This window comes from Leucopleurus acutus (assembly GCF_964270905.1).
Source record: "Leucopleurus acutus genome assembly, chromosome: 16".
NCBI lineage: Eukaryota > Metazoa > Chordata > Mammalia > Artiodactyla > Delphinidae > Leucopleurus > Leucopleurus acutus.
The window spans coordinates 15,288,790-15,360,878 of NC_139158.1; the positions used below are offsets into that span (position 1 = coordinate 15,288,790).

Consider the following 72,089-nt stretch of genomic DNA (forward strand, 5'->3'; position numbering starts at 1 on the left):
GCCACTTTCCCCCCTTGGTGTCCATAAGTTTTTTCTCTACATCTGTGTCTCAATTTCTGTCCTGCAAACTGGTTCATCTGTACCATTTTTCTGGGTTCCACATACATGCATTAATATATGATATTTGTTTTTCTCTTTCTGACTTACTTCACTCTGTATGACAGTCTCTAGATCCATCCACGTCTCTACAAATGACCCAATTTCATTCCTTTTTATGGCTGAGTAATATTCTATTGTATATATGTACCACATCTTCTTTATCCATTCATCTGTTGATGGGCATTTAGGTTGCTTCCATGACCTGGCTGCTGTAAATAGTGCTGCAATGAACATTGGGGTGCATGTGTCTTTTTGAATTCTGGTTTTCTCTGGGTATATGCCCAGTAGTGGGATTGCTGGATCATATGGTAGTTCTATTTTTAGTTTTTTAAGGAACCTCCATACTGTTCTCCATAGTGGCTGTATCAATTTACATTCCCACCAACAGTGCAAGAGGGTTCCCTTTTCTCCACACCCTCTCCAGCATTTGTTGTTTGTAGATTTTCTGATGATGCCCATTCTAACTGGTGTGAGGTGATACCTTATTGTAGGTTTGATTTGCATTTCTCTAATAATTAGTGATGTTGAGCAGCTTTTCATGTGCTTCTTGTCCATCTGTATGTCTTCTTTGGAGAAATGTATATTTAGGTCTTCTGCCCATTTTTGGATTGGGTTGTTTGTTTTTTTAATATTGAGCTGCATGAGCTGTTTATATATTTTGGAGATTAATCCTTTGTTGATTCATTTGCAAATATTTTCTCCCATTCTGAGGGTTGTCTTTTCATCTTGCTTATGGTTCCTTTGCTGTGCAAAAGCTTTGAAGTTTCATTAGGTCATATTTGTTTACTTTTGTTTTTATTTCCATTAAACTAAAAGGAGGATCACACAAGATCTTGCTGTGATTCATGTCAAAGAGTGTCTTTCCTATGTTTTCCTCTAAGAGTTTTATAGTGTCTGGTCTTACAGTTAGGTCTCTAATCCATTTTGAGTTTATTTTTGTGTATGGTGTTAGGGAGTATTCTAATTTCATTCTTTTACATGTAGCTGTCCAGTTTTCCCAGCACTACTTATTGAAGAGACTGTCTTTTCTCCATTGTATATCCTTGCCTCCTTTGTCATAGATTAGTTGACCATAAGTGTGTGGGTTTATCTCTAGGCTTTCTATCTTGTTCCATTGATCTATGTTGCTGTTTTTATGCCAGTACCATATTGTCTTGATTACTGTAACTTTGTAGTATAGTCTGAAGTCAGGGAGTCTGATTCCTCCAGCTCCGTTTTTTTCCCTCAAGACTGCTTTGGCTATTCAGGGTCTTTTGTGTCTCCATACAAATTTTAAGATTTTTTGTTCTAGTTCCATAAAAAATGCCATTGGTAATTTGATAGGGATTGCATTGAATCTGTAGATTGCTTTGGGTAGTATAGTCATTTTCACAATATTGATTCTTCCAATCCAAGAACATGGTATATATCTGTTTGTATCATCTTTAATTTCTTTCATCAGTGTCTTATAGTTTTCTGCATACAGGTCTTTTGTCTCCCTAGGTAGGTTTATTCCTAGGTATTTTATTCTTTTCGTTGCAATGGTAAATGGGAGTGTTTCCTTAATTTCTCTTTCAGATTTTTCATCATTAGTGTATAGGATTGCAAGAGATTTCTGTGCATTAATTTTGTATCCTGCAACTCTACCAAATTCATTGATTAGTTCTAGTAGTTTTCTGGTGGCATTTTTAGGATTCTCTATGTATAGTATCATGTCATCTGCAAACAGTGACAGTTTTACTGCTTCTTTTCCAATTTGTATTCCTTTTATTTCTTTTTCTTCTCTGATTGCCGCGGCTAGGACTTCCAAAACTATGTTGAGTAATAGTGGTGAGAATGGACATCCTTGTCTTTTTCCTGATCTTAGAGGAAATGCTTTCAGTTTTTCACCATTGAGAATGATGTTTGCTGTGGGTTTGTCATATATGGCCTGTATTATGTTGAGGTAGACTCCCTCTATGCCCACTTTCTGGAGAGTTTTTATAATAAATGGGTGTTGAATTTTGTCAAAACCTCTTTCTGCATCTATTGAGATGATCATATGGTTTTTATTCTTCTATTTGTTAATATGGTTTATCACATTGATTGATTTACATATATTGAGGAATCCTTGCATCCCTGGGATAAATCCCACTTGATCGTGGTGTATGATCCTTTTAATGTGTTGTTGGATTCTGTTTGCTAGTATTTTGTTGAGGATTTTTACATCTATATTCATCAGTGATATTGGTCTGTAATTTTCTTTTTTTGTAGTATCTTTGTCTGGTTTTGGTATCAGGGTGATGGTGGCCTCATAGAATGAGTTTGGGAGTGTTTCTTCCTCTGCAATTTTTTGGAAGAGTTTGAGAAGGATGGATGTTAGCTCTTCCCTAAATGTTTGAAAAAATTCACCTGTGAAGCCATCTGGTCCTGGACTTTTGTTTGTTGGAAGATTTTTAATCACAGTTTCAGTTTCATTACTTGTGATTGGTCTGTTCGTATTTTCTATTTCTTCCTGGTTCAGTCTTGGAAGGTTATACCTTTCTAAGAATTTGTCCATTTCTTCTAGGTTGTCCATTTTGTTGGCATAGAGTTGCTCGTAGTAGTCTCTTAGGATGCTTAGTATTTCTGCAGTATATGTTGTAACTTCTCCTTTTTCATTTCTAATTTTATTGATTTGAGTCCTCTCCCTCTTTTTCTTGATGAGTATGGCCAATGGTTTATCAATTTTATTTATTTTCTCAAAGAACCAGGTTTTAGTTTTATTGATCTTTGCTATTGTTTTCTTTGTTTCTATTTCATTTATTTCTGCTCTGATCTTTATGATTTCTTTCCTTCTGCTCACTTTGGGTTTTGTTTGTTGTTCTTTCTCTAGTTCCTTTAGGTGTAAGGTTAGTTTGTTTATTTGAGATTTTTCTTGTTTCTTAAGGTAGGCTTGTATAGCTATAAACTTCCCGCTTAGAACTGCTTTTGCTGCATCACATAGGTTTTGGATCGTTGTGTTTTCATTGTCATTTGTCTCTAGGTATTTTTTTATTTCCTCTTTGATTTCTTCAGTGATCTCTTGGTTATTAAGTAGTGTATTGTTTAGCCTACATGTGTTTGTGTTTTTTACGTTTTTTTTTCCCTTGTAATTCATTTCTAATCTCCTAGCGTTGTGGTCAGAAAAGATGCTTGATATGATTTCAGTTTTCTTAAATTTACTGAGGCTTGATTTGTGACCCAAGATGTGGTCTATCCTGGAGAATGTTCCATGCACACTTGAGAAGAAAGTGTAATCTTCTGTTTTTGGATGGAATGTCCTATAAATATCAATTAAATCTATCTGGTCTATTGTGTCATTTAAAGCTTGTGTTTCCTTATTAATTTTCTGTCTGGATGATCTGTCCCTTGATGTAAGTGAGGTGTTAAAGTCCCCCACTATTATTGTGTTATTATCGATTTCCTCTTTTATAGCTGTTAGCAGTTGCCTTATGTATTGAGGTGCTCCTATGTTGGGTGCATATATATTTATAATTGTTATATCTTCTTCTTGGATTGATCCCTTGATCATTATGTAGTGTCCTTCCTTGTCTCTTTTAACATTCTTTATTTTAAAGTCTATTTTATCTGATATGAGTATTGCTACTCCAGCTTTCTTTTGATTTCCATTTGCATGGAATATCTTTTTCCATCCCCTCACTTTCAGTCTGTATGTGTCCCTAGGTCTGAAGTAGGTTTCTTGTAGACAGCATATAGATGGGTCTTGTTTTTGTATCCATTCAGCAAGCCTGTATCTTTTGGTTGGAACATTTAATCCATTCACATTTAAGGTAATTATTGATATGTATGTTCCTATGACCATTTTCTTAATTGTTTTGGGTTTGTTTTTGTAGGTTCTTTTCTTCTCTTGTGTTTCCCACTTAGAGAAGTTCCTTTAGCATTTGTTGTAGAGCTGGTTTGGTGGTGCTGAATTCTCTTAGCTTTTGCTTGTCTGTAAAGCTTTTGATTTCTCCATCGAATCTGAGTGAGATCCTTACCGGGTAGAGTGATCTTGGTTGTAGGTTCTTCCCTTTCATCACTTTAAGTGTATCATGCCACTCCCTTCTGGCTTGTAGAGTTTCTACTGAGAAATCAGCTGTTAACCTTATGGGAGTTCCCTTGTATGTTATTTGTTATTTTTCCCTTGCTGCTTTCAATAATTTTTCTTTGTCTTTAATTTTTGCCAGTTTGATTACTATGTGTCTCAGTGTGTTTCTCCTTGGGACTCACTGCGCTTCCTGGACTTGGGTGGCTATTTCCTTTCCCATGTTATGGAAGTTTCCAACTATAATCTCTTCAAATATTTTCTGTTGTCCTTTCTCTCACTCTTCTCCTTCTGGGACCCCTATAATGTGAATGTTGTTGCGTTTAATGCTGTCCCAGAGGTCTCTTAGGCTGTCTTCATTTCTTTTCATTCTTTTTTCTTTATTCTGTTCCACAGCAGTGAATTACACCATTCTGTCTTCCAGGTCACTTATCCGTTCTTCTGCCTCAGTTATTCTGCTATTGATTCCTTCTAGTGTAGTTTTCATTTCAGTTATTGTATTGTTCATCTCTGTTTATTCTTTAATTCTTCTAGGTCTTTGAACATTTCTTGCATCTTCTCGATCTTTGCCTCCATTCTTTTTCCAAGGTCCTGGATCATCTTCACTATCATTATTCTGAACTCTTTTTCTGAAAGGTTGCCTATCTCCACTTCATTTAGTTGTTTTTCTGGGGTTTTATCTTGTTCCTTCACCTTGTACATAGTCCTCTGCCTTTTCATCTTGTCCATCTGTCTGTGAATGTGGTTTTTGTTCCACAGGCTGCAGGATTGTAGTTCTTATTCGTTCTATCTGCCCTTTGGTGGATAAGGCTATGTAAGAGCCTTGTGCAAGTTTCCTGATGGGAGGGACTGGTGGTGGATAGAGCTGACTGTTGCTCTGGTGGGCAGAGCTCAGTAAAACTTTAATCCGATTGACTGCTGATGGGTGGTGCTGGCTTCCCTCCTTGTTGGTTGTTTGGCCTGAGGCAGCCCAACATTGGAGCCTACCTGGGCTCTTTGGTGGGGCTAATGGCGGACTCTGGGAGGGCTCACGCCAAGTAGTACTTCCCAGAACTTCTGCTGCCAGTGTCCTTGTCCTCACGGTGAGCCACAGCCACCGCTCACCACTGCAGGAGACACTCCAACACTAGCAGGTAGGTCTGTTTCAGTCTCCCCTGGGGTCACTGCTCCTTTCCCTAGGTCCCGATGCGCACACTACTTTGTGTGTGCCCTCCAAGAGTGGAGTCTCTGTTTCCCCGAGTCCTGTAGAAGTCCTGCAGTCAAATCCCACTAGCCTTCAAAGTCTGATTCTCTAGGAATTCCTCCTCCTGTTGCCTGACCCCCAGGTTGGGAACCTGATGTGGGGCTCTGAACCTTCACTCCAGTGGGTGGACTTCTGTTGTATAAGTGTTCTCCAGTCTGTGAGTCACCCACACAGCAGTTATGGGATTTGATTTTACTGTGATTGTGCCCCTCCTACCATCCCATTGTGGCTTCTCCTTTGTCTTTGGATGTGGGGTATCTTTTTTGGTGAGTTCCAGTGACTTCCTGTTGATGATTGTCCAGCAGCTAGTTGTGATTCTGGTGTTCTAGGAAGAGGGAGTCCACATCCAGCTTTGTCCACCTGGCACCCCTAGCCTGGAGCAAGAGGTCAAGGGCAGAGGGAGGGTCTGGGGAGATTTGGAGAACAGTCATCCTTTCCCACTGCTGGCATTCCTGGCTCAGTAAGTCTCTACTCTGTCCTTGAGCTCAGAGATGCTGAAGACAATTCCAGAAGGATGGTGGGGCAGGAGGGGCTGCATCTGATCTGCCACATACTGGGGCAGGGTTGGGGTGGTGGAGAAACCAGGACAAAAGCTGTTTTAATTCAGGTCTGGTTTGCCTGAGCTAAGTGGAACTGAATTATTTGGAATCTGTCTCCCAGGTTGTTTCTTTTCCATGGAAAGAAGAGAACAGAAATCTAATGGGCAGAAACCCTCGGGTTTCTCATGTATTTCCACCCCATGCTCACCCACAGGGCCTGAATGGATTTTCCCTAAAGTTTCTGCCCTTCCTCCTGCTACAAGCAACCCGTCTCACTTCTCTGTCTTCGAAGGACAGTTTCCTACCTCGCCCCCACATTTTCTCAAAACAGAATTTATTTGAATTCTATCGTGTAGAAACACACACAGGCATAGGTACTCAGGAAGATGCTTCTCTCCAAAAGCATCTGGTTCTCCCTACAATCCTGGATCCCTGGGCATGGAGTTCTGGTGTGATGGATGATTTGAGGGTGCTGGAGAATTTTAGCCAATGCTTGGGAAGGTCGGGACATGGAAGGGAGAAGCAGGCATAGCATAATAACATCTTACTGGCAGAACAAAGGAGCTGTGATAATCCTAACATTTATGTCACTGTGCACTTTATTTTTTTCCAGTTTTATTGAGATATGATTGACCTACAGCACTGTGTAAGTTTGTCATACAATGTAATGATTTGACTTACATACATCATGAAATGAGGACTGTAATAGGGTTAGTGAACATCTATCATCTCACATAGGTAAAACATTAAAGAAATAGAAAAAAAATATTTTTCCTTGTGATGAGAACTCTTAGGATTTATTCTCTTAACAACTTACATTTATAACATACAGTGGTGTTAATTATATTTATCATGTTGTACATTACCTCCCTATAACTGGAAGTTTGTACCTTTTGACCACCTTCATCTAGGTACCCCTGCCCCCAAACCCTACCTCTAGTAGCCACAAATCTGATCTCTTTTTCCATTAGTTTATCTAATTGTTTTTGAAGTCTAATTGACCTACAATACTATGTTAGATCCTGTCACACAACATAGTGATTTGATATTTCTATACATTTCACCATGATGAGTCTAGTTGTCATCTGCTACTGTACAAAGATATTACAAGGTTATTGATTATATTGCCCATGCTGTACATTTCATACCCATGACTCATTTACTTTGCAAGTGGAAATTTGCACCTCTTAATCTCTCTCACCTATTTCTGTCTTTCCTCCATCCCCCTCCCCTCTGGTAACCACATGTTTATCCTCTGTATCTATGACTTTGTTTCTGTTGAGTTATAGTTGTTCATTTGCTTTGCTTTTTAGATTCCACATATAAGAGAAATCACAAAGTATTTGTCTTTGTCTGACTTATTTCACTTAACATAATACCCTCTAGGTCCACCCATGTTGTCACAAATGGCAAGATTTCATTTTTTTTTTATGGCTGAGTAGTATTCCGGTGTGTGTGTGTGTGTGTGTGTGTGTATATATATATATATATATATATATACCACATCTTTATCCATTTATCTGTTGATGGACACTGAGGTTGCTTCCATATCTTGGCTATTGTAAATAATGCTGCAATGAACATCGGGATGCATGTATTTTTTTGCATTAGTGTTTTTTGTTTTCTTCAGATAAATACCCAGAAGTGAAATTGATGGATCATCTAGTAGTTTTGTTTTAATTTTTTGAGGGACCTCCATACCGTTGTCCATAACAGCTACACCAATTACATTCCCGCCAACAGGGTACGAGGGTTCCCTTTTCTCCACATTCTCACCAACACTTGTTACTTGTTGTCTTTTTGGTAATAGCCACTCTGACAGGTGTGAGGTGATATCACATTGTGATTTTGATTTGCATTTTCTGATTATTAATGATGTTGAATATCTTTTCATACGCCAGTAGTCCATCTCTATGTCTTCTTTGGAAAAATGTGTATTTAGGTCCTCTGTGCGATTTTCAACTGGGATTATTTATGTCACTGTGCACTTTACGTCTATTAGCTCATTGAATCCTCACAACAGCCCTAGGGGAAGGGGGCAGCTATTATCCCATTTTACAGATGCATAATTGAGGCACAGAGAAGTTGAGTCATTTGCCTCTGTTTGCCCAGCTAGTACTACGTGAGGATAGGTTTCAAGGTGCTGGAGTCTTAACCACGATGCTGACGATCTTACTTCCCCCCTCTCTACCCCCCCCCCCCGCCCCGCTGCTTGGGTAGCGTTATTTCACTCAACCATTCATCCCATACATAGGAGCTGCTCACCTGACCCAGGGCTGTAGGCCAGCTGCTGGGGAAGCAAGACATGCAGCAAAGGGGGCCAGCCTTCAAGGAGATCATACCCTACAGGAAGAAAATAATCTCATGCGTTCGAATAGAAGTTTTACTGTACAGCACAGTGACCTGCAGGAAGTGATTAGTTCTGCTTTGGTGAGTCTCAGAAGGAGACACTTGGAGAAGGAAAAAAAAAAAAGGAATGACTTGACGTGACAAGGATTGGGGGGAGGGCTATAGACCTCTTCAATGTAGGGACTGTGTCCTTCTAGCTCCTCTATCCCCAGCACCCAGCACAACACCTGACACATAGGAAGCACCCCATCAATACCCAGTGCATGAACGAAGTTAAAGAAAGGCAGAGATGATCTCGGGCAGGGGAACGGGTCTCTCTGTACAGAAGATGCAGGTTAGTTCCCATCCCAGTCACAGTTGGTCCTAAGTTGGAAGCAGGGCCAAAATTTAGGGGAGCTGTCAGCAATGCACAGGATTCTAATTTCTCCCTATCTTTATCAACACTTACTTTCTGTTTGTTTTTATTTTTATTATTATTTTTTTCGGCTATGCCGTGTGACATGAGGGATCTTGGTTCCCTGACCAGGGATCGAACTGTGCCCCAGTCTTAACCACTGGACCGCCAGGGAAGCCCCTGTTTGTTTTTAAATAATAGCCATCCTAAGGGGTATGAAGTGGTATCTCATTGTGGTTTTGATCTGCATTTCCCAAATGACTAATGATGTTGAACATCTTGCCATGTGCTACTGGCCATTTGTATATCTTTTTTGGAGAAATGTCAAGTTTGCCACTTACATTCTTTAAAGTATATATTTAGGGCTTCCCTGGTGGTGCAGTGGTTAAGCATCCGCCTGCCAGTGCAGGGGACACAGGTTCGAGCCCTGGTCTGGGAAGATCCCACATGCCACGGAGCAACTAAGTCCATGGGCCACAGCTACTGAGCCTGCACTCTAGAGCCTGTGAGCCACAACTACTGAGCCTGCGTGCTGCAACTACTGAAGCCCACGTGCCTAGAGCCCGTGCTCCGCAACAAGAGAAGCCACCGCAATGAGAAGCCCACGCACCTCAACGAAGAGTAGCCCCCCCTTGCCACAACTAGAGAAAGCCCACACTCAGCAACGAAGACCCAACACAGCCAAAAATTAATTAATTAATTAATTAAAAGAAAATCTTCCAACAAACAAAAGCCTAGGACCAGATGGCTTCACAGGCGAATTCTATCAAAACTTTAGAGAAGAGCTAACACCTATCCTTCTCAAACTCTTCCAAAATATAGCAGAGGGAGGAACACTTCCAAACTCATTCTACAAGGCCACCATCACCCTTATACCAAAACCAAACAAAGATGTCACAAAGAAAGAAAACTACAGGCCAATATCACTGATGAACATAGATGCAAAAACCCTCAACAAAATACTAGCAAACAGAATCCAACAGCACATTAAGAGGATCATACACCATGATCAAGTGGGGTTTATCCCAGGAATGCAAGGATTCTTCAATATACGCAAATCAAGCAATGTGATACACCATATTACCAAATTGAAGAATAAAAACCATATGATCATCTCAATAGATGCAGAAAAAGTTTTCAACAAAATTCAACACCGATTTATGATAAAAACCCTCCAGAAAGTAGGCATAGAGGGAACTTACTTCAACATAATAAAGGCCATATATGACAAACCCACAGCCAACATTGTCCTCAATGGTGAAAAACTGAAACCAATTCCACTAAGATCAGGAACAAGAAAAGGTTGCCCACTCTCACCACTATTATTCAACATAGTTTGGAAGTTTTAGCTTCAGCAATCAGGGAAGAAAAAGAAATAAAAGGAATCGAAATCAGAAAGGAAGAAGTAAAACTGTCACTGTTTGCTGATGACATGATACTATACATAGAGAACCCCAAAGATGTTACCAGAGAAACTACTAGAGCTAATCAAAGAATTTGGTAGAGTAGCAGGATACAAAATTAATGCACAGAAATCCCCTTCATTCCTATACACTAACGATGAAAAATCTGAAAGAGAAATTAAGAAAACACTCCCACTTACCATTGCAACAAAAAGAATAAAATACCTAGGAATAAACCTACCTAAGGAGACAAAAGACCTGTATGCAGAAAACTATCAGACACTGATAAATGAAAAATGAAACCATTTCCACTAACTTGCAGGAACAAGACAAGGTTGCCCACTCTCACCACTATTATTCAACATAGTTTTGGAAGTTTTAGCCACAGCAATCAGAGAAGAAAAAGAAATAAAAGGAATACAAATTGGAAAAGAAGAAGTAAAGCTGTCACTGTTTGCAGATGACATGATACTATACATAGAGAGTCCTAAAGATTCTACCAGAAAACTACTAGAGCTACTCAATGAATTTGGTAAAGTAGCAGGATACAAAATTAATGCACAGAAATCTCTTGCACTCCTATACACTAATGATGAAGAATCTGCAAGAGAAATTAAGGAAACACTCCCATTTACCATTGCAACAAAAAGAATAAAATACCTAGGAATAAACCTACCTAGGGAGACAAAAGACCTGTATGCAGAAAACTATAAGACACTGATGAAAGAAATTAAAGATGATACAAACAGTTGGAGAGATATACCATGTTCTTGGATTAGAATAATCAATATTGTGAAAATGACTCTACTACCCAAAGCAATCTACAGATTCAATGCAATCCCTATCAAACTACCACTGGCATTTTTCACAGAACTAGAACCAAAAATTTCACAAGTTGTATGGAAACACAAAAGACCCCGAATAACCAAAGCAATCTTGAGAAAGAAAAACGGAGCTGGAGGAATCAGGCTCCCGGACTTCAGACTATACTACAAAGCTACAGTAATCAAGACAGGACGGTACTGGCACAAAAACAGAAATATAGCTCAATGGAACAGGATAGAAAGCCCAGAGATAAACCCACGCACATATGGTCACCTTATTTTTGATAAAGGAGGCAAGAAATTACAATGGAGAAAAGACAGCCTCTTCAATAAGTGGTGCTGGGAAAACAGGACAGCTACATGTAAAAGAATGAAATTAGAGCACTCCCTAACACCATACACAAAAATAAACTCAAAATGGATTAAAGACCTAAATTTAAGGCCAGACATTATTAAACTCTTAGAGGAAAACATAGGCAGAACACTCTACCACATAAGTCACAGCAAGATCCTTTTTGACCCACCTCCTACAGAAATGGAAATAAAAACAAAAATAAACAAATGGGACCTAATGAAACTTAAAAGCTTTTGCACAGCAAAGGAAACCATAAAAAAGACGAAAAGATAACCCTTAGAACGGGAGAAAATATTTGCAAATGAAGCAACGGACAAAGGATTAATCTCCAAACTTTACAAGCAGCTCAATATCAAAAAAACAAACAACCCAATCCAAAAATGGGCGGAAGACCTAAATAGACATTTCTTCAAAGAAGATATACAGATCGCCAACAAACACATGAAAGAATGCTCAACATCACTAACCATTAGAGAGATGCAAATCAAAACTACCATGAGATATCACCTCACACCAGTCAGAATGGCCATCATCAAAAAATCTACACACAATAAATGCTGGAGAGGGTGTGGAGAAAAGGGAACCCTCTTGCACTGTTGGTGGGAATGTAAACTGATACAGCCACAATGGAGAACAATATGGAGGGTCCTTAAAAATCTAAAAATAGAACTACCATATGACCCAGCAATCCCACTACTGGGCATATAACCTGAGAAAACCATAATTCAAAAAGATTCATGTACCACAATATTCATTGCAGCTCTATTTACAATAGTCAGGACATGGAAGCAACCTAAGTGTCCATCGACAGATGAATGGATAAAGAAGATGTGGCACATATATACAGTGGAATATTACTCATCCATAAAAAGAAACGAAATTGAGTTATTTGCAGTGAGGTGGATGGATCTAGAGTCTGACATACAGACTGAAGTAAGTCAGAAAGAGAAAAACAAATACCGTATGCTAACACATATATATGGAATCTAAAAAAAAAAAATGGTCATGAAGAACATAGGGGCAGGATGGGAATAAAGATGCAGACCTACTAGAGAACGGACTTGAGGACATGGGGAGGGGGAAGGGTAAGCTGGGACAAAGTGAGAGAGTGGCATTTACATAGATACACTACCAAATGTAAAACTGATAGCTAGTGGGAAGAAGCCACATAGCACAGGGAGATCAGCTTGGTGCTTTGTGACCACCTAGAGGGGTGGGAAGGAGGGAGACACAAGAGGGAAGAGATATGGGGATATATGTATATGTATAGCTGATTCACTTTGTTATAAAGCAGAAACTAACACACCATTGTAAAGCAATTATACTCCAATAAAGATGTTAAAAAAATAAAATAAAATAAAACTGAAAAAAGAATAAATGGTGCACCAGAACATTCACACTCCAGCTGGTGAAAAGATGGCAAGGAGGAAAGGAGCATACTCCTTCTCTCAAAGGACCTGACTCCAAAGTTGTTCACTCACTCTACTCACATCCCCTTCATCAGAATCTAGCTACATGGCCACACCTAGCCACAAGGGAAAATGGGAAATGTTCTTTCATTGTTTGGCTGTATTAGTTATCCATTGCATCATAACCAGCCACTCCAAAATACAGTGGATTGAAACATCCACAATTTATGATTTCTCACAGTTCTAGGAAGTGACAATCGGGGCAGTTCTTTTGTTGGACTTGCCTGTAGCCACAGCTGTTGGATGGTTGGACTGGACTGGAAGGTCAAATGTGGACTCGTGCATGTGGTTGTGCTGGCTTGTCAGCTGAGGGCCTCAGCTGTCTCATTCTCCAATAGGCTAGCTGGGTCTCAGCACAGTGGTCTCAGGAGTGTGAGAGGGTGAGCACAGAAGCTGCAGTGCTTCTGACGGCCCAGGAACTTGCACAATAGCCCTTCTACCACATTCCATTGGTCAAAGCAAAGCACAAGAGCAGCCCAGATTCCAGAGGCTAGAGAGGAAGACCCCACCACTTGATGGGAGCAGCAGCAATGTCACATTGCAAGGGAGTGGGATGCAGGGAAACACAATTCACTGAGGGTCATAACTATTAATATAACAATATAACAATCTTCCACGGTGTCCCCGATAAGAACATATTACTAAGTAAGAAAAGAAGGGTGGAGACTGTAGAGATTTGTTTATTCTGAACCCCAAAAAGTAAAAACAAGGACAGACTTTCCTGGGTTTATCTGCTTCTCACCAGAGATTTATGGCCCTGTTTATTAGTAACTTTGTGATCATGCTAGGGTAATTTGTCACTACAAATAATTTACTTTTTAACCTATCATAAAGCTCCTATCTGACTGAATTCAACACAAGTTTCCAGTGCAAAGAGGCCGATGTGGACTCTGAGCCTTGACTGCCCATCCAAGGACAGGTGCCTGCAGGTACAGAGGCCCTCTCCTTTCTGGGTCAGTTAAGGACATCTGGAGATCTTGAGGTCTTTTGTCTTTCAACGTAAGGAAGAAGAAAATGGATTTTAAATGGATTTTGAAGTCAGAAGAAGAAATTGTGTAGAACAATTTCAAGTGACATGTGTTGCAACACCCCCAAAGATACAAAGGGCCATTATCTTATCAATCATCCTTTGATGACATCTAATTGCGCTTTGAATAAAACTCAAACTCCTCACTCTAGTTTACAGAGCACAGATGCCCAACCAAGCTCCTGCCCACTCTTTTAGCCCCACCTGTGCTGCCCTCTGACTGGAAGACTCTTGCCCCTACTTGAGTCAGGGGTCGCCTCCCCTAGGACACTTCCCTCACCTGCCTTCCTTCCTATCACATCTGGAGCAGATGTGCATCTAAGCCATGATTTTCTTGTATCTCGATGAACTGCATGCAATTGCCATTTTTGTCAACAAACGTGTCAGCGATTTCATATGATTCACCTGATATTATAACAGCTAAACAACAGCCACTCTCTCCCCACTACCTCCCTCGTGCCTGCTGCAGGCCATTCCTCTGAGGCCATTGGGACAGTTAAAGAGAAAAGCTTTGGAGCCAGACAGAAACAGGTTTGAATCCCAGCTCCATCTCCTCTTTATCTGTATGACCTCAGGCAATTGAGACTATCTCTCTAAGTCTCAGCTTCCTCATAAGTGAAATTCAGACATCAGTAAATAGCAAGAGATGGCCACTTAACAGGACTGATGTGAGCATTAGGATGGGTGCTAAGGGCAGAGTCGTGGGTACTGCACTGGCAAAGGTTGGGTGATGGGCAGTGGGAGAACGCCCCAGAGGAGGGAGGGCTACCTAGAAACAGCTATCAAAACTTCATCTGTACACACTCTTCATAGCAAATGCTGTTGGTACCCTGCCTGGATCCCTGTGGGCCCTGCCAGGGGCTGTGCTCACCTGGCAGACTTCCAACTGGCAGCATCTGTAGCCACTAGAGCTGCTCTGCCTACATTCAGGGCCGGCCCAGAGGTGCCAGGGAATTAGCACTTCCTTCCCCATGAAGAGCAGCCATCAGCCAATAACTATGTGGAATTGGTGTATCCACGCGCCAGCTCCTTCTCTGCTCGGGTGGGAAGTGTCAAGGTGCTTGTTCTACTTTGTGTCCCAGACCTCCCCGGTGGGGTTACACTCCAGGAGCTCATAACAGTCCCTCTGTTTATAATATACCCTTTACTGGCTGCCTTTCCCTCCCCAGCTCACGTCCCTCCCCCACTGGTATTTCCTGGAGTCTCTCTTAAATAAGCTTCTTTCACTCAAATTCTTCTCTTGGGGCTGCTTCTGGCAGAATTCAGACTTCCGGGAATGTATCCTATAAATTATCTTATACATATGCAAAAACGACATATATTCAATTTATTAATTCACCATTGTTTGTCATTGCGAGAAGTTGGAAATAATGTATCAGAGGGAGACTGTTAAGGACGTTAGGATCCACCCACACAGTGGAACGTGGTGCACTATATAAAAGCATGAAAAAGTACTTTATGTCTTCATATAAAACAATGTCTGAGCCATATTAATGAAAAAAGCAAGATGCAGACAGTATAAACAACGCATGCTGCCATTTGTGTAAAAAAGCTTGTGCGTGTGTATGTGTGTGTGTGTTTGCACACGCCTAGAATCTTTGTGAAGGAGACCCCAAATGCACAGCCTGGACTACCCTTTACAAGAGACCTAAATGGCTGGCAGACCAGGATGGAAGGGAAACTTCATCACACACCCTTGCGTGTCTTTTGATTTTGATACTACAGACCTGTTCATCCATTCAAAAACTAAAAGTAGCATTAAAATAATAAAGTGAATACATAAAGGGAGGTGCACCATTGTGCACTGGACACATCAGCTCTAGTGCGGAATGGGTTGGACAGGTTCCTGCTGGCTTGTCCGGGTAGGCTCAGGCCCAGCTGCATGGGTTCCTGCTGGCCTGCGGGCTCACCCACGAAAGGAAGTCTCACTTCCTACAGCTGGGGGAGGATTTCTTGCACTTCCCTTTGTGTTCACCCACAAGAGCTGCCATCACCTCTGTCCCTGAGGAAGAAACAATGGCACCTTCACCCCCATACAAGGAAGCCCAAGCAACTCCCTTCTGCCTGAGATTTGTGCCAAAGGCACTTGTCCTCATGCAAGAGAGATCTGAGCCACACACACAATTCACACTCGTGCATGCACACACACACACACACACACACACACACACACACACACACACACACACACACACACACACACACACACAGAGGAATGGAAACCCAAGCAGGTTGCTCCTGAGTGAGACATCACTGCCCTGGTCTCCCAACAGATGTGTCCATCCAGCAGCCTGGGGACCCGCTCGCTCTTCGGTCTGACCACATCCTGTTTGCTGCAGGGGAGGCCACTCAGCAAAGAGTGGGGAAGGAGCTGCTGTTACTGCGGGGGAGCAGTTTCAGGGCCAGCTTCAGTTATCATGTCCTTGTACTGTCGTTTGAAGAAGCCAAGCTGTGGAGGCAGAGACAGGGGAGTAAGGGCACCAAGGCCAGGAGGGCGAGTGAAGGCTATGCAGGCCAGGCTGGGAGATGGTGGGACCAAGAGATGCAAAGAATAACGTGGCGGAGTGCAGAATAGATCTGGGGAAAGTGGGACAGGGAGGGGGATGGCATCACTATTGAGAAAGAAAAGAGGGAAAGAAATCTAAAATATAATAATAAGTACTCTTTATATAGTGTTTACTCTGTACCAGAGACTATTCTAAGTGCTCTAGAGATACAAACCCAAAGAGCTCCACAGAATGGGTATTTATAGTCTCATTTTACAGCTGAAGAAACTGAGGCTCTGTGAGCTGCCCGAGGCACAGCTGGGAGCTGAACACAGGAAGGCGCTGCTGAGTGAGAAGCCGTGGGGGTGGGGGGAGGGGAGGGGCAGGAAGAGGGCCCCGGGAGACTTACCTTGTACAGGCCGCCCGTGATGAGGGCCAGGAGTAACAGCCCCCCAGCCGAGCTGCCCACGATCAACGGGACAGGGTTCTGTACTTCGTAAGGCTCCACCTTGGTCTCTGTCTGGAGCAGGGAGAGGGGGAGGGGGGTCATCAGGGGAGAAAGACTTTGAATTTCTGGGGGTTCCCCAGTCAGACCTTGTGTGCTCCCCGAACCCCATGACTAAATCCCCTGTGCCCCCCAACCCCAGCCCTCACTCCTCCTTCCCGGCCCCCCCCACCTCTCTCTCTCCCACAAGCCCAGCCCCCTCTCCTGCCTCCAGCGGTTCTTCTGTGTCTGAGACAGATACCTGGGCCCTCACAAACGCGCCCTGTCCTGGGAGCAGGGCAAACTCCGAATGATCGAACAAGATCTCCGCCGTGCTCACAACCTGAAGATGGTTATGCAAAGTCTGTGGGAGAGAGAGGACGGGAGCTGGACCCATTGGCCCTGGAGGATCTCGTCTGTGCCCAGCCAAGCCTCAGGCGCCCACATACCTTGATGTACCAGTCAAATGAGAGGTTGCCCTTGAGGGTGACCTTGAATTCTTCCTGGACGCCAAAGGACGGGATGTCACACTGGATTCTCTGGCAGACAGCGATGGAGCAGTTCTGGGGAAGGGAGGAGGGGAGAGAGGTGAGCAGGAAAGCTGGATGCAGGCCACATCCCATGCACTCAGCCGGCAGTTGAGAGCCGGTACTGGGCCCAGGTGAGGGGGCAGTGCGGAGTCTGCGTGCAGCCCCGAGGCTGAGGCTGGGCTTAGTCTCACCAGCAGTGGGGCCTTCTTAAGCTCCCCCAGGAAGTCAGAGCGATGAGGGTCAATCTTGTTGGTGTGGCATCTACTGGAGAGGTTCTGAGGAAAGAGGGACACTGTGAGGACGGATTGAAGCGAGGGCTCCTGGGTCCACCCTCCGGGAGGTGAGAAAACCGAGGTCCAGGAGAGGGTCAGAAATGGCTCCAAAACCCAACAGAGGAAACAGAAGTGATTTTAGGAAAGACCAGGGCTGTGGAGAAAGGAGTTGGGCCCGATCCTCAGGCCCAGCTGCGCTTACCTGGGAGAAGGTGACTTGGAGCTGGTCCCACACGGTCACCTGGTTCAGCTGGATGGGGACCAAGAAGACCACGCTGATGGGGAGCTTCCTCCCGCCCAGGTTGTTGAACTGCGTCGGGTGGGGAGGGGCAGATATCAGGGTTCTGGCCTTTCTGCCCCCACCAGCAACTAGAATCATGCTCCCCACTCCCGACAGCCCAGTACTGAATCAGGCCTCACAGACCCGAGCATCCTGCCTCTTGATGCTTTCTGAGAGACAGGAGAGCACAGGGGTTAGACACCCATTCCAGAGCCAGACAGGCTGGTGGAAGCACTGGCTCTTCCACTCTGTAGGGGTGAGACTGTGGGCATGTTCTTTTAGCCTCTCTGAGCCCCAGTTTCTTCGTCTATAAACTGGGGGAGACAACAGTACCTCCGTCACAGGGTCATTACGAGGGTAAAATGAGTTAATTACATACATGTGTGTATACACATACGGATGCACGTGGTGGTGTGTGTGGATTCACAGCAAGCTTAGAACAGAGCCTGGCCCAAAGCAGGCACCTCATGCATGTTTCCCATCATTTTTTTTTTTTTTTTTTTTTTTGGCGGTACGCGGGCCTCTCACTGTTGTGGCCTCTCCCGTTGCGGAGCACAGGCTCAGCGGCCATGGCTCACGGGCCCAGCCGCTCCGCAGCATGTGGGATCCTCCTGGACCGGGACACGAACCCGTGTCCCCTGCATTGGCAGGCAGACTCTCAACCACTGAGCCACCAGGGAAGCCCTCCCATCATATTTTTTTTGGCCACGCGGCATGCAGGATCCTAGTTCCCCGACCAAGGATCAAACCCATGCCCACTGCATTGGAAGGCGAAGTCTTAACCACTGGACTGCCCGGGAAGTCCCTCCTACCATTCTTCCTGTGTTCCCATCATCTCGATTTCCCTCCCCAGGCTCCTTCTCAGCTCCCCACCTGATACTGATGCTCTATAATGTGGCGGGTCTTCTCTGAGGCTGTGAAGTTGAGATATTTGGTCGAGACCTCAAGGCTGATGGGAGAAAGAAGAAGGGGCAGGAGGTGACAGAACATCAGGGGAGTCCTGGGAGGGGGTCTTGGGCTAAGTGTGTAAAGGGGTGAACAGGCACGCGGGTAACACAGCCCTGAGAGGGTGCGAGCGGGATGGTGTGCAGGGGCAGTGCGGGTGGGACCTCCAGCATGTGCCAGTTTGGGCCCCTCACACACACACGTACACATGCACGTACAGACACACACGTGGGCACACATATCCTCAGACTCACTCACAGGCACACGTGCACAGACTCGTGCACACAGGTACTCAATGCGCCATGTCCAGCCCAGTGGTGAAGGCAGAACTAAAAGCCCCAGCAGCCAGTACCTGGTGACCACCATGTAGACAGCGTATTTCACAGGCAGCTGCAGCTGGAATTTGGTTTTGTTGTTCCCAGGTATGTTGTTCTCACTGAAGGGAAACAGAGAACTCTGGTCAGCTCTTGAGAATTGAGAATCAGCCTTTCCTTCTCCTTCTTCCTCTCCCTCACCCTCCGTCACCAACCAACCACCAAGTCCTGTCCTCTCAGCATCCTAAACGCTGTCCTCTAAATCCAACAGAGGAAACAGAGATTATAGGAAAGACCAGGGCTGCCCCTGTGTAGCCCAGGCCCATCCCCACTCACCAGGACGGATGCCTGCAGAAGGGTGTCTTCTTCTCACTGGTCCCCTGAATTCAAAATGACTCCCACTCCAATCCCCCCGCTCCTGGAGAGTGATCTTTCTAGCATGCAAAGGTGATCACATCACTCCCAAGTTAAGTTGCAAATTCCCTAAGAGCACTCGTCGATCATTTCCTGACACGGCCCATGTCTAACCAACTCCTTCAATCCTGCCTCCTGTGCTCAGACTCAGCCTGACCTTTGCAGTCTCCGGGCTTTGCTTGGTCCACACTTCCTTCTCTCTGTCTTCATGCCCAGCCTCAATTCATGCCTTTGCTTGGCTAACTCACAGCCTGGATGTAGTCTTCTCTGAACACCAATCTCCCAAGAAGACTGGACATCATTCATTTCATACCGTATCATAATCATCGGCTTTCCTGTCTATCTTTGCCCCTAAATTATAACCTCTGTGAGGGCAAGAATCACAGCTGTCTTGTCCATCACTGTCCCACCAGCACAGGGGGCCACGCCTGGCACGTGGTGGGTGCTCAGTTGGTGTTTCTTGAGTAAAACAATGAGCTGAAGGGAGAACAAGTGGGGAGAGGGCAATGGTCCACCCTGAGCAGGGGGGCCGGGGGCTGGGACCTCAGAATGGAGGAGGCCAGGCATAGCGCACCTGGTCACGTTGGCCTTGAGAAGTAGTTTGTTTCCAAAGAAAGCATCAGGGTTCACGTCAAATATGATATTGAAGGTGATCTGGAGTTGGAGAAAGAAGAGACGGTGACAAGAGTAAGAGAGAAGGCACAACCCAAACGTCCATCAGCTAAAGAACGGGTAAATAAAATGTGGCACATCCGTACAACAGAATATTATTCAGCAGTCAAAGGAATCTGAATATTAATACATCCTGCAACACGGGTGATCCTTGAGAGCGTGATGCTCAGTCAAAGAAGCAAACCTATTGTATGATTCCATTCATATGAAATATCCAGAGTAGGTGAATCTCAAGACAGCAAATAGATTAGCGGTTGCCTAGGGCTGGGAGAGATGGGACGACACGGGCCCATGGCTGAGGGGAGCAGGGTTTTTTCTTGGGGTAATAAAATACTCTAACATTGATCATGGGGATGGACGCACAACACTGTGAACATTGCAAAAGCCACTGGATTGTATACTTGAAGTGGGTGAATTGTGTGGTAGATGAATTTTATCTCAATAAAGCTGTTTTTCAAAACAAAGAAACATCTACTTAAAAAAAAAAAATAAGAAGGGGGCTTCCCTGGTGGCGCAGTGGTTGAGAGTCCGCCTGCCGATGCAGGGGACATGGGTTCGTGCCCCAGTCCGGGAAGATCCCACATGCCGCGGAGCGGCTGGGCCCGTGAGCCATGGCCGCTGAGCCTGCGCATCCGGAGCCTGTGCTCCGCAACGGGAGAGGCCACAACAGTGAGAGGCCCGCGTACCGCAAAAAAAAAAAAAAAAAAAAGAAGAAGGGAATTCCCTGGCGGTCCATTGGTTAGGACTCCATGCATTTTCACTGCCGAGGGCGCAGGTTCAATATCCGGCCAGGAAACTAAGATCCCACAAGCCATGGAGGAGGAGGAGGGTGGGGGGAGGAGGAGGAGGAGGAGGAGGAAAGAAGAAGAAGAAGAACTAGGGAAGAATTCAGAGGAAGACAAAGGAGAAAAAGGGAGAAGGAGCCAGCAGCCTGACCTCCGAGTTGTCTGGGAAGATGGGGTGGTTTATGCTGCAGCTGGTGCTCTTCAAGGTCCCAGACCCTTCAGTGGAGACGTCAGACTCACAGATCAGGCGCCAGGACCGCTGTGAGCGCTGGTTCTGGAAGGCAAAGGAGGCAGAGGTGATGATGTCAAACACCAGCCATGGGGGCAGGGAATGCAAAGTCAGATGGAGCCTGAGAAGGGTTTGGCTACCTGGGCTCCTGACACCCTCCGATAGGACAAGCCAGATGGGTAGAAGAAGGTGACCTGTGTTCTGTAGGAGTCCTCGCCCTGGTTTCTCACAGTCAGCGTCACGTTTAAGTCCCGAGAACCACCTACCACCAGGGTGTCCAGGCTGTGGTGGGAACAAGCCAGGCCATGAGATGCTGAGGGCTTTCCTGCAGCGAGTCTGCTCCAGCGGGAAGGAGGCGCGGACACTCGGAGACAGAAGACAGTGCACGAGGCAGCCACAGAAACACACCTCTGAGGCAGCTGCTCTGCGCCGGGCTCCCTTGGGGGCCAGGAGAAGAACAGAGCAGCAGGTCATGGTGCAGGTCTGGGGGTAAAAATGAGGACAGGAAACTCACCTCATAAAACTGAAGGTGATGCTGAGGTCATCCTGGCAAATGCTGTCATTGCCACAATTCTTCTCAAAGGGAAACTGCCGAAAACAGAGTATGAGGAAAATGAAAGGAAATCGTGAAAAGACGTGAAACGAAACAGTAAAATGAAATCTTGAAATAAAATTACGTGAAATGAAATAAAATGAGCTTCAACAACCTTGGCCTCTGGTCCCTTCCACACCCCGGCTGGACCCCAACTCCCAGACTCACCGAGGCTGTGAAGAGTGTTGGAGCTTCTACATCCAGCACTGGTCGGAGGTTCCCAAAATGGGACGAGGGCTTCCCCACCAGAGAGAAGTTGAGGCGCAGGGCAATGGGGGTCACTGAGTCCTCTACACAATCCTGAGAGACAGTGGGGGTTTGGTGGTCTGCCCTCCTCAGCATCCCAAGCCCACCCCATGCTTGGAGGACCCAGGAGTGTGGTCACCCTCTGCTCACCAGTAACCGGAGCTTCAGGGTCTCACATTGCTGACTCAGCCCCAACGTCACTATATGTCTGAGAGTGTTGTTCTTAGTCTCATCAAAGATGGCCTGGGAATGTGGGCGACCTGGGTCCAGAGCCAGGTCATATGTGATGGTGCTCTGGGTATCTCCTGAAGGGCCAGGGAAGAATGGTGGTGAGGAGCCTGGGTTTGGAGTCAGACTGGCAGGAGGTGGAGGCCCAGCTATCTGAATTTGGACATGTTAGCTGACCTCTCTCAGGGCCTCAATTCCTTATTTTTAAATTGAAGATAATAATTGGACCTTCCCAATAGTAAAAATGAAATAGTACCTACAGAGCATTTAGCATAGTGCCTGCCACACAGTAACTGCTCAATAAATAGTAGCTATTCTGTCACCTACTGGAAAATTAAGTATATTTTTTCTGGCTGCTTTTAACTTTTTTTCTGTCTTTGGTCTTCAGCAGTTTGTGCCTTAGGATGGTACAATGTCTAATGTTATCTTGCTTTGATTTGGTAGAGAATCTTATTAATTTTTATTTTTTTTGGCCGCATGGCATATGGGATTTTAGTTCCCCAACCAGGGATCAAACCCACGCCCCCTGCATTGGAAGCAGGGAGTTTTAACCACCAGACGGCCAGGGAAGTTCCTAATTTGGTAGAGAATCTTGATGTTTTTCATCAATTTTAGAAAATTCTTTACCACCATTTCTTTTTTTTTAATTTTTATTTTATATTGGAGTATAGCTGATTAACAGTGTTGCATTGGTTTCAGGTGCACAGCAAAGTGATTCAATTGTACATATACTTGTTTCTATTCTTTTTCACATTCTTTTCCCATTTAGGTTTAACTGTTGCTTCTTTCTTATTCTCTCTCTCTCTCTCTCTCTCTCCCTTCCTTTTGGAACTCCAATTACATGTTTATTAGATCTTTCACCATGTCCCATATGTCTCCTATGGTTTATTTTTCATCCTTTTTTCTCTCTGTGTGCTCATCTGGATACTTGCAATTTACTTACCTTCCAGTTCACTAATTCTCTGTTCTACTTGTTTAAAATATAAGTATAGATAATTTACAATATTGTGTTAGTTTCAGGTGTACAGCAAAATGATTCAGTAATACATATATTTTTTCAGATTCTCTTCCATTATAGGTTATACAAGATATTGAATATAGCTCCCTGTGCTATACAGTAAATCCTTGCTGTTTATCTATTTTATATATAGTAGTATACATCTGTTTGTTCTGTTTCTAATCCACTATTAAATCTATCTATTGAATTCTCAATATCATTCAGTGTATTTTTCAGTGCTAGTGTTTCCATTTAACTCTATTTCATGAATTCCAGGTTTTATTTGAAGTTCTCCATCATTTCCTGTTTTTTCTTGAAGATATTAATTTTAGTTATCTTTTAAATTCCTATCTGTTAATTCTAATTGCTGAATCACCTATGGGTCTATTTCTATTGTCTATTGTTTCTCTTGATTTGCTGGTTTCAATGGACATTGTCCCAGTAGAAGGACCAAGGTGTATTTTAAGGTCCCTCTCAAATCTCAGCTTCCTAGATTTCTGTTCAACTCTTGAGCTCTCCAGTTGTTGTCTTCCACTGAGTTTCTAAGAGTATTGATCTGGACATGCATGGCTTAGAAGTCAGCCAATGACTTACAGGAAATTTCTATGTAGATTTTGGGACACCTTCTCTGTAATTCTCTAGTCTCCAAGACTTTGCTCTCAATTTCTAGCCATGCTGGCTGCCCAAAACTCTGACTGCTATCTCCTCAGTCCGGTAAGATGACTGCTAGAAACAAATTTTATCCCCTCCCCCTGTTTCCCTCTAGAACCACCATTACTCTTCCTCACCCCAAGCACAATGCCACTCTTTGAGAATAGAGACAAGGAAGGAAGTCAAGTTTGTTGTGATAAAATGCATATCTGAATGCTTTGTGAGTTTGTGTTTAGCTTCATCAGCTCAACCTCCCCTTTAAATGAGTCATCTCTCAGTTTAAAAAAAAGACCTGGTTAGTTCACATGGATGGGGCCCTTCATTCTCTGGAGAACTGAGAGTGTAAAGGAGTGCCACATGCTTACTTCTTTAGGGGTGTTTGCTGGGCCTCCCCACCCACCCCCCCAGCAGGGGAACCACCTGCTCACTCCACCCAAGCTTGAAGAAGGCTATCAGAGCCTGTGAGAACTTTACTCTGGGCCACCCGTCCATGTCCCCAGTGATTTAACCTCTTGAGACCTACCCAACCAGCCTCACCTTCTTTCAGCCTGTCCCGTGTGTTCTTGCGGACACGGAGGCAGACTCTGACCTCCCCAGCGATCTTTCCTTTCACCACCCGCTCACGACACTCATACACATCCCTTGCCACTTCCCTGGGTGTGAAATCCATGGTCACCTCAACTTTCAGCACTGGCTGGGACCTGTGGGGGGACACCAGAGGGCCCTCAGGGGTCTTCAGACAGCAAAGCCACTCCTTAAAAAGAAGATACCTGGGGGACTTCCCTGGTGGCGCAGTGGTTGAGAATCCACCTGCCGAGGCAGGGGACACGGGTTCGAGCCCTAGCCCAGGAAGATCCCACATGCCACAGAGCAACTAAGCCTGTGTGCCACAACTACTGAGCCTGTGCTCTAGAGCTTGTGAGCCACAACTACTGAGCTCACGTGCTACAACTACTGAAACCTCCATGCCTAGAGCCCACAAGCCACTGAGCCCGCGTGCTGCAACTACTGAAACCCGCACGCCTAGAGCCCGTGCTCCGCAACAAGAGAAGCCACCGCAATGAGAAGCCCACGCACCGCAACGAAAAGTAACCCCCGCTTGCCGCAATTAGAGGAAGCCCGAGCAGCAACGAAGAACTAATGCAGCCTAAATAAATAAATAAATAATTTTTTTAAAAATTATTAAAAATAAAAAGAAGTACATATGTTAAAAAAAAAGAAAAAGAAGATACCTGGTGTGCTCTCACCTGAGCAGCAGCACGTGCCCCTGAGCCCCTACAGCCAGGTCCACCAGTCCATCCCCTGTGAGGTCCTGGCCCCCGCTCAGTGACTGCCCAAAATACTGGAGCCTCGGAGAGAACTGGGAGCCTGTGATCCGCTGAGGGTAGAAAAGAGGAGGAGAGAAAGGGGTGGGAAAGAACAGGAAAGAGTGTAACTCAGTCTCCTGGGATGACCCAAGGAGAGATTGTCTGGGCTCTACTCAGTCATATCTCCCACACCTTCTCAAGGAATTAGGGTAACTATTAAGCTGTAGACCACAACCTTGAGATGATATCCAAAGTGTCCATCAATTACTGGGTTTTCCAGGGAAAACAAAAAATATCACAGGAAAGAAGTGATATAGTACACTATTTGACTCAGTTGAATCTCTTACATGGCCAGGAAAATGCAAACACTGAACATAGATCTAACCAAAATTATCATATAAATTTAAGGAATGGGGGGGTGGGATGGGAGGCGTATGAATATGTGTCAAGAGGGGCCTGAAAGAGAGCTCAATCCTCACCTCCCATAGCGGGAAGTCAATGCGAAAACAAAAATCAAGAAGCAGCAAAATAATTGTGCCCTTGGGAAGTATGGAGAATCATTGAAAGAGCTGAAAGTGGTTTCCTCAGAGGAGGGAAAATGAAGAGGAAATCACAGTGTGGGTGTGGAAATTGTTGCTTTTCATAATAAGCTGTTAAGAACAATTTTGACTCTTCAATCTATGTGCAAAAGTAACACTGAAAGGATAACAGCCAAATATATTAAGAAATTTTAAAAGTGATTTTGTCACGTACTTAATGCCGCTGAAGTGTACACATAAAAATGGTTAAGATGGTGAGTTTTAGGGCTTCCCTGGTGGCGCAGTGGTTGAGAGTCCGCCTGCCGATGCAGGGGACACGGGTTCGTGCCCCGGTCCGGGAAGATCCCACACGCCGCGGAGCGGCTGGGCCCGTGAGCCATGGCCGCTGGGCCTGCGCGTCCGGAGCCTGTGCTCCGCAACGGGAGAGGCCACGACAGTGAGAGGCCCGCGTACCGCGAAAAAAAAAAAAAAAAAAGATGGTGAGTTTTAGGTCATGGATATTTTACTGCCATTTTTTTTAAGTGAATTTATCAACTAGAAAGAATGAGGAAGTGCGGGATGTTGGAAATGTGCTATATCTTAACCTGGGTGGTGCTTACTCGAGTTCACAGAGAGGAAAATTCATCACTTGAGATTTGTGTGTTTACTGCATGTACATTACACTGCAAATTTTTTTGAGAAAAAGTTAGCGTATTCTGTTGGAAGGATGCTTTGCTTTGAAATTATATAATAATGGTAGTTGGGAGAGCCACAGCAGTTTTGCTCGTCCACATACTGATCACCCTAGCCCCAGTCACAGGAAAAGAGCAAGTAAAAATGCAAACAGTAGAGCAATAGTATTGCATGACCCTTTTTGTATCTGTTTTTAATTCCAAAGTCTGTGGGGTGGGAGTGGGTGTATGGGGGGTTTGGTTGGTGAGAGCAGGTATGTAGGTGTGGGTGAGGGTGGGTGAGTGTGTGGACCCTCCCCTTACCTTGTTTTCCTTTCCAGGTGCAGATAAGGGGAGGGTGTTAAGACTTTCACTGTTGTTGTTTTTTCTTCTTCTTCTTTTCTTTTTATTTTACAAACCCTTGTGTCGAGGGCTGACTTTCAATAGATCGCAGCGAGGGAGCTGCTCTGCTACGTACGAAACCCCGACCCAGAAGCAGGTCGTCTACGAATGGTTTAGCACCAGGTTCCCCACGAACGTGCGGTGCGTGACGGGCGAGGGGACGGCCGCCTTTCCGGCCTCACCCCGTGTCCCAGGACGAAGGGCTCTCCGCGCCGGAACCCGGTCCCGACGCGCGGCGGGGCGCGCCGGCGGGGACGGCGGGGGACCGGCTATCCGAGGCCAACCGAGGCTTCCGCGGCGCTGCCGCATCGTTCCTCCTGGGCGGGATTCTGACTTAGAGGCGTTCAGTCATAATCCCACAGATGGTAGCTTCGCCCCACTGGCTCCTCAGCCTAGCACATACACCAAATGTCTGAACCTGCGGTACTGTTTACTTTAGAATTTAAATTTGTACAAGCATGTAAAGCTTTTGTAATAAAAATGAAGTAAAACCAGAGCCTTCAAATCCCATTTACACAGAGAAACAACAGGTGCCAATGAAAAGAGGCATATTATAGTCTTCACACAATTGTGGAAAGAGGCTCCGTGACACAGAGGGAAGAACATGAGGCAGTAGTGCTTAGCCCGGGCTGCAACTAAAGAGCGTGTGAAAAATACTAGGGCCTATGTAGTGTACTATTCCATACACTAGAATGGGCAAAACTAATCTGTGGTGGAAAATAATTGGAACGGTAGCTTCTTCTGGGCGGGAATGGGGTCAGAAATTGACTGGATGGGGGCGGGAGGGAACTTTCTAAAGTGATAATTATGTTCAGCATCTTGATAGGATTGTGGATTATATTTTTCAAAATTCTTTGACTGGCTAAAGATTTGTGCTTTTCCTGTCTGTACATTTTATCTTAAAAATAACAGTAAGCATATCTGAATATTTTAGATTCTAGTTAATGATATACACGCTGAGGTATTTAGGGGTGAAGTTGGACTGGTGTTGCAGATTACTTTGAATTGCATTAGAAAAAATAATGATGAACTTGATGGACAGGTAGAAAAAGTCTGAATACAAAGGATGGAGATGTGATAAAGTAAATCTAGTAAAATCTTCATCGTAGATTTTGGCCCATCAATATACGGATGTCCACTGGGCAATTCTTTCAACTTTGCAGTAACTTTGAAAATTTTCTAAATACAATGTTGAAAAAACTCTACTGATGCCTGGGGCCCTGACCCCAGACCAATTAAATCAGAACCCCTAGTGGCAGGACCCAGGCATCTGTTTTTTAAGACGTTCAGGTGATTTTGATGTGTGGGTAGGGTTGAACCTCTAGGGTGAGGGATTTGGCAGGAGTGATGAGGAGACAGAGAGAAAGGACAGAAGAAAAACGTGAGGCTGGAAGAAAACCAGAGACCAGAAGCCAGCAGACTGGATGGCCTCGGCGGGCTGTGATGGGAGACTGCCAGACCGTGGGGGTCCCTCCACACAGTGGGCTTCATCCAGCAGGAAACAGGGAGCCAGTTTAGAGAGGAAACCATCTGTGGTGACCCGCATTTCAAGTGACCAACCACCAGGATCAGCTACGTAATTTGCAGGACCCCGTGGGGAGAAAAAAATGCAGGACTCCTTGTTCAAAAGTTATTAAGAGTTTCAAGATGGCCAGAGCAGAGCCTTAATCTGAGCACAGCGCCGTTCTGAGAGGAGCCCCGTGTAACTGCACAAGTCACAAGCCTGTGAAGCACGCAGTCCTGGGAGGGTGACCAACCATAGGGCTTCCTGAGCTGTGAGACTTTCAGTGCTAAAACCGGGACAGACCTGGGCAAACCGGGTCTGCTGGTCATCCTACCAAGACTGAGATTCGGGGCTTCCCTGGTGGCGCAGTGGTTGGGAGTCCGCCTGCCGATACAGGGAACACGGGTTCGTGTCCTGGTCCGGGAAGATCCCACATGCCGCGGAGCGGCTGGGCCCGTGAGCCATGGCCGCTGGGCCTGCGCGTCCGGAGCCTGTGCTCCGCAACGGGAGAGGCCACAATAGTGAGAGGCCCCCGTACCGAAAAAATAAATAAATAAATAAAAGACTGAGATTCGGAGGAAAGGAATGTCTACATCCTAACACTTCCAGCTCACCATTCATCACCTCTGAGCCTTCATCTTCTCATCTGTAAAGTGGGAGTGATGATGGCCTTGTGCACCTCCTCTAGTTGTGGTAAGAATGAATCTTTTCTGTGAACTATGTGTTATTTTTGAAGCTTCCAAAAAGGACTACTGGGAGAACTGATCTGGCAGCTGTCGGAACATTGAATTAGAAAGGGACAGATTGGCAAAGAGGCTACAGTTGTAACAAAAACAGTGACCGGGCCTCACCTGGCTGTGGGCGGGGCTGATCCCCAGTCCCGAGGTTCCGTGAAACAGGTAGACAGCACCCTGGTTCTCCTGCTCTCCTGGGGCCCCGATGGCCACGTCCGACAGCCTGTCCCCGTTCACATCCCCCAGCACCGTCAGAGCTGCCCCAAAGCGGGCCCAGAGGTGGCCTTGCTCCCCTCGCAGGACAGCACCACACTGCCACTTAGCCCTCTGCAGAACAAAAACAGTGTCAGGTCCCACCCCAGGCGACCCCTCCACACCCAGACCCCGCCCAGCCCGGGTCTCATCAGCCACTCACCCCCCGGGGAAAGGGGCACACGGACACCTGCCCACCCCGGCTCTGCTCATAGTAATGGGGGGCCCCGATGAGGACCAGGTCGGAGCTGCCATCTCTGTCCACATCCACGGAGCTGAGGGAGGCCCCGAAGTAGGAGCCGATCTGAAAGAGATAAGGCCAAGATCACATACTTCTTTCCACCTAAAGCAGAGCACGGGGATTTTTCTCCCTGTGAAGAAAAATCATGCCTGCTGAGGAAAGCCCTTTGGAGCGGATGTGATCCTCTCTCTGTTTCATGATCAATCCTTGTTTGAATGTACTGCCAGTTAGAGGAGTATCTGATAGAGTTGACAGGTAGTGGGTGAGGATCTACCCCAAAGGGTGTTCCAGGGAGATGATTAAGGTAGTGAAGAAATTGGATTTGAAAATACAGACAGAAAAGCCTGGAAAACCAGACAGGATATCCTTTCAATATATTGTAAGTCTTTAGGGAGGTAAGTCAAATTTGGCAGTCTGGCTAACAAGGAATCAACTGGCTTAGACGAAAAACAACTATTGCCACAGGAATTTTTTTGCATGATATTGAGAAATAACGTCTACCTTTAAAAAGAATTTTTAAAGTATGTTCAAAAAAACACCAAAATATGTTCAATGTAAATAGGTAGAATTCATCCATAGGAATCATCAATTTAGTCATTCTTTCATTCAATAAACAAGGGTTTGCTATTTGCTAAGCGTGAGGCTGGGTAGTGGAGACAGTGCCTTCAAAGGCTCTAGGTGCAGCAGGGTGAAATGGAGGGGAATAGTAACAGATTTTAATTTTTTTAAAAAAGAAGTAAAATTTGCAAATATTTTCTCCCAGTCTGTAGCTTATCTGTTCATTCTCTTAATGAACAGAGCAAAACTTTCCATTTTGTTGAAATCTTAGTTATCAATTTTTTTCTTTATGGACCATATGCTTTTAGTGTTATATCTAAGAATTCTTTGCCTAACACAAAGTCACAAAAATTTTATCCTACGTTTTCTCCCACAAGTATAGTAGTTTTAGATTTTACATTTAGCTCTATGATCGATTTAAATTAATCTTAACATGGTTGAATTGACAAGATATGGGTAAGGATTTTGTTTTGTTTTGTTACCATGGATGTTCAATTGTTCCAGCACCATTGAACTCTCCATTGAATTGTCTTTGTGCCTTTATTGAAAATCAATATGTGTCAGACTTATACTTCAGGCCTATTCTGTTCCACTGATCTTCATGTCTATCCTTTTGTCAATGCCATGCTGTCCTGCTTACTGTAACTTTATAGAAATCCTTAAAATCACATAGTGTAGAATCTTCCACTAAATACCTAATGGTATTTACATAAGATCCTTTTCAAAACTGTTTTGGATACTCTACTTTCTTTGATTTTCCACATAAATCTTAGAATTAGCTTGTCAATTCTACAAAATAAAATAGGATTTTGATTGGCATTGTGTTGAGTCTATAGATCAACTTGAGGAAAAGTGACATCTTAACAATATTGAGTCTTCCAGTCCATGAACACAGTATATTTCTCCATTTATTTAGGGCTTTGATTTCTCTCATTAGTGTTTTGTAGTTTTCAGTATAAAGATGTTGTACACATTTTGTTAGATTTATACCTAAGTATTTCATGGTCTTTGGCGCTATTGTATTAATAAATGGTCCTTTTTCTTTAAATTTAAATTTCCAAATGTTCATTGTTAGTATAGAAATACAACTGATTTTTACATATTGATCTTGTATCCTGAGAACTCACTGAAATAAGTTATATAGCTTTTTTGTAGATTCTTTGGGATTTTCCATGCAAACAATCATGTCACCCCCAAATAGAGACAGCTTTATTTTTCCCTCTCCACTCCGCATGCTCTTTTTTCTTTTCTCTTCTTGTCTTATTGCACCAGCTACGTCTTCCAGTATGATGTTGTATAGGAGTGGTAAGAGTGGATTTTCCTGTCTTGTTTCCAATTTTAGGAGAAAAAAATTCTTTTACTTTTAAATATGATGCTAGCTGTAGATTTTTTGTAAATGTTCTTTCTTAGGTTGAGGAAGTTCCCTTTAATTCCTAGTTTGCTGAGAAGAAAACATCATGAAAGAATGGATTTTGTCAAATTCTTTCTGTGTATCTGTTAAGATTATTACGTTTTTCTTCTCTAGTCTATTGTTATGGTTAATTACATTGATTTTTTTTTCAGAATGGCTCTTTTGAATTGAGATAAAATTTACATTACATAAAATTCATCATTTTAAAGTATAAAATTTAGTGGGTTCTAGTATATTCACAATGTTATGTAACCATCACCACTAATTCCAAAACATTTCCATCACCCCAGAAAGAAGCACTGTAACTGTTAGAAGTCACTCTCAATCCCCACCCCCACGATACCCTGGCAACCACTAATCTACTTTCTGACTGTGGGTTTGTCTATTCTAGACATTTCAGATGAATTAAATCATATAACATGTGTCCTTTTGTGACTGGTTATTTTCATGTAGCATAAATTTTTCAAGGTTTATCCATGTTGTAGCATGTATCAACACTTCACTCTTTTTATGGCTAAATAGTATTCCACTGTATGGATATACCCCATTTTGTTTATCTATTCATAAGTTAATGAACATTTAGGTTCTTTCTACCTTTTGACTATTATGCATAATGCTGCTATGAACATTCACGTATAAGTTTTTGTTTGAACAACTATTTTCATTCTGGAAAAGGATATATACCTAGGAGTGAAATTTCTGAGTCATATGATAAATCTATATTTAACTTTTTGAGGAACTGTCAAATTGTGTGCCATGAAGGCTGTATTATTTTACATTCCCACCAGCAATGTATGAGGGTTCTAATTTCTCCACATCCTCACGAACATGTGTTATTTTTCATCTTTTTCTTTAAATAGCCATTCTAGTGGTATCTCTATTGTGGTTTTGACTTGTATTTCCCTAATGATGAATAAAGTTGAATATCTTTTCATGTGCTTATTGGTCATTTTTATATCTTATCTGGAGAAATATCTATTCAAATCCTTGGTCCATTTTTACATGAGGTTGGCTTTTTATTGTTGAATTGTAAAAGTTCTTTATATATTCTAAATACTAGACCTTTATCAGATATATGATTTGTAAATAGTTTCTCCCATTCTTTTCATTTTCTTGATAGTGTCCTTTGCTGCTCAAAAGTTTTTAATTTAATGAAGTCCAACTAATCTATTTTATCTTTGGTTGCTTGTGCTTGTAGTGTCATATCTAAACAATCGTTGCCAAATCTAAAGTTACAAAAATTCACCTATGAATCCCGCTAAGAGGTTTATCGCTTTAGTTCTTACGTTTAGGTCTTTGATCTATTTTGAATTAATTTTTGCACATTGTGAGGTAAGGGTCCAAATTTATTCTTTTACCTGTGGACATCCAGTTGTCCCAGCACCTTTTTTGAAAATCAATTGACCATAGATGTACGGGTTTATTTCTAGACTCTCAGTTCTATTTCACTGGTCTATCCTTATGCTAGTACCACCCTGTCTTGATTACTGTCACTTTGTAGTAAGTTTCAAAATTGGGGTGTGAATCCTCCAACTTAGTTCTTCTTTTTCAAGATTATTTTGGCTATTCTGGGTCTCTTGCATTGTCATATGAACTTTAGAATCAGCTTGTCCATTTCTGCAACATTGTTGAACAAGCCCTGCATCATTATAAACCACAACTGGTCACGATGTACTATCCTTTTTATAGACTGCTGGATTCTGTTTGCTGATACTTTTTTGAGGGTTTTAAAAAAACCGCTTTTGTAGGGGTGATATTCAAAATATTGAACTCCTGGGACTTCTCAGGCACCAACCATGGGCTTAGCTGGAGTGGGTCCTAGAGGTCCCCCCTAGAGGTCCCCACTCCCTGGAGTGGGTCCTAGAGGTCCTAGAGGTGTCTTCTCAGGTACCAACCATGGGCTAAGCTGGAGTGGTCACTGACTTCATAGTTGCTGGATCATGGGGAAGTTCAAAGAGTATTGGGGGGAGGGGTCAGAGTGTATGGCAGGTTCAGGGGGGAAGGATGTCTCAAGGAAACAGCTGTTTATTGACAGATATAGAATTATTTCAATATTTTAATAACTAATATGGCTATACTGGTTATGGACTGGTCAAATGCCAGCTTTGTGTACAGGTAGACTTGTAGAGAGCTCTGTACAGGTCAAGTGTTGTTATTTACCGTTATTAGAAAAGTGAGGACACAACATTCTCAAATGCAAAGTTGGTCCCATGACTCTCCAGCTTAAAGCCCTCTGCTTTACAAGACTCTGCCACACTTGGAATCTGATGATGCCCATCCCAGAAGCCCTCAGCCCCCAGGGTGGCTCTGTTGGCACATCCATGCCCCACACACTCTGCACTCACCTGGCTGCCCTTGATTTCAGCGTTTTTCTCCCAAGCACCTGAGTCCTTTTTGAATATCACCACCAGGCCGATGTGCTGATATCGAGGCGCCCCCAGAAGCAGGATTTGCGCCCGGTTCCGCAAGATGACTTCAGCAGCATAACCTGAAGATGATGAACTAAGAGGAAAAGCACTGCCCCCTCCAACAGGACTATCCCTTGAACAGGGGCAGTGGGGCAGCCCCATGCTTGGGAACTTGGGGTAATTGGACCTTGCACTATATTCCTCTTCATTAACACAATTAAAATGAAGCTTTGAAATTTCTGCCTTTAAACCTGTCCCAAGAGCTTATGAAAGATCCAAGGACATCTAAACTAGTTGAGTTACGCCATATCCTGACCCCTTCTTAAAGTAACCCTGCCCTCTCTACTTACCCAGGTAAGCATCATTCATGTCTGAATCTACCCTGGTTGTGTTGATGAAGGTGACTTTATCCTGTGACGTATGCAGAAAGGCTCCACCAGCCCAGTCAAAGCTCCCCACAGCACCCAACAAGGGACCATCCTGGGCAAGAATGTAGAAAAGGATTGAGAAATCTAGAGCTTCAGTGTTATCCCTATCAAAAATCCCAGTGGGGCTTCCCTGGTGGCGCAGCGGTTGAGAATCCGCCTGCCAATGCAGGGGACACGGGTTCGAGCCTTGGTCTGGGAAGATCCCACATGCCGCGGAGCAACTAGGCCCGTGAGCCACAGCTACTGAGCCTGCGCGTCTGGAGCCTGTGCTCCGCAACAAGAGAGGCCGCGACAGTGAGAGGCCTGCGCACCGCGATGAAGAGCAGCCCCTGCTCGCCACAACTAGAAAAAACCCTCGCACAGAAACGAAGACCCAACACAGCCAAAAATAAATTAATTAATTAATTTTTAAAAAAAATCCCAATGGCATTTTTTCACTGAAATAGAACAAACAATCTTAAAATTTGTATGGAACCACAAAAGACCCCAAATAATCAAAGCAATTTTGAGAAAGAACAAAGCTGGAGGCATCACACTTCCTGGTTTCAAACTATATTGCAAAACTATAGTTATCAAAACAGTATGGTATTGGCTTTAAAAACAGACACGTAGATCGATGGAACAGAACAGAGACCCCTGAAATAAACCCATGCATATATGGTAAATCAATATACAACAAAGGAGAGAATAATATACAATGACGAAAGGACAGTCTCTTCAATAAATGGTGTTGGGAAAATTAGACAGCCACATGCAAAAGAAAGAAACTGGACCACTATCTTACACTAGTCACAAAAATCAATTCAAAATGGATTAAAGACTTGGACATAAGACATGAAATCATAAAACTCCAAGAAGAAAATATAGGTAGTAATTTCCTTGACATTTGTCTTGGTGATGATTTTTTAGATTTAACACCAAAACCAAAATAAGCAGTGGGACTACATCAACTAAAAAACTTCTACATAGCAAAGGAAATCATCAACAAAATGAAAAGGTAACCTACAGAGCAGGAGAAAATATTTGCAAATCATATATCCAATAAGGGGTTAATATCCAAAATATATAAAGAACTCATACAACTCAAAAGTTTGTTTTAAAACCTGATTTTTAAATGGGTAGAGGATCTAAAAAGACATTTTTCCAAAGAAGACATACAGATGGCCAAGAGGTGCATGAAAAAAGTGCTCAACATCACTAATCATCAAGGAAATGCAAATCAAAACCACGATGAGGTATCACCTCACACCTGTCAGATGCCTGTCATCATAAGAGAAGAAATAAGTGTTGTTAAGGACGTGTAGAAAAGGGAACCCTTGTACACCATTGGTGGAAATGTAATTGGTGAAGCCACTATGGAAAAGAGTATGGGGGTTCCACAAAACTTTAAAAATAAAACTACAGTATGATCCAGCAATTACACTTCTGGGTAAATATCCAAAAGAAATGAAAACACTAACTTGAAAAGGTATATGCAACCCCATGATCATTGCAGCATTTTTTACAATAGCCAAGACATGGAGGCAATGTAAGTGTTCATCAACGGATGAACAAATAAAGAAAATGTGGTGTATATGTACACAATGGAATATTATTCAGCAAGTAAAAAGAAGGAAATCCTGCCATTTGTGACAACATGGATGGATCTGGAGGATTATGCTGAGTGAAATAAATCGGAGAAAGTCAAACACTGCATGATCTTACTTATATGTGAAGTTAAAAATAACAAACTTATACATACAGAGAACAGACAGGTGATTGCCAAAGGCAGCGGTGGGTGGTGTGCAAAATGGGTGAAAGTGGTCAAAAAGTACAAACTTCAAACAAAATTGAGTTATTTGTAGTGAGGTGGATGGACCTAGAGTCTGTCATACAGAGTGAAGTAAGTCAGAAAGAGAAAAACAAATACCGCATGCTAACACATATATATGGAATCTAAAAAAAAAATTTTTGTTAATGGTTATGAAGAACCTAGGGGTAGGACAGGAATAAAGATGCAGAAGTAGAGAATGGACCTGAGGACACAGGGAGAGGGAAGGGTAAGCTGGGACGAAGTAAGAGAGTGGCATGGTCATATGTACACTACCAAACGTAAAATAGATAGCTAGTGGGAAGCAGCCGCACAGCACAGGGAGATCAGCTCGGTGCTTTGTGACCACCTAGAGGGGTGGGATAGGGAGGGTGGGAGGGAGGGAGCTGCAAGAGGGAAGAGATATGGGGATATATGTATATGTATGACTGATTCACTTTGTTATAAAGCAGAAATTACCACACCATTGTAGAGCAATTATACTCCAATAAAGATGTTAAAAAAAAAAAGTACAAACTTCCAGTCATAAAATAAATAAATCCTGGTGGTGTAATGTACAGCATGGTGACTACAGTTAATAATAGTGTATTGGGGCTTCCCTGGTGGCGCAGTGGTTGAGAGTCCGCCTGCCGATGCAGGGGACACAGGTTCGTGCCCCGGTCCGGGAAGGTCCCACATGCCGTGGAGCGGCTGGGCCCGTAAGCCATGGTCACTGGGCCTGTGCGTCCAGAGCCTGTGCTCCGCAACGGGAGAGGCCACAGCATTGAGAGGCCCGCGTACCACAAAAAAATAATAATAATAATAATAATAGTGTATTGTATACTTGAAAGTTGCTAAGAGAATAAATCTTAAAGTTCTCATCACAAGAAAAAGAAATTGTGTCACTGTGTAAGGTGATGGATGTTAACTAGACTTATTGCGGTGATCATTTTGCAATGCTATACACATATATTAAATCACTATGTTGTGCACCTGAGGCTATTACCATGTTTATGTCCATTATATCTCAATTTTTTAAAAAAAAGAACAGGATTGACAAGGAAGAGAGAAGGGACCACTGCTGCCCATCAAAGAGGTGCCTCCCAACAAACACCTGTCACAGAGATGAGCCCCCAAACCTTCGAACCTCTTCTCCCTCTTCGTCTTGCCCCCAACCCCAATTAAACAAAAGACCACTTACGGAGGTGAAGACAGCACTGATGCCTTCCTGAGACATCTCATACTCAAAGGAGCTGGTACTTCCTGTGTGTGTACCTGTGAGGAGAAGAACATTTACATTAAAGAAAGTAGAGGAGCCTAGAACAGGGGTTGGAAACTCAGGGCTGTGGTGGCCAGACAAAAGGAGGCTCAGATGGAAGCCATGTGCACCCCCCTTTTTCTTACATGTCCTCTGTTATGCTTTCCTTTTTTTATTGAAGCATAGTTAATTTACAATATTAATGTTAGTTTCAGGTGTACAGCAGCGTGATTCAGTATTTTTGCAGATTATACTCCATTATAGGTTGTTACAAGATAGTGCAGGGACTTCCCTGGTGGTCCAGTGGTTAAGACTCCGCACTTCCACTGCAGGGGGTATGGGTTCGGTCCCTGGTCGGGGAACTAAGATCCGCATGCCTCATGGCGTGGCCAAAAAAATAAATGAATACATCGGAAAGAAGAAAAGATAATGGCTACAATTTATATGTTTGTTGCTTATCTAGCCATATGCCCCTTTTAAAGGGGTGGTGGCTATTTGGCTCCAACTACGTTTTGCCAAGCGGGAATATGGTCCTAAAGGTGTCTAATCTTCCAAATTTTCAAGAGAAACCATAATCCAGACTGTATATGAACCTTCCCCCAACTTTTAAATTCTTTTATTCAACAAACACTTATTGAGCACCCTTTATGTACCAGGCATTATTCTAGGCACTGGGGATACAGCAGTGAACCAAAGAGACAAATGTTGGCAACACATCCAAATTTGGGGGGAAATACTGTGAGGGATTTGACTCCCCTACCCTCTAATTTTTCAGCCTATAGCCAAGATTGCAAAAGTAGAGAGAAAAGTCTAAATTTTTCCATTTCAAAGTAGTTGAGCAAGAGAGGCCAGAGTTGCTGGGAAATGGAAGAAGAAAGGAGTTGATGCTGAGGCTCAGGGTTCCAAGGGCTAGGAGGTTCTTGTTTCTACAGGGAAGTACGTGTTTTGGGATAAGGAGCTGCCTTTGCAGCTGCTCCAGGACTACAAAACCTTAGCTCACCCTCAATCGCAAAGATCTTTTCCTGAAGCTGGTTCTGAATGGTCTTCAGAGCTTCAAAGTTATTCACCTGGAACACGTGATCACCACGCGGCTTGGATGCGATGGTATCGAGCTCTTTTAGAGATTTGTCACTGATGAAGGCATCTCCCACCTGTTACAAAAAAACAGAAGCTGAATCAGACACTTTCTGGGGGTAGTACTCTCCTCCAGCAAAGAAAATTCTGCAGGAAAAGAATCTGAAACAATCTCTGTCCAAGGAAGGAATGCACCAGAAGGCCTCTGGGACAGAGCTGCCAGGTACGGTAGAGCAGGTTGTACACTCTACATTCTGTCAAGGGAGAAATTGGGGCTGAAATCCAGCCTTTAGTCCATTTGCAGCCCCTCCTGGTGTGGGGCTGACCTCTCTTCAGAACAAGGGGGCGCTTTCTCCTTCATATGAAGGTGTTTTCTACTTGCCAAGCCAGAGACCCGTGATGATACCTCTTTCTATGTCATGCAAGATATTGTAGTAGTTTGAGGACACTGATGTTCCCAACCCTTTGCCCCTTCCTGTAGCCAAGGCCTTTCCCCAAAGCTGTGCTCTGCCCTCCTCCTCTGGGCAGAGTATTCTGTTCCGCTCATTGTCTCTGGGCTCAACCATGTGTACTGCTTTAGCCCACGCACATTATCATATGTGATAAAAACAGAGGCTGGGGCTTCCCTGGTGGTGCAGTGGTTGAGAGTCCGCCTGCCGATGGAGGGGACACGGGTTCATGCCCCGGTCCGGGAAGATCCCACATGCCACGGAGCGGCTGGGCCCGTGAGCCATGGCCGCTGGGCCTGCACGTCCGGAGCCTGTGCTCCGCAACGGGAGAGGCCACAACAGTGAGAGGCCCGCGTACCGCAAAAAAAAAAAAAACCAGAGGCTGGAAAAAGTGCTTGCCACATTTCCACTTGCTCTTTTGTTCCTCTGCCTTCACCATGAGGACACACCCAGGCTAGCCCACTGGAGGATGAGACACAGGGAACAGAAGAGCCAAGTTACCCCGGTCGTTCCAGCCCGGCAAACAAATATCGATGGCAACCCTCAGAAATGGAGAGAGCCCAGCCAAGATCATCAGAGCTGCCAACCAACCTGCAGCTGATTACAGATGCATGAGGGAGTCCAGCTAGGACCAGAAAAATTGCCCAGCTGACGCACAGACTCACTTACTGTTTTAAGCCACTGAACGTTGGGATAGTTTGTTACATAGCATTATTACGACAATAGTTCACTATTGTGAACATATGGGCTAGCAGAGATGAGCCTTGCCCCACTTTGATTTTATTGATGTTTGCAAATTCAAAGGAGGGTGTATCCAAGTAGAACCCTCTGCGGAAGCATCAGGCCGGAGAGCCACATTTCCTACCCCAATGACGTAGCGAATGACCCCCTTTTTATCCGCTTCAGGGATGACATCCTTGTAGTCCAAAGGATCGCCAAACTTTTCTCCATCTGTGATGACAACCAGTATCTTAAGGGCATTCTCCCGGGCTCCGTTTCTGCTGTGAAACAGTTCTCTTCTGTCCAGGGTAGAGGAGGGAAAAGTCAAATTCGAGCCGACAGAGATACGCTTGATGCTAGGGAAGGAACGTCAGCAGTGACAGATGCAACTGGGCTCTGTCTAGGAGGTACTTGGGTTCTCCTGGGACAAGCACTGAGATGTAGCTGCCCCAATATCTGGAAGGGCAGCAGGAGAACAGGAAAGAGTGGAGGGAAAGGAAGCCTTCATTGCCGTTATATACTTTGGCATAGATTGATTTTTTTTTAACTGAGTATTATTCCTTCTAAATTAAAAAGAAATTAATAAGCTTAATTGTGCCTTCATCAGACCTCTCCTGATGTGAGGCAATGGATCTCCAGCATATCATCCTGCACTTTTGTCCCAATCCCCAGCCTTGCCTCTACACAGACACACAGACACATAGAGATCAGAGTGAACTTTCTAAAACAAGATATGGGTACGTGTCCCCACTGCTAAAACCTTCAATGGATCCACTGGCTTTTCAGTTGCCTTGATGATCTGGCCTCAACTGATCCTTCTAGCCTCTCTCTAGCCTTCCCTTCCCTCCCCGCCCCCTTAATCCCACCTTTACTCATGACTTGTATGTCATGACCATACCAGGCACAGTCCCTCCTCCACACGTTTACTCACCCCTCCACCGGAAATACCCTCTACCCCAGCCCTGTCTGAACAACTCCTCTCTTCCTGCAAAGCTCAACGAAAAATAAAACCTCCTCCTTCCATCCTAAGCAAAGAGGGAAGAGCTTACACAACTTTGCGGATCCCTGTGGCCGTGTGTGTCCTCCCCAACAGCTGTGTTATTGGCCTCACCAGCGATGCCGGGGAAGGGTTTCTCTTAAAATCGTTGAAGGTGAAATGAGTCTGAAATTCTTCAGAGTACTGCATCAAAGAGAACTGGGAACGGGCACCTGGTATTACACTGGAGAAGGTGTCCCTCCTCCCCCTTAACCATCCATAAATCTTGAAACACTCTAGTCTCCAAATTCCTCCCAATTCTGCCCTGCCCCCAGTCCTTCCGCCTCACCAGGACAGAGATCGGCCATCAGCTCCCACTTCCCAGCACTAGAACTCAGCCAGAGATGACATGTGGGTTTCATGTCCCACGCCAACCCCTATCAATTAGTCTGCCTGCTTTACAGGGGGCTGGAGGAAAGCTGAGGCCACATCCAGACAGAGCAAGGAAGCAAATCATGAAAGAAAATGATGATCAGCTGGCAATTGGCAACATCTCTAATAGAAGCAGGACAGGAACGTGGCAGCCTGGTTGCCACGTATTTTCCAGCCTTATGCAAGCTGTTCCCTAACCTACCCACTGACCCTTACCAAGGTTCTGGACTTTTGGAATTGACTCATCACAGTTGAGACAAAGTTCTTCATCCGCTGAAAGTCTGTCGGGTTGATGCTACCAGAGCCATCAATCAAAAAGGCAATGTCACTCTCTTTCTGAGGGCACCCTGGGGAAAAAGGAAAAGGAATTGATTACAAGAGACTCAGGGTTCATTTTTTGCATGTCAGCACTCTGCTGACATGAGAATGAAAGGTAAACACGATGCAACCCATGTGCCTAGCTAAATAAAAACATGGGACAGAGTGGTATGGAAAAATATGGTTCATTCTGCTCAAGGCAGTCAGAGAAAGCAGTGCTATCACAGCTACCTCACGAAGAATAAGAAATAATTTGCCAAAGATACAAAGGGAGAAATAAGTTACAGGGGAAAAAAGGAATAGTGCATATAAACGTATGCTGGATGTCCTCCCTCCAGCCCCCCATTCTGCCCCAGCCCCAAATCCACTTTCTACCATTCCCCACTTTGCCCGGAGCTCAGGCCACATGGGACACGTCAACAGGGCTCTTTCAACCTCTGGCTTGTTTGCCCAATTAGGAGCCTCAACAGGAGACTGGAGGGAGGGAAGAGGGTGAGATCAGAGTATTTCCCTCAGCTCCCTTCCTGCAAGCCTGCTTTGGGCCAACTGTGTCCCTCAACAGATCAGTGCTCCTCTCAAGGAGGCCCACTCCCCATGACTCCCTGTCCTTCCAGATTCTGGGGACTTCTGCCTCTCTTTGTCCCATCAGCCTAGGGTGGCAACAGCTCCACTGTTGTTCACCCTGGTTTCCTGGACCATCCCTTGTAGCTTCTTTAGACCCTGCCACACCTTTATAATTAGTCCCTTTCTAAATACAGTTGACCCTTGAGCAACGCAAGGATGAGGGGCCCCCACCCTCCATGCAGTTAAAAATGCATGTATAACTTCACAGTCTGCCCTTCGTATCCGCAATTCCATATCCGCAATTCTGCATCTGCGGATTCAACCAACCTCAGATCCGGTAGTACTGTAGCACGAATTTAGTGGGAAAAAAAAATCCACATATAGGTGGACCCACGCAGTTTAAACTGGCCATTTTTCAAGGATCCAGTGTAGAAAAGGGTAGCACAAAGGATTTTTTTTTTTTTTTTCTGTACGCGGACCTCTCACTGTTGTGGCCTCTCCCGTTGCGGAGCACAGGCTCCAGACGCGCAGGCTCAGCGGCCATGGCTCACGGGCCCAGCCGCTCCGCGGCATGTGGGATCTTCCCGGGCCGGGGCACGAACCCGCGTCCCCTGCATCGGCAGGCGGACTCTCAACCACTGCGCCACCAGGGAAGCCCAGCACAAAGAATTTTTTAGGAGGTAAAAGAATTCTTTCGTATCCTGTTCATGTTGCTGTTTACACAAATCTAAGCATGTCTTAAAATTAATGGAATTGTACACCACAAGGGAAAAAAAGGTCAATTTTACTGTATCATTAGTGAAAAAATAAGATAAAATTATCCAGAAAAAGTATTGGCTTTTTAAAAAATAGACAAGCAGATTCTAACATTTATATAGAAAATAAACACGGAAGATAAGCCAGAAATTTTCTTGAAAATCTCAAAGGTACACTAAGTGAAAAGAATCAAGGTACAATCCAGTGTGTAGAGCACGCTACCTTTTGTGGCACAAAGTGAAGTATACAGACGCCTATGTCAGTAAATATTGATACGTGGAGTACCTCCAGAAGAAGCCATGAGACACTGGTAACAGTAGCTGCCTCTCAGGAAGGAAAGAGGAGCTCCGAGACCCAAGAAGGAGAGGTTTTTATAGGATAACACTTAGTGCCTTTTGAACTATGAACCGAGTGCATGTTTCATCTATTTTTAAGGAAATGAAAATGTTTTCAAAAAGAAGAATCTGGAATGCTTAAGAGTGAGGACTGAAGAGAGAAACGTGGGGGTGGGAGCTGAAGCCACAGAATTGGATGCAGTCAGACACGAAGAGCACATGGGCAAGAACAGAAGCTGTAATCAGGTGGGCAGGGGAGGTAGAGGAAGACAGCTTGGAGCTGGAGCTTCGTAGGAACCCTCAGTAGGGGCACAAGTAGGAGCAAGAGAAGAGAGGAGAGGAGAGATGTCTGAAGCCAAGGTGCTGGGGGAAGGAAGAGGTGATCTGCAGGTCACATTGGAAAAGTCAGAGAACCTGAGGACAGAATAGAGATTTGGCCTTTAGAGGGTCACAGATGCCACTGGCAACAGCAAGGTCTATATGATGGGTGGGCAGGAGCCAGATGTCAAAGGGTGAAGGATCACAGCATGGGGGCAATGGAGGCAAGGAGAGAGATCCCTTCCAAGAAGGTTGGTGATGAAGGGAAGGAGAGAGGGCAGAAGATGGAGAGGAGACCGGGGGAGGGAAGGTTATTTTCATTGCTATCAGTTTGAGTGGTTGATTCTTTTTAAGTTATGGGTAGCATGAGCAGGTTACATTCAAAGGAGGGGTTGGGATTTAGGTTCCTGGAGAGAGCAAGTGACTAAAGATGTGAACCCCAGAGTTGGTGATGCGAGAGAGCCTCAAAAGCCCAGATGGAAAAATTACTCATGGAAAGGACAGGTCTTCCTCTAAAATCAGTGAGATGCTGCCAAGAGTGGTGCCAGGAAATCTGGACACGGAGAAGGAGGACGTGGAAGGAGTTTACACCTGGCAGCCTTGGTTTATTCTGTGAAGAAGGAGGGAAGGTTATTGTCAAAGTGAAGTTCAAAGGAGCTTGAGAAAAAAGAAAACTGTAAAAGGAAGACATATCTGCCCTTGGTTCCAGAACCAACTTGGAAACAAGCAAAAAGATGGCCAAGGAGTTGAAGAAATCGGTGTCAGAAATCAGCTGGATATGGGACTTCCCTGGTGGCGCAGTGGTTAAGAATCCTCCTGCTAATGCAGGGGACACGGGTTCAAGCCCTGGTCCGGGAAGATCCCACATGCCACAGAGCAACTAAGCTCATGTGCCATAACTACTGAGCCCGCGTGCAATAACTACTGAAGCCCGTGCGCCCTGGAACCCACGTGCCACAGATACTGAGCCTGCGTGCTTCAACAACCACAGCCCATGCTCCACAACAAAAGAAGCCACGGCACTGAGAAGCCCGCGCACTGCAACGAAGAGTAGCCCCCACTCGCCGCAACTAGAGAAAGCCCACGTGCAGCAACGAAGACCCAACACAGCCACACAAAAAAAAGAAAGAAATCAGCTGGATAAAAACATTCATTCACTTACTCTCTTTCAATCAACAGATGCTTGGGGAACAAGGGTAAGGAGCCACCAAGATGGTCCCCAAGATTCTCACCTCCTGATAGAGTTAACACCCTTGCATAATCTCCTCATCTTGATTGTGAGCTGGAGTTTTTATTTATTTATTTTTACTGAAGTATAGTTGATTGACAATACTGTGTTAGTTTCAGGTGTACAGTAAAGTGATTCAAGTATATTTTTCAGGTTATTTTCCATTTAAGGTTATTACAAGATATTGAATGTTGTCTGCTGTGTTATACAGTGAATCCTTGTTGCTTATCTATTTTATATGTAGTAGTGTGTATCTGTTAATCCCAGACTCCTAATTTATCCCTCCCACTTCCCTTTCCTCTTTGGTAACCATAAATTTGTTTTCTATGTCTGTGAGTCTGTTTTTGTTTTGCATGTAGGTTCGTTTATATTATTTTTCAGATTCCACATATAAGTAATACCATGTAATATTTGTCTTTCTCTGACTTACTTCACTTAGTGTGACATTCTCTAGGTCCATCCATGTTGCAGCAAATAACATTATTTCATTCTTTTCTGTGATTGAGTAGTATTCTGTTGTTTCTGTTTATGTGTGTGTGTGTGTATATATACATATATATATATATATGTATATATATCACATCTTCTTTATCCATTCTTCTGTTGGTGGACACTTAGGTTGCTTCCATGTCTTGGCTATTATAAATAGTGCTGCTATGAACACTGGGGTCCATGTGTCTTTTTGAATTAGGGTTTTTGTCTTTTCCAGATATATGCCCAGGAGTGGGATTGCTGAATCATATGGTAGCCCTAGTTTTAGTTTTTTAAGGAACCTCCGTACTGTTCTCCATAGTAGCTGTACCAATTTACATTCCCACCAACAGTGTAGGAGGGTTCTCTTTTCTCTACATCCTCCCTGTGAGCTGGACTTTTTGACTCACTCCCAAAGAATACAATATGGCAGAAGTCTTCTGAGATTAGATTATAAAAGACTGTGACGTCCATCTTGGGTTCTTACTCTCTCTTGCTCTCTCACTGCCTTGTTCACTCACCCTGAGGGCAGCCAGATGCCATGTTGTGAGCTGTTCTGTGGGGAAGCCCATGGGACAAGCAAGTGAGGGAAGCAGGAACCAGCAGCCAGTGTGGACTGAGGCCCTCAGTCCAACCATCTTATAAGTGAGCTTGGATGTGGATCTTCCCCTAGTCGAGCCTTCAGATGAGACCACATCCCTGGTTTGACAACTTCAAGCTCTTGAGAAACCATGAGACAGAGATCCCCAACTAGTCTGTGTCCAGATTCCTGATTCACAGAAACTGTAAGATAATTAATGTTTCTTGTTTTTGGCTGCTAAGTTCAGGAGCAATTTGTCAAGCAGCAAGTGAACAAGCTCGACAAAATCTCTGGCTATCACAGAGCCTACATCCCAGAAGAAAGGACATCTAAGAAATAAGTAAAGGGCTTCCCTGGTGGCGCAGTGGTTGAGAGTTCACCTGCTGATGCAGGGGACGTGGGTTCGTGCCCCAGTCTGGGAGGATCCCACGTGCCGCGGAGCGGCTGGGCCCGTGAGCCATGGCCGCTGAGCCTGTGCGTCCAGAACCTGTGCTCCACAACGGGAGAGGCCACAACAGTGAGAGGCCCGCGTACCACAAAAAAAAAAAAAAAAAAAAAAAAGAAGTAAAATATGGATATATAGGTATGAAGAGGGCAAAGCAGGGCAATGTGGTAGGAAGTGATGGTGGAAATGATTAGAAGAGCCACTCAGGGAAGGTCTCTCTGAAGAGTTAACATTTGAGCTGAGATGACAGTAATAGGTTGTCAGCTGAGATCTGGGGAAAGAGCATGCCAGGCTGAAGGAATAGTAAGTGCAAAGCCCCTGAGGCAGGGACAGCTTGGTGTGGTTCTTGGAGAAGAAAGGCAGCTGGAGCACAGTGACTAAGGTAGAAGGGTTGGGAAAGAAGTTGGAGAGGTGGACGAGGGCCACACCAGCTAGAGCCTCAAAGGCTATGGTCAGGCACTGTGGCCAGGCTGAGTCCAGGCACTAACTCTAAGGACAATGGTTGAGACATTGTCTCATATAGATGGGTGGCTATATCAGGACTTTCCTCAAAGTGCAAGATCCTAGCACCTCTCCAGAGCCCCTCTCTGCATTGGAACCCAGTTCCCTCATGCTTCTGCACCAAGACTTTTAAATAACCCCCCAGACTATGAGCCCCTCAGCCCAGTCCTGCAAGCTCCCTCCAGTCTCATGCTACTTGTCTGTACCCACCTCTGAGGGCCTCTGGGAGCCTCCTGGGTTGCTGCAGTAGGTTGGGTTCAAACAGGAAGCAGAAGCCGATCGCATAGGTGTTGTCCTTGCAGATATGGTGCCCAGTGGGGCCACAGGCCTAGGGCGCAGGGGACAGGTGGGAGGAGCTGTCACTGCTTCCTGTCCTTTCACCCCAGCACCTCCACCCAACAAGACCCCAGCCCCAGCAGTCTTAGGCCCCCAACTCCTGCCCTTGGGACACTCCCATGACCCAACGCAACTCACCAGCAGCTGGAAAGGTTTGGTGGTGAACGCCAGAGACAGGCCCAGGGACATGTTCACAGCCTCCGGGGGTACTGAGGGGACAGATATATATATGGTCACCCTCGGGGATGGACGGGACTGTGTAAGAACTGGACAGGGGATGGACAAGAACCTCAACCAGGGAGACATGGAGGTGTGAGGGGTTCAAAGAGGCACGTAGGTCATGGAAAGGGACACAGAGGGGTGTCCAAGGGTGCCTGCATACAGCTCAGAGGCCAGGGAGCTGGCTCCCTGGGCCCCCATCACAGATCCCAAGACAAAGGCAACGTCTGGCAAGTCCAGGTGTGTACAGAGGTGGAACCCTAGCCCTGGGTCCCAGCGAGGGGCAGTGACTCACCCTGCAGGGGGATGGGTTCACACTTGCCCATGCTGCAGTCACACTTGTAGAGGCCGCCAGTTTGATTGGAAGCCTTTATCTCCTGGGGGGCTCCAACCACCAGCCTGGGGGGAGAAGTGGGAGAAGCTCACCACAGGGACAAGAGACGCTGTGATATCTGGGGAGAGAAGGAGGCCATGGAGTTCCGCCACCCAAAATAAAAGTGGGGGAGCCAACCTCACAGGGATTCCCCAACTCCCAGAAACAGGAGGAAGATTCAGCAAAGAAAAACATGGGAATTTTTTTTAACTGCTGATCGTTTATTGTGAATATTCTCGTAATCCAGTCATTTGAATTCCCAGAGGTCATTTCAGTAAATTCAAGAATGTCCAAATCCTGAAGGCCAAACAATGAAGGTAGGCAGCCTACCTTCCCAACCTGGAATCACTTCCCCATTCAGGCAGGGATGCAATATTGCATAGAGGACAGGAATAGAGGCTTTGGAGTTTTACTGCCCGAAATTAAAATTTAGTCCCACCCTTACTTCCTGTGTGACCTTGGGCAAGTCAACTAATGACCTTATTGTGCTTCAATTTTCTCATCTCTAAAATATGGATAATAGCAGTACCTACCTCAAGGTTATTATCAGGATTAAATGAGTTAATCCATGTACAATCCAAAAATGGGAAAATGTTTAATCTTGGAGTGAGAAGGAACTCTCTAAGAATGACATAATACCCAGAGGTCATTTTAAAGTGAATACATTCAACTCCACAGTCATTTTAAATAAATTTCTGTATCTGATCAACAACCAAAAGCGAAGTCAGAAAACAAACGATAAACCGGGGGGAGGGAGATGAGCAACTCATACCCCAGACTACTTTCCTCAGTATAGTCAGAGCTCCCACAAACCAGTAAGGAAAAAAAACAAACCAAGAGAAAAATGGGCAACAGATAAGAAAAAAAATGTTCACAGAAAAGGAAATAAATCTCTCCTTAAAAAAGAAATGCAGGGCTTCCCTGCTGGCGCAGTGGTTAAGAATCCGCCTGCCAATGCAGGAGACGTGGGTTTGAGCCCTGGTCTGGGAAGATCCCACATGCCGTGGAGCAACTAAGTCCGTGAGCCACAACTATTGAGCCCACGTGCCACAACTACTGAGCCTACGCTCTAGAGGCTTCGAGCCACAGCTACGGAAGCCCACGTGCCTAGAGCCCGTGCCCCACAGCAAGAGAGGCCACCACAATGAGAAGACCCCATACGGTCATAAATTAATTAATTAATTGATTTTTTTTTAAAAAGAAATGAAATTTAAAAGTAAATTGAGATACCGTTTCTCACCTGTTCAATTTACAAAGATCATAAGTTTGCTAACACTTTGGGTTGGCAACTGGGTGGGGAAGTAGGTGTTTGCATAAACTTCTGGTGTAAGTGCAAATTGTTGCCACCCTCATAGAGGGTAATTTGGAAAAATCTATTAAAATTACATATGCACATGTACCCTTGGATCCAGCAATCCTAGTCCTAGGAATTTACTTCCAAAATATACTTGCACATGTAAAAAATGCCAACATTGTTCATATAGCAAAAGTTTGGAAACAATCTAATGTCCATTAAGAAGAGATTTGGGGACTTCCCTGGTGGTCCAGTGGGTAAGACTCTGTGCTCCCAATTCAGGGGGCCCGGGTTCAATCCCTGGTAGGGGAACTAGATATCACATGCTGCAATTAAGAGCCCACATGTTGCAATTAAAGATCCTGCATGCCGCAACTAAACATGCCGCAACAAAAATCCCGTGTGCCACAACTAAGACCCAGGCAGCCTAAATAAATAAATAAATAGATAAATTTTTAAAAGAGATTTAAATGTAATATAAATGTAAATTACAGTACTTCCAAATAATGGAATGTGATGTAAGCATTAAAAAGAACAAGTAAGCTCTTTTTTCATTTATTTGGTAAAATCAGCAAGCTCTATTAATTTAAAAAAAATGCCAAGGACAGTATAGAGCAGAGGCCAGCAAACTTTCTTCTAGAAAAGTAACATTATTTCCATAAATATTATTTCTGTAAAGGTAAATATTTTAGGCTTTGCAGGCCATAGCGTCTCTGTCCCAGACTCTCTGTTCTGCTACTATAGCTCCAAAGCTGCCCTAAAAAATAAATGACTAGAGATTATCATACTAAGTGAAGTAAGTCACACAGAGAAAAATGATGCAAATGAACTTATTTACAAAACAGAAACAGACTCACAGATTTCAAAAACAAACTTATGGTTACCAAAGGGGAAATGTGAGGGGGAGAGATAAATTAGGAGCTTGGGATTAACACACACACACTGCTATATATAAAACAGATAACCAACAAGGACCTACTGTATAGCACAGGGAACTCTACTCGATTTTCTGTAATAACCTATATGGGAAAAGAATCTGAAAAAGAATGAATATATGTATATGTATAACTGAATCACTTTGCTGTACATCTGAAACTAATGCAACATTGTGAATCAACTATACTCCAGTAAAATTTTTATAAGTATTGGAAAATAATAAAAAATAATAATAATAAATGACAAGTGGGGAGTAGGGGTAGCCAAGTGTCAATAAAATGTATTTACAAAAATAGGCAGCAGGTTGTAGTTTGAGTATAATGTGTGCAACAAATTGTGTGTAGGATGATGTGGATGGAGGTCTATGCACTGTAGAATCTCTCTGAAAGGACACACGAGAAACCATTCAACAGGGACCCTGCTAGGGAGGGAATTGGGGGAAGGGAGTGAGGAAGAGACTTTCTTACTATCACACTCTTTTGTATCTTTTGAATTTAGAGCTCTGATAAATTAAGAAAAAAACAAATCAAGGAAATTGTGATTTTTTTTTCAGGTATGTTAAGCCTTGGAGGGAAAGTGCGTGAGCAGGGAGTCCCCCTGTGGCCCTTACCAGGATCCCTCAAGCTGGACCACGCTCTGCCCGAAGCCCCTTGCATTGTTTTGGAAGATGACTGCTTTTTCCGTGTCCAGGTTGAACCCGTGACATAAGGCCAAAGCTGGAGGGAGAACAAGGCGGGTGGGAGTCAGGAGGACAGAAGGAGACAGTTAAGAAAGCAGCCTGGGGACTTCCCTGGTGGCGCAGTGATTAAGAATCCAGGGGACACGGGTTTGAGCCCTGGTCCAGGAAGATCCCACGTGCCGCAGAGCAGCTAAGCCCGTGCGCCACAACTATGATCTGTTGTTTGTTTTGTTTTGTTTTTAACCTTGAAGGAACATATCCCTAACTTGTTTGATGTTCTTTGTTCTGACAAGATATAGAACTGTGCTGAAAACCATGCTTCTCCGGAACAGTTCCTCAGAGTTCTCTGAGAGGCTGTCGCCTGGGCTATAGTCCTCAGTTTGGCTCAGAGAAAACTCTTTTCTTGTTTATTGATCATTTCCATCAAGAGGTGCATTCAGCCCCTCTCTGAGCCCCACCCTGGGTTCCCACCCCACTGATTTGCCCAACAATCAAGTTCCTAAAGACTCAGTTAGGTAATTTCCTTCCTATGCAACTTTCAAGCATTTCTTTCCCTTCTCTGGCTCTTAGTCCACAAAACACAGATACAAAGGGAAAAAACTTGAATCATTTTGATCAGTCAGTCATTCAACAAACATTTACACCTGAGTCTTTGGAAAAGAGGAGACCAATAGGAGGAGGTGAGGTGGAATCCAAGAAGAAACACTCCAAGAAGAGAAGCCAAGACCTGCTGTGCACACTTAGACGTGTCATTTCACCTCTCGGGGCCTCAGTTTCCTCCTCTGTGAAGAAGGGACCAGCCAAACCCCCTTGCATAGTCCGTGAATTGAGTCATTTATCCAAAGCTTCTCTGCTCATCGCCTCTCGGTCTAGTTCTACTCTGCTGCTTGAATCCCTTAACCTTCCCCCAATCCCCTTTGTCTCTCCCAGCCTAACTCCTAAGTATTCTGTACCCTTTATCTCCACAAACTCACAAACCCAAAAACTCCCCCCCTCCTCACTCTGAGGGCCCCCCAACTCCTGGCTCACCTGTTAGTAGAAGGACTCTGTGAGTCATCGCTGGAGACAGCAGGAGCCGTGAGGCTGCAGGCACCACTGAGCCACTTCAAGGAGGCCACCAAAGCCAGGAAGGACCGAAAAAGGGAAGTAAGAGGCAGAAGTCTGTCAGAGACTCAAAAGAAGAGGACGAAGGCTCAGTGAGCACACAGCCCTGCCAGACCTGTCCCCTCTACCCAGCCTCCCGGCCCAAACCATCAGGGTCGCCAACCCATAGGTGGCTTTGTTTGCCCACCTGCTTCTAGAAACATTATGAACAGCAAAGCATGGACTTATGACCTGCCCCCCAGAACATGTCTCCCTGAAAGCACGCTTCGCAAAATGTCCCTCCCTCCTGCCCAGGGAAGTGAGAATACCTGTCAGCCAGAGCATCCTCCTGTGTGGCCATCAGTAAGGTCAACTCAGGTACAGAGAAACCTGGTGCTTTTTTTTATATATAAATTTATTTATTTATGTATTTATTTTTGGCTGCGTTGGGTCTTCGTTGCGGCACAAAGCCTTCTCAGTGAGGTGGCTTCTCTTGTTGCGGAGCACAGGCTCTAGGCGCACAGACTTCAGTAGTTGTGGCGCCGGGCTTAGTGGCTCCGCAGTATGTGGGATCTTCCTGGGCCAGGACTCGAACCCGTGTCGCCTGCATTGTCAGGCGGATTCTTAACCACTGCACCACAAGCAAAGTCCTCTACGCGGTGCTTTTTTAATATTATTTTGCTTTAAAAAAAAAAAAAAAAAACGGCCTCAGGACTTCCCTGCTGGCGTAGTGGTTAAGAAGCCACCTGACAATGCAGGCAACACGGGTTTGAGCCCTGGTCCAGGAAGATCCCTCATGCCGCGGAGCAACTAAGCCCGGCGCCACAACTACTGAGCCTGCGCTCTAGAGCCCGTGAGCCACAACTACTGAAGCCCGTGGCCTAGAGCCCATGCTCCGCAGCAAAAGAAGCCACCGCAATGAGAAGCCCACACACTGCAACAAAGAGTAGCCCCCACTTGCTGCAACCAGAGAAAGCCCGCACACAACAACAAAGACCCAACGCAGCCAAAAAAAAAAGCCTCAAACTCTTTTGCCCTGGAATTTTCACTTCCAAGAATTTATCCTAAGAAATATCTGAGAAGTACAGTCAAAGATGTCTGCACAAGCTGTTTTCAAAGACACACCAGCATATCTTCATGAAATTACATAGAACACCAAACCATACTTGTGTGTGTCTGCTAATGTGATTCCCCAAGCCAATCATTTTTCATTCTCTCTCCAACATATTTTCTCTTGCCCTTAGTTCGGCTTTCTTAATAACCAGAGCAAAGAAATGTGTGCGCTCTGAAAACAATTCCATTAAAATTCTGAACATTTTGTTTTAAAATTACCTGTTTAAAAATACGTATGTGTTGGGCTTCCCTGGTGGCGCAGTGGTTGAGGGTCCCCCTGCCGGTGCGGGGGACGCGGGTTCGTGCCCCAGTCCGGGAGGATCCTGCGTGCCGCGGAGCGGCTGGGCCCGTGAGCCATGGCTGCTGAGCCTGCGCGTCCGGAGCCTGTGCTCTGTGGTGGGAGAGGCCACGGCAGTGGGAGGCGCGCGTACTGCAAAAAAATATATATATACGTATGTGTAGGAAAACCAAAATGTTAATAGTAGTTGTCACTGGATCATAGGACAATGGGCCTGTTCTACTCTATTGCTGCAGAGCAAACTACTCCAAATAAAACGGCGACTTCTTTTTTTAAAATTTATTTTGTTGAAGTGTAGTTGATTTACAATGTTGTGTTAGTTTCTGGTGTACAACAAAGTAATTCAGTTATACATATACAGAATAGTTTGCATCTGCTAATCTCAAGTTCCCAGTTCATCCCCGCCCCATATCCCCTCTCCCTTGGCAACCACAAGTCGAAAACAGCAACGTCTCATTGTGTCATGGTGCTGTGGATTGTCTAGCCTCAGCAGTTCTCACTAGGGAATCTCAGATGGCTGCAGTCAGATGGTGACTGGAGCTGGAGTCCTTGAAGGCTCAGCTCGGCTGGACTTTCAAAACAGATCACTCCCATGGCTGGAAGTTGGTACCATCAGCAGGCCAGGAGCTCGGTTGGAGCTGTCAGCTGGAGGACCTCCATGTGGCCTCTCTGTGTGGCTTGGGCTGCCCACAGCATAGTGGTTAGACTTCAAGAGCAAGTATTCCAAGAGATAAGAATTGAAAGTTCCCAGTCTCTTAAGGTGTTGACCTGGAAACTGTCACAGAGTCACTTCCACTATATTCTAGTGGTCAAGCAGTCACAGAGCTCGACCACATTCTAAGAGAGGGGAACAAAGATGTCACGTCTCAGTGGGAGGTGTGTCAAAGAATTTGTGATCAGCTTCAATCTGCCACAGGGTGATTTTAATTTTCTTCTATATATATTTGTGTACTTAAAACTTTTTTACAAAAAAAAAAGTGACGCTTATAATCAGAAAAAAAGAAAAACACCAATAAGCAATTTAAACAACAAAGGGCCCATTCTTGTTAGCAGGAAAGGAGGCTGAGGAAAAAGAAATAAGACCATTGGATCAGGATGAGAAGCTACCAACAAGGGTGTGGGGACATATTTTAATAAATAAGCTGGTGGGACTTCCCTGGTGGCACAGTGCTTAAGATTCCACACTCCCAATAGAGGGGGCCTGGGTTCGATCCCTGGTCAGGGAACTAGATCCCACATGCATGCTGCAACTAAGAGTTTGCATGCCACAACTAAGGAATCCACCTGCAAAAATAAATAAATAAATAAGCTGGGTTTATTTTTGATAAAAAAACTTTCACACTCTGATCACCACAGGAAGTTGCTCGAATATCACGGCCCCTCTGTGCCCTTAGCAGTGGCCCACTTTAAAGGCATAGGCAATATCTCAGAAAGATTGTCCAACCCCCCAGAGCCTTTCTTAATGACCCACCATATGGTGTGCACCTGACCAGGTAACCACAAGGTGGGCACCTAGCTATAAGCTCCCATCCATCCCCTACTCCTACTCTTGACAAAAGCTTAGCTTGGGTTCCCCTGTACATGAACACTGAGACAAGGGGAAGTAATTTATCTGAGAGGTAATCCAGGAAACACTGGTGAGGAAATGAGCCCATAAAAGCTGTGAGATGGAACAAGTTACTGCTGTGGATGACTGGAGCTCAATACACGGAGGAACTCTGAAATCCAGGGTAGAACATGCCTCAGACTTATCCACCTGAGAGGAGAGGGGCTAGACTTTTTATCCACAACTCACATCAGCTATCAGTGGAGGGCTGCTCTCCGGGAAAGCCTTACTTCTCTGGTGCATCCTATTTGCCCTGCACCCAGGCAGAGAAGGCTCCAGGAGCCAGAGAGAGCCCTCAGGCAGGCAGGTACTGGCAGCTGGAAACCTGGCCAGCTTGCATGGGAATGATAAACACTGAGGGGACGTGAATGGAGCAATTGCAGTGTCTGCTACAGATACTCAGATATTTTTTCATAGCACTCATTATTACATGAAATTATATTGCATATTTATTTAGTTTATCTATTGTCTGACTCCCCAGCTAGAGTCTATAAGCTCCAAAGAGCAGAGATTCTTGTCTGTCTTGCTCATCACTCTATTTCCAGTGCACAGAAGAGTGCCCGGTTCATAAGAGAGATCCCCCCACCCCTCCCTCAGAGAGAGAATTCTGGAAAGAGGGCAGGATAGCAAGCACCAAGAATCCTTCCTCCCCAACTAGATAGCGATTGTACCAGAAGAATCTCTCCGATGTAACTATTTAGGAGCTCTGAGTCTATAATGCACCAAAAAAAAAAAAAGACCTGTGGTTAATTTCAGTGTATTTCAGCTCTTAGCACTGCAGCAGCTACCTACACTACCTGCAGCTACCTCACTAACTGCAATCCCATGGCAAGCTTTGCAGGAGCAGGTTGCATGAAGCTTGTAGGAACCAAGGTGTCAAGAACCCATCCGTTTATGATGCCTATCATGGAATCTTAACTACAAAATCTTCAAAACTTGAAATAATTTCAGTGAACCAGTGTTCCTAACATCAAATCAATCTAAATAGAGCATAAGGCGCTTTGCTGGGTCAGATTAAAAACAACCTCCATGCTCTCTCGCCTCCTCGCTTCCAAGACGACCAGGAAAAGAAGGAATAATGGTCGTGCCAAAAAGGGGCGCGGCCACGTGCAGCCTATTCGCTGCACCAGCTGTGCCCGATGCGTGCCCGAGGATAAGGCCATAAAGAAGTTCGTCATTTGGAACATCGTAGAGGCCGCAGCCGTCAGGGACATTTCCGAAGCGAGTGTTTTCGACGGTGAGTGAGCTCCTGGCGCAAACTGTCCTATGTGCTTCCCAAGCTGTATGTGAAACTACATTACTGCGTGAGTTGTGCCGTTCACAGCAAGGTAGTCAGGAGTCGTTCTCCGGTAGCCCGGAAGGACCAAACACCTCCATCCCGATTTAGGCCTGCGGGTGCTGCGCCACGACCTCCGCCAAAGCCCACGGAAGGAGCTAAGTCCTTAAAGGCTAAAGAAATACGGTCCCCTGGAAAGACAATAAAACGGAAATTATACTTTTAAAAAAAACCACCATTTGCTTAGTGATTTGCGGGTCCCTTTCACAGACATAATCTCTTCTGATATTCATGCTCAAACTATGAGTTAGATGCTATTATTAATTCTAATTATCATCTTTCTTGTGCAGAAGTTCTTTTGTTTCATGTGGCCAAATTTATTATTAGGCTTTTCTGTAACTTGTTTAATAAATCTCCAGAGTTAGAAAATTTTTTTCATCTATATATTCTTCTCAAATACTTCTTTTCCTTCCATTATTTAACTTCTTACTTTGTGTACTGTTGAACTTTTTGGGTGCAGTGTGAAACAGGGAATCCAGTTTCATTTTTGTCCATATGAACAAATAATTTTCCAGTTCCATTTACTGAAAAGAGTTTAAAATAAGCTTTTAGAAGGAAATTTTACTTTCCTATATTTGTCAAATTTTTTTTTACTACCCATCTGTTTTCTACCCAAGTCAGTGTAATGCAAGATTCCAGTGTTACGTATCACCCCAGAGCAATTATCTTCTTTCTGAGTCTGAGTAAATTAGGGTATCCAGAACCCACAGCCCAACTCTGTGGAAAACCACTTCAAAGAGAAGCAACTTTTGCTTCCTCCCCAAGGGCAAAAATGATGGGCAGCAGGAACCTCGAATCATAACCCTATTTCCTACTTGAGGCAGATTCAATGGGCAAAAAAGTCATCATTTGCAGAAAGTATGAAAACCCAAGACCATTAAGTGATAACTTGTTAGAACTAATCTTATTCAGCAAGATCAACATATAAAAATCTAATCCATTTCTTGTTCAGCTAAGACTAATTTTCTGATTAGAAAATATAATAGGAAAAACACCATTCGTAGCACCAAAAAGCTATAAAACACGTAAGCATAAATCTAACATGAAATATGTGTGAACTATTTATTTTTTAAGCTATTAGTCTTTCCTGAAGGACATAAAAGAATAGAGAGGGCTTCCCTGGTGGCGCAGTGGTTGAGAGTCCGCCTGCCGATGCAGGGGACACGGGTTCGTGCCCCGGTCCGGGAGGATCCCACATGCCGCGGAGCGGCTGGTCCCGTGAGTCATGGCCGCTGAGCCTGCGCGTCTGGAGCCTGTGCTCCGCAACGGGAGAGGCCACAACAGTGAGAGGCCCGCGTACCGCAAAAAAAAAAAAAAAAGAAAAGAATAGAGAGAGATGCCATATTCATGGGTGACAAGGCTCAACATTATAAAGATATCAGTTCTCCGTCAGATTACTCAGTAATTCAGTGTAACCTCACCCAACAGGATTATTATCGAATTTGACAAGCTGATTCTAAAAATCACCTGGAGCAGAAAACACACAAGAATAGCCTAGAAAACTATGAAGCATACCTTATTACATAACTCCATTCCATAGCCAGACATGCCATATCACAGCACTACCTTAAAGTCAGATAAGCAAAGGTAAGGTGTTGGTTCTGGAATAAATACATAAAACCAAATACATAAAACCAATACTGGTGTATATACAAAAATCTGATATTCCCACCAGAATTAATATATTTCTTTTAATGAAAAAGCAAACAAACTTTATCTGATCCCACTTCCCCCACCAACCACTGCCCCATTTTTTTGCGTCACTTTTGCAAAGCAAATTCCAGACCAGTTGTCTGTATTTGCTGTGCCCAGGTCTGCCCTTCCCACTCTCCCTTGAACCCATTCCATTCCAGCCTTTGCCCCACCCCAGCCTCCACTTCCCCAAAACTTTTTTCATCACTGTCACCAAGGATAAGTGGTTAGCTCCAAGAACTGGTTTGCAATCTTCATCTTAAGGGATTCCAGAGCAGCTTTTCACATTTGCCCACTCCTTCCAGGGATTAATTTGTATATTGGCTTCCAAGGACCCTCACTCACCTGCTTCTCCTTCACCTCCATCTCTCCTTCCAGGTTCTTTGGCCAGTCCCTCCTTTTCTCCCCAACCTGGTAAGGAGGATTCCAGAGCTCAGTCCTTGGGCCTCTTTTTTTATCTACTCCTGTCTTTGGGTGGGCTCAGGGCTATAAACATCACCCATATGTTGATAATCCCGGTTTCTGTCTCCAACCCAGACCTCTCCTGAGCTCCAGACTCGGATAGCCAATGGCTCGCCCCATGTCTGACAAGCTCCGCAAACCAAGATGTCTAGACCTAAACTCCTGATCACTCCCAATTATGCTCCCCGCATCTGGGCCCATCTCAGCCTCAAGCGCATGAGACAAGGCTAGGCCAAGGTACAACTGACTCCACCGGTAAAGTTACAATGAGCCACTGTTAGGTCCATGCAGTTTATTACTTACATAGACAGCAAAACCAATCCTTCCATAGTCGTCCTACACATCAAAAAGGACGATACTAAAAAAGGGAGGCTATATCCTAGACTAAGAGACAAAGCAGTTTTAATCTGGAGCTCTGCTGGGGGGCAGGGGGCGGTGGGTGAGGCAGAAAGCCTCATGCATAGTCAGAACCTGGGACATGAGTCATGACTCCTGAGACCCTCCTAAGGGACGTAGGAGGTGAGCAGGGGGTGGCCCCCGAGCAGCTCCTCATCCTCTGTTCCAGGAAGATCACAGACGTTCTGCTGAAACTCAGACAAGCTGTGGTTCAAGCCTTTGCCTGTGTGGCCCGTGTGGTAGTGCCAGGTGGCTGGGGGCACCATGGCAGTGCTATTCCCCCACTTTCAATCAGTGGCAGTAGTGTCCTTGTGAGACAGGCTGGCGTCTGGGACTCTTTGCTGCAGTGCTGTAATGCTTGCACCCAGACAAATATCTCCTTGAGCAACAAAATACAAAGAAACTGTAAGGGGCTATAACTGCATGCATGCACAGTTGGGGCAAATTCTGGACAAAAGATACAAAAAGACCAAAAAAAAAACAAACGCAACTGCCACTTCTGAAGAAAAGGGAGCTAAAACAGGGTACTGCACATGCCCCCTGCAGTCAACACCACCTAAGGGGTGGGCAAACCACCTAAGCCACGCCTCCAACCCCACCCCCTGGACACACCCCTACCCTCGCCCCATATAAAGAGCTGGCTCATCCCCGCCCCCTTCGGGGAGCGAGCAAGGAAACCTGTTACTTGTTTTTACCCCGTCCTACAGCTGCAGGAACCCCAATACAGACTTGCCTGAAGTTCCTCACTGGCCTCTTCTCAATTTCAGTTGATTGGGGAAGGCCAAAAACCCTGGTCAGTAACACTTACACTCAGACTGAAAGTCATAAGGAAATCCTACGGCTCTACCTTCAAATATGTCCAAAAATATAACCCCTCCTTACCAACTCCACTGTTACCAAAATTGTGGAAGCCACCATTGTCCCACCTGGAATGGAGCCTTAGACCTTGTCTGTGCCCCACTGCTTCTCTATTTCCCTCCAACAACACAAAGTCAGTTTTCAACATCGTAGCTAGAGGGAGCCTTTCAAAACACAAGGCATATATTATTCCTCTGCTCCAAAGCTTACAAAGTCTCCTCACCTCGCTGAGAGTCCAAGCCAGTCTTTCTATAACCTACCAGGCCCTGCGTGATCTGTCGTCCCAGCCTCCACCCTTGCCTCTCCTTCTCTTTGAGCCCTTGCTCCCCCGACTCCAGCCACATTAGCCTCCTTGCAGTTCTTCAAGTCCAGCACATCGGCTCTTCCCTCTGATTGGAGTATTTTTCCCCCAGATCTTTGCATGGGTCACTCCCTCACCTCCTTCAAACAAGTAGGTTTGCTATCAAATGATTCTCCATGCTCAGCCTTACAAATCCTCTCCGCCGTGTTTCTTCTCCCAAACTTGCCTGGCTTTGCTCTCAAGAGAAAGAAGGTAGCAGGGTCTCCATCTCCTGTTGCCCCGTGCAGCACCCAGGATCAAGGCTCCTCTCTCCCCACCACAATCTCTCAGACCCATCTCTCCAAATCTCTTTTCCCTCACCTAGCCAGACAACTTACCTCTGTCTAAACCCCTCCAATTTGCCTGACATACCACATTCAAAGGCAATTGCCTCACAGGATCAACCCTCCTAAGAAGGTTCTGGGAAGTATCAACAACAAAATATTGTTTTTCCTTTACACTGAATTACCAAGGAAAGTTCCACTTGAATGTTATCCTCAACAATCTGGTTAAGCCTTTGATGCCTGGGGCCAGACTTGGGGGGTTAAAATCCTAGCTCTATAAGCCTGGGACCTTGAGCAAGTTACTCTCTGGACCCCGTTGTCCTCAACTGGGAAATGATGGTAATAATAGTACTCACCCCTTGGGGTTGTTGTGATGATTAAATGAGATAATAGATGTCAGAGTGCACGTAGTGAATATTCAGTCAACAATAGCTATAATTATTTCACCCACTGTGTCTTGGGCTGACCATGATATGGCTGGCATGACCCCAATGACACATAAATGGTATATTGGCATCAGAGTTGCCTGTCACTCAGTTGGAAGCATTCTAGACTTTTCCACCTGCTCCCTCAGTTGTCCAAGCAGGGAGCCAAACGTCAGGCAGATCAGAGAAAAACTCCTACCACAGGCTTGATGGGCGTCTTGGGCATTTCCACCAAAATCACACTAAGAACATGGTTGGCCAGAGGTCAGTCACAGGGCAGGGTCAGACGTGCACTGCCACCACCCCTGAAATACTTCCTCCTGCTTCCCATCCTTGAAAGCAAAAGTAGCTCAGGATCTGACCTGAGCAGAACAGAAGAGAAAACTACTAATTCCTGGAATAGGACGGGGAGGAAGTTGTGCTTCTGTCAGGGGAGGAGAAGAACCAGAAGCTGTTTTGAGCAGATTATTTTGCTTCTGGGGTGAGGGGGGTAGACGCAAATGTAAAAGGGCAACCGCCTCTCCCCAACCCCACAAGCCAGGTTCTTCTGGAGCGTGAGTCTGATGTGTCCTAAGATATCTGACTGTTCAACCCCTAAGAAGTTGGGGCAGGCCTAGGAAGCCACTGTAATTGTATTTCTTTCTCCCAATTGTATGAGCTATGCAAACAGTATTATGACAATACTAAAGAAAACAAGAAAAAAACAACACAGAGTCCCACGACCATAATATATCAGCTTTTCTGCACAGATACTATTTACAAACTTGTCATGATAGGATAGGTTTGATTCTGTACTATGGTTTTGTCATATAACGTTTTAGCACAAATATTTCATGTAGCTTTCCAAGACTTTATTTTTAAAATTTTATTAGGGTATAGTTGATTTACAATGTTGTGTTAGTTTCAGGTGTACAGGAAAGTGATTCAGTTATACATATACATATATTCATTATTTTTTAGATTCTTTTCTCATATAGGTAGGTTATCACAGAGTATTGATAGAGTTCCCTGTGCTATACAGTAGGTCCTTGTTGGTTATCTATCTTATATATAATAGTGTGTGTGTTCATCACAAGCTCTACAGGGCTTATTCTAATGGTATAAAATACTCCATCAAGTTGAGAAATTTTACTGTTTGACTATTTTAGGCAATACTGCATTAAACAACTTTCTACACACAGCTCTTTGCAATTCTTTTCTTCAGATATAATTTTTTAAAACATTTTATATTTATTTTGGCTGTGCTGGGTCTTAGTTGCGGCACACAGGATCTTCATTGCGGCATACGGGATCTTTGTTGCAGCATGTGGGCTCTTAGTTGCAGCATGCATGTGGAATCTAGTTCCCCCACCAGGGATCGAACCTGGGCCCCCTGCATTGGGAGCGCAGAGTCTTACCCACTGGGCCACAAGGGAAGTCCCCAGATAGAACTTTTAAGATGAAATGACTGGGGCTAAGATGACGCACACTTTGGGACCCTTCCTACTCACTGCCAAATGACTCTCCAAATGGGTGGTACTACATGCATTCTATTTTGAAGCCAATGTTTGCAGAAAGCTTTATAGTTTCAAGCCATTTTATAAATTTTTGTCTCAACACCCCCGGGCAGGTTGGTCTGACTTCCACCTCCACTCACTATTCTGTCTGTCTCTCCAATAGGAACTGGAAAAGCTGTTTACAGGTTTTCCCAACCTGTCTCACAGCGAGGAGTGGTCATGTGACCCCATTCTGACCAATGAGATGTAAAGGAAAGCTTTGATGGACAGAGGGCTGACACCGCCCCTCCTTGACCATCGATGTTCCCTTCTCCCCCCTCCCCCTTTCCAGAAGGCGGAAGTGATGCTTTGGGCAAACTAAATTTCGAAGGAGTAGAGGTAACGAAAAGGGAATTGGAGTCTATTCACAGAGAGGAGCAGAGATGTGAGGGAGCGGCACAGCCTCTGAGAGAGGGGTGAAGAGCAGCCTGGTTCTGGGGGTGCTTAGTCCCCCAGAACACACGTCCTCACACCTGAGCCCCATGTATCTTCACACCAAGCCCCCATTTTCTTGCAGAAATTCAGGCAGGTCTCTATCCCTTGCAGATAATCAACCCTGCAGGGATTACAGCAGTTCTTCTCACGATTAATATGTGAGAAGTGGGTGGATTTAAAGGATCCAGGCAATTAGGGGTTTGTTCTTCCCAAAGCACAAGAAGAGAGGAAGGTGTTCATACACCAGAGGCCCACTGATCGCTGTCTGAACCACTTGCAACCTGTGGGTGGTGTGGAGGGTGAAGCAGGTTGTAGGAGTGACAACCAGGTGCCCGTGATTTTCCAACAATCCCAACTTCAAGTTTTTTAAACTTGAAGTTAAAGCGTGCCCCCAATTTGTGGCCAAATAGGTCCAAGAATCAACAGGGAAAAGGGATCCCATTAGATCCATCTTTATACCCTCTTCAAAGCAGCATCAGTCAGCAGAAAGCCAACTGGGCACAGAAGTGCTCTGTGGAAAGTGAAACATAAAGATTGGTCATAAACATAAACATTGGTCAGAGTCAATCACTGGAAGCTACATGGCGTCATGGTTAAGAGTATGGCGGTTGACCTTGGTTCAGTTACTAGCTCTGCTTTCTTCTAGCTGTATGACTTTGGGCAAGTTAACTCACTTCTCTGAGCCTCATTTTCCTTATAATATAATTAGAGATCATGTTACTTATAGTGGACATTGGTTGTTTTTAGGCCACTCAGCATTCATTCCCCCCTTCTTTTACTAATAACAGTCAATTTCCTGTTGGCCAGCTACCTCCCCACCATTTTATACAGTCCTGGTGAGACAATAAATCAAGGTAAGTTAAGGTGCCTTACCTTTTCTTAACTAAATGAGTAGCCTCTTGCCCAAAGCTAGGCAAAGTGGACTCTACGTTTAATTTGAATTTTGAGCACAGTGATGCAAGGGTAGAAAACTAATGTTTGGTTTATTTCTCTCTTGGCAGGACCTCCAAAGCCATGGTTTCTGTCCTCTCTGTGTTTTTCAACCCTCTCTTCCATTCTTTAAGCCACTCTATTTCCTTCCAGTAAATTCCATTTTTTACTTGTTAGCTAGAGTCTGTTTCTGTTATTTTTGCCCAGAATGCCCCAACTGATGCACTACGTAACAACAATCAAAAACTTGTAAGGATTAAGTTAAATAATGTATGTGGAAGAGCTTAGCACAGTGGCTGGCATATAGGATGTGCCCAACAAATGGTAATTTGTATTAGTCGAGGGTGAGGTTCAACTGCTGTCATAGGACCCAAAATCTTAGAGGCTTAAGCTAGACTGTCCTGCTGACAGTCCAGGGAGGTAGAGAGGCTCCACAGTGTTGGAAAGCCCGACTCCTTCTAGCAAGTTGCTCTGTCATCCCAAGGTACTGTTCTCATCCAGCCCATCAAAGATGGCCCACCGCCATGTCCACCCTCCAACTGGCAGGAAAAATAAAGAATGTGGATGTGACTCTTTAAGAGTGTGACCCAAAAGTTACACATATCATTTCCATTCCCATCTCATTGGCCAGAACTTAGTCACATGACCACACACAGCGGCAAAGAAGCCTGGGAAACATAGTCTTTATTCTAAGTAGCCATGTGCATAGTTAAAATTTGGAGTTGAATTAGTAAAGAAAAAAGAGGAAGACAGATACTAGGAGACAACTAGCTCTCTCTGCCACGTTATCATTGCCACGACACTAAACATCCTCTGGATGAAAAGTCTCCGGTTTGACAAAGTAACCTTGACCCTTGATCTGATGCTGTATCATTATTGTCACATCCAGCTTCAGGGCCTCCATATTCAGGGCTTTACAGGCCTTGGGGTTCAAAGAAAGGCTGCACGTATAAGAGCTTTCCTCCAGAAAAGTTTTGTGTGGCTTAAATAAGAAACAGGGAGAAATGGGGACTTAATTGTTCTAAATGAAGGAACGAGGGTTAGAGAATGGGTACGACTGGAGAGGCCAAGGAAGGCAGGCATTACCCCCTCCAAGGGGCTCCTCAGCAGAGAAGGGGGCCATGGTAAAGCTAAATATCACCCCCAGGAACACCTTGAACCTCAGATCCTGAGGACCACGAGCAGGAGATGGACCCAGCCGCACACGAGTCAGATTAGTCACCTCCGACAGCCAATAGGCAGCCAGGCACATGAGGAGCCCTCTGTTCTCTCTCCAGTTCTTTCCTCCCAGTCTCTCACCCTGGAAGAGCTACAATCAGAAGAGGGAAGAGGAAAACAGGAAGAGTAAGACAGTAGATCACAGCCCCATCCTCTCGAAGTCCCTAGAACCAGAAATGGACCTTATGTTGTATGGTGAATTACATATACATCTATCTTTCCCCCAGACTATTCATTCAACAGATATTTACTGAATGCCTATTATGTGCCAGGAGCTGTTCTGGGCTCTAAAGATATACATGTGAACAAGAAAGGAAAAAAATCCCTACCCTCAGAGAGTTTATGTTCTCAGGGAATAATAGACTCTGCTTCACTAGAGAGCTGGGATTGTGTCAAATTCATGGCTCTATCCCAGGGCCCAATATTATCTTTGACTGGGGCTCAGTGACTGTTGTTTAGAGGAACCACATCACAATTTTGATTTTGTGTTAAACACTTGTGGTTTCCTCCCTGCGTCCAATTTCCCTCTTCTCAGCAACTTTCAATTCCCATTTGAAGGACTATGTCTGAGGGTGGAGCATGTGGACTAAGCTAAGACAATTTGTATATTCCAGACCCTTGACTTCAGTGATGGGTTTAAGTATGGGCATGTGATCTAAACCAGACCAATTACAGTGGATCTGAGGAAAAAGATGCTTTTGCTCTTTGCAGTGCAATATAAAACTTGGACTCAACTGGAGCCATTTTTGCTATTGTGGAGAAAGTCCACCTGAGGATGAACCAACACATCACAGAAATAGAGCCAGATCCCACTTGAAAATGTGAAGCTCTGGATCAAACCACAGCTGAACTCCTCTCTACCTCTGGACTTTCCAGCTGTATGACTCAATGAATTCTTTTCATTGCTTAAGTCATTTTGAGTTGAATTTTTCATTTGCAGCCAAAAGCATCCCAACCGATTCAGAGATTTTGTTTTACAAAGTGGAAGAATATCCAAGTAGATATATGACACAGACAGTTTCTAAAAGGGAGTCCAACACAAAACTGAAAGACAGAGTGTGTGTAAATCTACATGAGGTATCAAACAGCCCAAAGAAAAAGCAGAGAACATCAGGGGGTTTATTTGGAGATATTGGAAAGCTCTTGCCGTATAATATGGATAAGAAGAGAGAGTTCAAATTTCTAGGTGCCTTCTTCAAAACCTTTCAATAATTTCTTATCACCAACAGTTAAAAGCTAAACTCATTAGGCCCTGACAATTTAGTCCATAAATACCTTTGATTCATTTCTAATCATTTATAGCCCAAGCACAATATATCAGTTACACTTAGCGTGCCCTGTATGGAAGCCAACATCCAAGATGGCCCCTAACAATCTTCCTATCCTAATATTCATACCCTTGTGTAGCCCCCCTTCCATGCTGAATCATGGCTGACCTGTGTGACCAAGAGAATAGAGCAGAAGTGAAGGTGTGTGGCTCCCAAGGCATTTCAGCTTGTCTTGCTCCCTTGGATGGTTCTGTCTCTGGAGACTGGAGGAAGCCACCCACCATGCTGTGAGGACACTCAAGCTACCCTGTAGAGAGACCCTGGTGGAAAAGAACTACTGAGGGGAAGGTATGAAGATTTCCCATATACCTCCTACCCCCATATATGCATAGCCTCCCCAATCATCAACATCCTCCACCAGTGACATTTTTACTGTCTCCATAGTTTTACCTTTTCCAGAATGTCATATAGTTGGAATGATACAGTATGCAGCCTTTTCAGACTGGCTTCTCTCACTGAATAATATGAATTTAAGGTTTCTTCATGTCTTTTCATGGTTTGGTAGCTCATTTCTTGCTCGTGATGAATAACATTCGGTTGTCTGGATGTACCACAGTTTATTTATCCATTCCTCTCCTGAAAAATATCTTGGTTGCTTCCAAGTTTTGGCAATTATGAATAAAACTGCTGTAAATGTCCACGTGCAGGGTTTTGTGCGGATGTAAGTTTTCAGCTCCTTTGGGTGAACACCAAGGTGCATAGTTGCTGGATTCATGCAGTAAGAGTATGTTTAGTTTTGTAAGAAATTACCAAACTGTCTTACAAAGTGACTGCACCATTTTGCATTTCCACCAACAATGATCATTGTTATTTTAAGCCACAAAGTCTGGGGTCATTTGTTATGAAGCTTTAGATAACTAGTTCAACCTACCATGGAACATGTCTAGAATGCCTTTCTTCTGCTTCTCTTTGTCATCCTCAGAAATTCCTGCCTGCTTTGATTTTCCTACTCAGACCCAGGCTGTCTTCCATACAGCTCTATTAAGAGTCCTCACACTGGGATCTCGTTAAGGGTTTAAGACGTTATTTTTTCCACTATTGTTTATTGAAGGCAATTTTTTAATTTTTATTTTTTATACAGTCTTTAAAGGTTACACTCTATTTACAGTCACTACAAAATGCTGGCTATATTCCCTGTGTTGTACAATTCATCCTTAGAGCCTATCTCATGCCCAGTAGTTTGTACCTCCCACTCCCCTACCCTTATATCGCCCCTCCCCCTTCTCCCCACTGGTAACCACTAGTTTGTTCTCTGTATCTGTGAGTCTGTGAAGGCAACAATTTTGAATTACCCAATTTATATTCTCAGGACTGAGCATGGTACATGCCATGTTAAAGGAGCTTAGCAAATACCAATTGAATAAATAAGTAATGGAAAGTTCAGCTCTGGGCAAGACAAAAAATGACTTCCACTGGTCTGGGGAGCAAAGAAGGAAGGAGTGGAGAGACGAACCAAAGATATTATTGCAGGACGGGTCTCGCTCCCAGCTCCTTAGTTCACATTGAAAAACTCCTTTTCCTGGTCATAAATATGCCAACGAAGCCTAGGTAAGCTATAGTAGGTGGTTCCATAGTGGTTTTCACTCTCAAAAAATTACCCTGCGGATAGAAAAGTGTAAGAACCATTGCAACATAAAACTGGAGCAATCATGTGGCCAAAAGCTGAGTGTCATGGCCATGGTCAGGGGAGGGAAGGAGGCTGGATTTGACAGTGTCCAGAAAAGAGGAAGATCTGGTTTCAGACACTTCCTGCTCACAGACAGAGCAAGAGGAAGTGGGGTTTAAAAGGGGGCCCATCAGTGGGGTTAGAAAAGCCACGGACTGGGTTTATTTTTGCAGAATCTTTATAATGAAGGTTATTTTGAGGGTAGAGAGTAGAAAGGTCTCAGAGTTAAAGCACTGAGTCTAGAAACAAACTGGAATTTGAGAAAAGGCTGGAATCATGTCCAGTTAGAACACAGGAGGGAGAGGTGCATCTTGGAAACATTAGAAAGTAGAAATGGAGAACAAATTCAGATTCAGTTATAGATATAGGATTTACGTGATGGATCTGAACAAAACAACTAATAAGGTAGCATTAATAGATATATGTGGAAGATTAACTTTCAGAAATAGGATATAGGGCTTCCCTGGTGGCGCAGTGGTTGAGAGTCCGCCTGCCAATGCAGGGGACACGGGTTCGTGCCCTGTTCCTGGAAGATCCCACATGCCGCGGAGCGGCTGGGCCCGTGAGCCATGGCCGCTGAGCCTGCGCTCCGCAACGGGAGAGGCCACAACAGTGAGAGGCCCAGGTACCGCAAAAAAAAAAAAAAAAAAAAGAAATAGGATATAGTTTTTTTAAGCACTAAAGCACATTTTGCGAAAACCATTCCAATTTTATGCCACACAAGGGCAGAAATAGGGAATTTCCTGGTGGTCCAGTCAGCGGTTAGGACTTGGTGCTTTCACTGCCATGGCCTGGGTTCAATCCCTGGTTGGGGAACTAAAATCCCACAAGCCTTGAGGCATGGCAAAAAAAAAAAGAAAGGCAGAAATGATACACGCCATATTCTCTGATCATGTTACATTAAGGTGAAAAATAGAAAATATCAAAAATACAACTAAAAATGCCTAATTTTGAAAATTGAATATTGTAAGAACTTAGAACAAATAGTTAATGCACAGTAATAATAACATATTATATTTTAAAGTAATAATAATAAAACACTAACAACAATTGACATTGTATGAGCATTTGCCCTGTGCCAGGCACAGCTCTAAGTGCTTTGCATGTGTTAACTCATCTAATCTTCACAGAAATACTACGAAGATATTATTATCCCCATCTTGCAGATGAAGAAACTGAGGCACATAAAAGTCATGTAATTATATACCAAGTTTTTACAACAGAGTTTATATCTGTTGGGATGCTTTGGGCTACAAATTAATAGAGATCCCAATTCAAGCAATAGTCAATGTATCATATCACAGAACAAAACCAGGGGGTGTCTCCAAAGCTGGGTATCCAGCTGCTCAGTGGCATTATTAAGGACCCAGTGATTTCGTGTCATGTCATTTGAATTCCATGATTTTGCTAAACTGAATTGTTCTCAAGTTTGTCTTAACTACTATCAGGGTACTTCTCGCTTTCCCTTTTCCATACACAATGAGGCTCGTTTACCTGAAGCATTTAGCTTCCACAGTACCTACTACTGTAGTTTGCTTAGTCTCTTGCTAGACCCTTGCAATTGAATCCATGAATTCTTCACTCATTCATTTAGTCATCAAAATACTATGTATTAAGCAACTATTATGTGCCAGGCCTTGAAGATCTAGAAATAAGCAAAACACATGAAGCTCTTGCTCTCGTGGACCTTACATTCTATTTGGGGAGTGTAGCAGACACTGTCAGCATCCTGCCCTCAAATCCCTCAGATCCTAACACCCTCAGACCCTGCTGGTCAACTTCCAGATGGCTGGTAGGCCCACACCCCATAAGCTAGAAGTGCAGAAAGATCAATACCCACCCCATCTCCAAAGCAGCTTTCAACCAATTACTTTCAGAAGTTGGTATATCAGTATCCCATCTCCCTCACACCTTAGGTGGGATAATTGTGAAGTATGTGTTTTTCATCATTTCCCAGAGTTTTCCCTCTGGATTAAGGTCCAGTCACTCACTAAGGTGACTGGCTTAATAATGTACTGCCCTTTGTAGAAAGTTTCAGTTATGCAAGATAACTAAGTGCTGGAGATTTCGTGTACAGTGTGGTAATTGCAGCTAATAAAACGATCTTGTATACTTGAAATTTGCTAAAAGAGTAGATCTTAAACGTTCTCACCACAAAAAAAAAAAAAAGATGACTATATGAGATGATGGATGTGTTAGTTACCTTGAATCTGGTTAATCATTTCACAATATATACATATATCAAAGCACCACATTGTACCCTGTAAACATATATAATTTTTATTTATCATTATACCTCAATAAAACTGGGGGAAAAAATGAAAAAAAATGCACCTGGAACTTCCCTGGTGGCAGAGTGGTTAAGAATCTGCCTGCCAATTCAGGAGACACAGGTTCGAGCCCTGGTCTGGGAAGATCCCACATGCCGTGGAGCAACTAAGCCCGTGCACCACAACTACAAAGCCTGCACCCTAGAGCCCACGTGCCACAACTACTGAAGCCTGCGCGCCTAGAGCCCGTGCTCTGCAACAAAGAGAAGCCACCACAATGAGAAGCCCGCGCACCTCAGCAAAGAGTAGCCCCCGCTCCCCGCAACTAGAGAAAGTTGTGCAGCAACTTTGTGCACAGCAGCAAAGACCCATCGCAGCCAAAAAATTTTCTTCTTAATTTTTTTAAAAATGTACCTTTTCTGGAATCTAAAAAATAAAACAAAGTAGTGGATATAACAGAAAAGAAATAGACTCAGGAATATGGAGAACAAACTAGTGGTTACCATTGTGGAGAGGGAAGGGGTAGGGGCAAAATACAGGGTAGGGGATTAAGAGATATAAATTATATCAATTACTATGTATAAAATAAACAAGCTACAAGGATATATTGTACAGCACAGGGGAAATAACCAATTATAATGACTATAAATGGAGTATAACCTGTAAAAATTTTGAAGCACTATGTTGTACACCTGTAACGAATATAATATTGTAAATCAACTGTACCTCAATAAAAAAATAAGGTAAAATTAATTAAAATAAAATAAAATCGGGAATTCCCTGGTGGTCCAGGGGTTAGGATTCCGTGTTTTCATTGCCAGGACCTGGGTTTGATCCCTGGTCGGGGAACTAGGATCTGGCAAGCCAGTATGGCGCAGACAAAAAATTAAATTAAATTAAATTAAAATTCTAAATGCACTCTTTATTGGCTTCCTTCCCTCCCCACCCCTCTGCCAGTGATCCCTGCACCTCCCTCATACTCGGAGTCCTTGTCTCAGGATCTGCTTCTGGGAGAACTAAAACCAAGGCAGAGACAGATGCTAATCAAGAGTGAGGACATTGCTTCAAGGAAGTCAGACGTCCGCCACGTGAAAGGCTGCTGAGGCGTAAAGATGAAAACAGAAGATTGTCCATTGGGTTTAGCAACACAAACACAAAAAGCCCGTTGCAGAAGCATGGGGCATGTGGAAACCAAGCTGCTGCGGCTTGAAGAGTGAGTTCAAAACAAAAAAACAAAAAATATAGGTGTGGTCTCCATACCAGGAAGAGGGAGGGGTGATGGCCTTGGGGACTGTGGCCACAGAAGACAGGGTGACAGGAGGTGAGATGGACAGATAAGGAACTGGATGGAACCCGTGGTGTGTCTGGACGTACCTAGAGCAGACTTAGACACCTGGCAGAGAGGCTGGTGACTGAATTAGGGATAACCACGAAGAGAACCAAGAAAAAGACAAGCATTCATTATAGAGAGAACAAAAAGCTATGCAAGAGAGAAAAAGAGGGACTTACCTGGTCGTCCAGTGGCTGACTCCGTGCTCCCAGCGCAGGGGGCCCCGGTTCCATCCCTGGTCAGAGAACTATATCCCACATGCGCTGTAAGAGTTTGAAGGCCACAGTGAAGATCCTGTGTGGGAGCAGACAAATAAATAAATAAATATTTTTTCTAAAAAGAGAGAGAGGGCTTCCCTGGCGGCGCAGTGGTTGAGAGTCCGCCTGCCGATGCAGGGGACACGGGTTCGTACCCCGGTCCGGGAAGATCCCACATGCCGCGGAGCGGCTGGGCCCGTGAGCCATGGCCGCTGAGCCTGCGCGTCCGGAGCCTGTGCTCCGCAGTGGGAGAGGCCACAATAGTGAGAGGCCCACGTACTGCAAAGAAAAAAAAAAGAGAGAGAGAGAAAAAGAAATCAAAGTACATTATATGGTTCTGCCATGAATAGCATATACGTAGTCATCATAATATAAAGCCAGAATATTGATTTAATCAAAAATAAAGATTTACCTACATTGGGAGGATGGAGGAAAAAGAGAAGGAGATTAAAAAAAGAATCTTCCGTAGTAGGAAGGCCTAATAAATAATGGCTGAAAATTAAGAAGTAGCATTATAAGCAAGTTACTTAGAGTTATGAAGATGAATACCAAAATTAAGGAAAGTGAATGCCAGCAGGGGGAAGGGGGCAGGGGGAAGGGGAGAAAGACAAAGGAACGGCAGGTTTTTTGTAACAAACATTGTATTAACTATTTGACTCTTTAAACCAAGGTTGTTCAAACTTTTCTGAATGTCACCACAGTAAAAAACTGAATTTTACTTTACAACCCAGTACAGACACCCAAGTATTAGAGAGGTCCACGGAATCTCCAATCACTTCTGGTTAATGTGAAAATTGGAGAACCCATGTTTCCACTTACCCAGAAATTCCACTTTTAGGTATTTTTCAAAACAAATTTAGCACATATATGCCAGGAGACGCATGCTAGAAT

At 44.4% G+C, this 72,089-nt stretch overlaps 1 protein-coding gene and 1 pseudogene across 2 annotated transcripts; one reads left to right on the forward strand and one right to left on the reverse strand.

The window, feature by feature from the left end:
* Positions 1–15,999: 15,999 nt before the first annotated feature.
* On the reverse strand, positions 16,000–51,408 carry LOC309973193 (integrin alpha-M-like). The gene is made up of 30 exons (XM_082857218.1): positions 51,366–51,408; positions 50,268–50,373; positions 47,350–47,453; positions 46,974–47,044; positions 46,710–46,827; positions 41,200–41,330; positions 40,625–40,770; positions 39,721–39,874; positions 38,333–38,483; positions 37,276–37,349; positions 34,208–34,337; positions 33,795–33,937; positions 29,403–29,543; positions 29,105–29,314; positions 25,099–25,229; positions 24,389–24,552; positions 22,126–22,280; positions 21,898–22,029; positions 21,652–21,725; positions 21,278–21,419; positions 21,060–21,182; positions 20,026–20,105; positions 19,076–19,159; positions 18,652–18,727; positions 17,701–17,808; positions 17,418–17,501; positions 17,146–17,259; positions 16,959–17,060; positions 16,622–16,732; positions 16,000–16,175 (listed from the first exon to the last, which is right to left on the reverse strand). Exons 1-30 carry the CDS (start codon positions 51,391–51,393, stop codon positions 16,104–16,106), a joined length of 3,459 nt encoding a protein of 1,152 aa, XP_082713344.1. The 5' UTR covers positions 51,394–51,408; the 3' UTR covers positions 16,000–16,103.
* A 4,057-nt stretch (positions 51,409–55,465) lies between these two features.
* LOC309972879 (small ribosomal subunit protein eS26-like) lies at positions 55,466–55,938 on the forward strand (annotated as a pseudogene). Its single transcript has one exon. The product of its transcript is annotated as a small ribosomal subunit protein eS26-like (transcript).
* The last annotated feature ends 16,151 nt before the right edge of the window (positions 55,939–72,089 follow it).

What these genes read in the sequence shown, in the direction of transcription:
- LOC309973193 (XM_082857218.1), bottom strand. Translation starts at nt 51,393, where the DNA reads ATGACTCACAGAGTCCTTCTACTAACAG. An exon ending in ATCACCTTCAGTTTTATGAG is followed by an intron (nt 21,420 to 21,651) that starts GTGAGTTTCCTG and finishes TTCCCACCACAG; the next exon opens with CCTGGACACCCTGGTGGTAG. An exon ending in GGAGGGTGTCAGGAGCCCAG is followed by an intron (nt 21,183 to 21,277) that starts GTAGCCAAACCC and finishes TTTGCCTTCCAG; the next exon opens with AACCAGCGCTCACAGCGGTC.